The sequence below is a fragment of the Elephas maximus genome, chromosome 5 (assembly GCF_024166365.1).
Source record: "Elephas maximus indicus isolate mEleMax1 chromosome 5, mEleMax1 primary haplotype, whole genome shotgun sequence".
Classification (NCBI taxonomy): domain Eukaryota; kingdom Metazoa; phylum Chordata; class Mammalia; order Proboscidea; family Elephantidae; genus Elephas; species Elephas maximus.
Genome location: NC_064823.1, coordinates 132572021 through 132644109, shown reverse-complemented (window position 1 = coordinate 132644109; position 72089 = coordinate 132572021).

Below are 72089 nucleotides of genomic sequence, written 5' to 3'. Positions count from 1 at the left end.
AAGAAATACTTGAAAAATGCCAATATTTTTCTCCATTTATCATGTTTGCTTATTAGTCCAGTTGTGACAATTTTTGTTTTCTTTATGTTGAGGTGTAATTCATACTGAAGGAAGTAGTCTTTGATCTGTATAAGTAAGTTCTTCAAGTCCTTTTCAATTTCAGCACGTAATGTGTCATCTGCACAACGCAGGTTATTGTCTTCCTCCAATTCTGATGTCCCATTCTTCTTCATGTAGTCCAGTTTCTCTGATTATTTGCTCAGCATACACATTGAATAAGTATTGTGAAATAATACAACCCTGACACACACCTTTCCTGATTTTAAACCATGTGGTATCCCCTGGTTCTGTTCCTAGGACTGCCTCCTGATTTATGCACAGCTTCCTCATGAGCAAATTAAGTGTTCTGGAATTCCCATTGTTTGCAATGTTATACATAATTTGTTATGATCCACACAATTGAATGCCTTTGCTTAGTCAATAAAACTATGCTTTTCTGCTTTCAGTCAAGATCCATCTGGCATCAGCAATCGTTTTTGAATTATCTTCAGCAAAACTTTATTAGCGTGTGATATAAATGATATTGTTTGATCATTTCCACACTATGTGGGATCACCTTTCTTTGGAATGATTACAGATATGGACCTCTTCAATTCAGTGGACTGAATAGCTGTCTTTAAGATTTCTTGACATAGACAAGTGAGTGCATCCAGCTTCGTATCCATATGTTCAAACATTTCAACTGGTATTCTGTCAATTCCTGGAGCCTCGTTTTTACCAATGCCTTCAGTGCAGCTAGACTTCTTCCCTCAATACCATCAGTTCTTTATCATAGGCTATGTCCTGAAATGACTGAATGTCAAACAATTCTTTTTGGTACAGTGACTCCATGTATTCCTTCCATCTTCTTTTGATACTTCCTGTGTCCTTCAATCTTTTGCCCACAGAATCCTTCATTACAGCAACTTGAGTGTTAAATTTTTTCTTCAGTTCTTTCAGCTTGAGAAATGCCAAGGGTATTCTTCCCTTTTGGTTTTCTAACTCCAGGTCTTGGCACATTTCATTATCAAACTTTACTTTGTCTTCTCCAGCTTCTCTTTAGGTCTTCTGTTCAGCTCTTTTATGTCATCATTTCTTCCTTTTGCTCCCTTTTACATCATCATTTCTTCCTTTTCCTTCATTCAAGAGCAAGTTTCAGAATCTCTTCTGACATCCATTTTGGTCTTTTCTTTCTTTCCTGTCTTTTCAATGACTTTTTCCTTCTTCGTGCATGATGTTCTTATTGTCATCCTATAGCTTCTCTGGTCTTCTTTCATTAATGTCCAATGTTTCAAATCTATCCTTGAGGTGCTCTCTAAATTCAGGTGGGACATACTCAACGTTGTACTTTGGTTCTCAAGGATCTGTTTTTATTTTCTTCAGCTTCAACTTGAACTTTCATACGATCAGTTGATGGTCTGTTCTGCAGTTAGCCCCTGGCTTTGTTCTTACTGATGATATTGATTATATTCAGCCTTATAGTAGCTGCTATATATAGACCCATTTTTGGAATTTACCAAGAGTACTAATTTGGTAGCTTATCTGTTCCTTTAATATGATGTGAATTCTCTCAAAATAGGTTGCCACCTTCTTGAAATCAAGTTTTTTTTTTTTTTTTCTGTGTATGTAGAAGTAAGCACTTTGATTATCACCTGTCAGATAATCATTAAAGCCTCCACTTGCCTGCAAGTGTCCATGGAGGTCAGCAGATAACTTTACACACTGTGAATATTATTATTATGTGCTGTTTATTTCTGTCTTGCAAACCATCTCAAGGTTAGTTACTCATTGGTGCACCTCACAAAACTGAGGGAAGACAGTGGGGAAGACAACCATATTCCCCTAACCTACTATTTGATGAAGACATACAGGTTATTTCTTGTTTTTAAACTCTTGGGAAATTTCTGTTTACGGGGGTATGAGGACTTAATTTCTGAGAAGAGAGCCTCGGTATCAAAGTACATTACATCACTTATTTAACCTGATAATTAAAGGATTCCACAGTTAGACTGTAACCTAATCTTCTAGACTTGTCACCCCAATCTCCTTTGGATTAATTGTCTAGAATCTGTTCACATTTCTGCCCTTAATAACACTCACATATATTTGGATCTTCCCTAAGCTTAGATCTAATCTGTTTATGCTGCCATCCTTGGTTAAAATCCTTGCTTTATGAGCAAACTCTCTGCTCTTCATTTTCCTCATTTTTATAAAGCAGGGAGACACTATTATATACTTCATTTTTATTGAGAGAACTACATGAATTAGTGGATATAAATTACTAATCACAGTGTTACACACATTATAAATGGTTGATAAATGTTATGTATTATCATTTTTTCAATAGAGTCCCAATTCTTCTAGACAAGACTAAGGTGTTACCAAGTATCTCATTGTCCTTGGCTACTTATAGCATTTTGTCACTAAAAAAAACTTTCTTATCTACTCACATTATATATCACATGATATTTAAGTGTATAAAACCTCTCTTTTCTAGTACTTTAGCATTAATAAGAAAGTTTATATTATAAAGAAAAAAGAGAAGTAGAAATTTATTGAGTAAATGTGATGAAAATTCCAGCTTTGTGCATTTTCTACCTAGAAAAAAAATATGAAGGGATATATGTTAGATTTATTTCTTTATATGACTAGATTATGCTAGTTTTTTTCTATATTTCTATATTTTTCTAATTTCACAAAGTACACCACTTATTATTTAATTCTTACCTAATCATCTTACTTTCTGGAGATAGTTTTCTCTTTTGAATTTTCAAAACTTTTTTTTTTTTTTTGTCTATTTCTGCCAGATATCAATTATCCATATGTTCTTCCATTTTGTCTCTTTGTTGTAGAGCCGTTCTGATCATTTATGGCTACATAACTTACTATCCCAAAACTTAATGGCTTAAGACAACAAAAAAGATATTATACTGTATGATTTTGTGGGTCAATGATACACAGAGGGCTTGACTGAGCAATTATGAGTGGCAATTGGAGTCACCTGACCTAATTCAGATGGTGACTGGCCTGGACTGTAAGGTCCAAGACAACTTGTTCACACGTATGTCTAGTACTGTGTTACAGACTGCTGAAAGTCTGGGCTCAACTGGGCACCCTTCACTCTCTTGTTATATAGTCTTAGGTAGTAGCTTCCCATATATTTTTTTTAATTGTACTTTAGAAGAAGGTTTACAGAACGAGCTAGTTTCTCATTAAACAGTTAGTATGCACATTGTTTTATGACATTGATTAAAAACACCATGACATGTCAGCATTCTCTCTTCTCGACCTTGGGTTCCCTATTACCAGCTTTCTTGTCCATTCCTGCCTTCTAGTCTTTGCCCAAGAGGCTGTTGTGTGCCTTTAGTCTCGTTTTGCTTTATGGGCCTGTCTAATCTTTGGCTGAAGGGTGAACCTTGGGAGTGACTTTATTACTGAGTTAAAAGGGTATCTAGGGGCCACACTCTTGGGCTTTGTCCAGTCTTTGTCAGCCCAGTGAGTTTGGTCTTTTTTTTGAGTTAGAATTTTATTCTACATTTTTCTCCAGCTCTGTCTAGTACACTCTATTATGATTCCTGTCAGAGCATTCAGGGGTGGTAGCTGCACTGAACTCAGTCTGGTGGAGGCCATGGTAGATGCGGTCCATTAGTCCTTTGGACTAATCTTTTCCTTGTGTGTTTAGTTTTTTTTATTTTTCCTTGTTCACCAAGGGGTAAGATTGGTGGAGTATCTTAAATGGCCACTCATAGGCTTTTAAGATCCCAAGTGCAACTCAACAGAGTACAATGTAGAATATTTTCTTTATGAATTATGTTATGCCAATTGAGCTAGATGTTCTTGGAGACCATGGTCCTCAGAGCCCTCAGCCTAGCAATTCGGTCCCTCAGGGAGTTTGGATGTGTCTAAGGAGCTTCCATGACCTTGTCTTGAACAAGTTGTGCTGGCTTCTTCAGCATTGTGTACTGTCTTATCTTCCCCAAAGTTACCACTTATCTATTGTCTATTTAGTGTTTTTCCTTTGCCATCCCTCCTCGCTCTCATAACTATCAAACATTTCTTTTTGTGTGCAAATCTTTTCATGAGTTTTTACAGTAGTAGTCTCATACAATATTTGCATTTTACAATTGACTCATTTCACTCAGCATAATGCCCTCCAGACTCATACATGTTATGAGATACTTCACAGATTTATTATTGTTCTTTATCATTGCATACCCCCACACGTCTGTCAGTTTGTCGTACTGTGGGGGCTTGTGTGTTGCTGTCACAGACTAGGAAGAAGGACCTGGCAGTCTACTTCTGAAAAGCACTAGTCAGTGAAAACCTTATGAATAGCAGCGGGACATTGTCTGAAGTAGTGCTGGAAGATGAGCCCCCCAGGTTGGAAGTCACTCAAAAGATGACTGGGGAAGAGCTGCCTCCTCAAAGTAGGAAAAAAAAAAAGAGTAGAGTAAGCCTTAATGACGTGGTTGGACTAAAGCTTTTGGGACCTTCATTTGCTGATATGGCAGAACTCAAAATGAGAAGAAACAGCTACAAACATCCATTAATAATCAGAACCTAGAATGTACGAAGTATGAATCTAGGAAAATTGGAAATCATCATAAATGAAATGGAATGCATAAACATCGATATCCCAGGCATTAGTGAGCTAAAATGGACTGGTATTGGCCATTTTAAATCAGACGATCATATAGTCTACTATTCTGGGAATGACAACTCAAAGAGGAATGGTGTTGCATTCATCGTCAAAAAGAGTTTCAAGATCTATCCTGAAGTACAATGCTGTCAGTGATAGGATAATATCCATATGCCTACAAGGAAGACAAGGAAGACCAGTTAATATGACTATTATTCAAATTTACTCACCAACCACTAGGGCCAAATATGAAGAAATAGAAGATTTTTATCAGCTGCTACAGTCTAAAATTGGTTGAACATGCAATCAAGATGCATTGATAATTACTGGCGATTGGAATGCAAAAGATGGAAACAAAGAATAAGGTGCAGTAGTTGGAAAATATGGCCTTGGTGATAGAAACAATGCGAGAGATCGAGTGGTGGAATTTTGCAAGACCAATGACTTCTTTATTGCAAATACTTCTTTCACCAACATAAACCGGTGACTATACACATGGACGTTGCCAGAAGGGACACAAAGGAATCAAATTGACTACATCTGTGGAAAGAGATGATGGAAAAGCTCAGAATCATCAGTCAGAACACGTCCAGGGGCTGACTGTGGAACAGACCATCAATTGCTGCTATGCAAGTTCAAGCTGAAACTGAAGAAAATCAGAGCAAGTCCATGAGAGTCAAAATATAAACCTTTGAGTATATCCCACCTGAATTTAGAGACCATCTGAAGAACAGATTTGATGCATTGAACACTAGTGATCGAAGACCAGACAAGTTGTGGAATGACATCGAGAACATCATCCATGAAAAAAGCAAGAGGTCAATGAAAAAAGCAAGAGGTCAATGAAAAAAGACAGAAAACACCAAGATGGATATCAGAGGAGACTCTGAAACTTGTTCTTGAGCACTGAGGAGCTAAAGCAAAATGAAAAATTGTTAAAGCAAAAGAACCGAACAGAAGATTTCAAAGAGCATCTTGAGAAGACAAAGTAAAATATTATAATGACATGTGCAAAAAGCTGGAGATGGAAAACCAAAAGGGAAGAACACGCTCAGCTTTTCTCAGGCTGAAAGAACTGAAGAAAAAAATTCAAGCCTCGAGTTGCAATAATGAAGGATTCCATGGGGAAAATATTAAATGATGCAGGAAGCATCAAAAGAAGATGGAAGGAATACACAGAGTCATTACACCAAAAAAAAAAAAAAATTAGTGGATATTCAACCATTTCAAGAAGTGGCATATGATCAGGAACCAATGGCACTGAAGGAAGAAGTCCAAGCTGCTCTGAAGGCATTGGTGAAAAACAAGCCTCCGAGAACTCATGGAATATCCATTGAGATGTTTCAAGAAACAGATGCAGCACTGGAGGTGCTCATGCATTGATGCCAAGAAATATGGAAGACAGCTTCCTGGCCAACTGACTGGAAGAGATCCATATTTATGCCTATTCCCAAGATAGGTGATGCAACCAAATGTGGAAATTATAAAACAATATCATTAATATCACACGCAAGCAAAATTTTGCTGAAGATCATTCAAAAACGGCTGCAGCAGTATATCGACAGGGAACTGCCAGAAATTCAGGCTGGTTTCAGAAGAGGATGTGGAACCAGGGATATCATTGCTGATGTCAGATAAATCCTGGCTAAAAGCAGAGAATACCAGAAGGATGTTTACCTGTGTTTTATTGACTATGCAAAGGCATCTGACTGTGTGGATCATAACAAGCTATGGATAACATTGCGAAGAATGGGAATTCCAGAACACTTAATTGTGCTCATGAGGAACATTTACATAGATCAAGAGGCAGTTATTCGGGCAGAACAAGGGGATACTGATTGGTTTAAAGTCAGGAAAGATGTACATCAGGGCTGTGTTCTTTCACCATACCTATTTAATCTGTATGCTGAACAAAGTACGAGAAGCTGGACTATATGAAGAAGAACGGGGCAGCAGGATTGGAGAAAGACTCATTAACAACATGTGTTATGCAGATGACACCACCTTGCTTGCTGAAAGTGAAGAGGGCTTGAAGCACTTAATAATGAATATCAAAGATCACAGCCTTCAGTATGGACTGCACCTCAACATAAAGAAAACAAAAATCCTCACAACTGGACCAATGAGGAACATCATGATAAACAGAGAAAAGATTGAAGTTGTCAGGATTTCATTTTACTTGGATCCACAATCAACAGCCATGGAATCAGCAGTCAAAAAATCAAAAGACACTTTTCATTGGGTAAATCTGCTGCAAAGGACCTCTTCAAAGTGTTGAGCAAAGATGTCACCCTGAAGACCAAGGTGCGGCTGACCCAAGCCATGGTATTTTCAGTTGCATCATATACATGTGAAAGCTGGGCAATGAATAAGGAAGACCGAAGAAGAGTTGACATCTTTGAATTGTGGTGTTAGCGAAGAATATTGAATATACCATAGACTGCCGAAAGAATAAACAAATCTGTTTCGGAAGAACTACAACCAAAATGCTCCTTAGAAGCAAGGATGGCAAGACTGGGTCTTACATACTTTGAACATGCTGTCAGGAAGGCTCATTCCCTGAAAAAGGACATCATGCTTGGCAGAGTACAGGGTCAGCGGAAAAGAGGAAGACCCTCAACGAGGTGGATTGACACAGTGGCTGCAACAATGATCTCAAGCATAACAATGATTGTAAGGATGGTGCAGGACCGGGCAGTGTTTTGTTCTGTTGTGCATAGGGTCACTATGAGTTGGAACTGACTTGACAGCACTTAACAACAACAACAACAACAACTATTACTTGATATCACCTTGCCTTCCTCTCCATCAGAAAGCTCTATACCTACACTGTTTATTTTCTCTTTTATTGTTCTGACATCATTTTCATTTAGAGATCCCTCTCTCTGGTTCCTTGCTGAAATTCTTTTGGTTTTGGATAGTCCTTGAGAATTAATTTCTTGGGTTGGTTTCTGGCAGGTACAATCTTGCATCCTAGATTCAGGCTGTGGCCTGGCATTGTTTGTTCTCAAACTGAAGGACTCCCTTTAATAATTAGGTTTGATTTTGTTTTTACATAGTCCCTTCATTTTTGTTTGTTTGGAAATGTCCTGATTTCACCACCGTATTTGAATGAGAGTTTTATAGGTTATATTATTCTTGGCTCACCATTTTTTTTCTTTCAAATTTTTATGTATGTCATCCCATTTCCTTCTTGACTTCAAGGTTTCTGCTGAATAATAAGAGCTTAGTCTTACTGTTTCCCCTCTGTATGTGTCTTTTCTTTTTTGTCCATGCTGCTCTCAGGATTGTTCCTTTGCCTTTGGTTTTACTGAGTGTGATTATGATATGCCTTGGTGATTTCCTTTTGGGGTATACCCTATGAGGGGTTTGCTGAGCTTCTTGGATGGCCACCTTTTTATCTTTCATGATATTGTGGGAACTTTTCTGTCAATTCTTCAGTCATCCTTTCTGTGTTTTCCATTTTCTGCCCCTGTTCTGGGACTCCGATCACTGGCAAATTTTTGCTTTTGATCGTATCCCACATAATTCTTAAGGTTTTTTCATTTTTCTGGTTTTTCCTGAAATAAAGCTATATTCAAGTGTTTGTCTTCAATTTTGCTGATCCTGTCTTCCATTGTTTTGAACCTGCTCCTTATCCCTTCTATGACATTGTCCATTTCTGAAATCTTGTTTTTTATCTTTTGGATTTCTGCTTTTTTTATATATGATTTCTAGTTGTCAATTTATTTTGGCAGTTTGTTTGTGTATTATTTTCCTGAATTATTTCATTTTTCTTTTTTGTCTGTATTTTCCACGAATTTGTCTGCCTTTTCCATGAATCTGTTTATTTTTTCCTCATTTTTTCTGCTTTTTGCTTCAACTCTTTTATAGCTCTGAATATTAGAGATTTGAATTCTTTTTTTTTTTTTAATCGGGTAGTTCTAGACCTTTTTCTTCTACTGGAAAGTCATCTGGTGTTTTATTTTGGATGCCTGCTGGAACCATCCTTTCCTATTTTTTGATATCATCTGCTGACTTCAGGACATTCAGCAATTAGTTTCATTGTTTATTGATTGTAGATTTATTTGTTTTGTACTGCTTTTTTGTTTGTTTGTTTTTAATTTGGTTATGCTTGAGCAATCATGCTTTGCATTTTTTGTTATTTACTCATCTGTGGGCACAATATTTTCACCTCCTGTTCAATGGGCATGGCCAGTAGCTCAGCTATGATGCAACAGGGCAGGTCCAACTGAAGAGGAGGAGCTGGGATGGTTTTTTTTTTTTTTTGTGGCACATACTAGGGCCATCAGGGCTGGCTGGCTGGTAGGCTGTGCCTGTGCTTCTTGGGGGTGTGATGTTCAGTGCACTTTGAAGGTAGGCAAGAAGGAGGGGAAAGGATGTCATGTGTGGTCCTGAGATGGGTATAGGAAAGAAGGGAGAGAGGAGAGAGAAACAGGAGCCAAAAACAAAGAAACAAACAAAAAAGAAACAAATATACAAACAAAAAAAAAGAGTGCTATGGGAGCTTGCAATTGGAGTGGGGAGACAAGAAACAGAGAAATGGAGAAAAACAAAAAGAAATATAAAGAAATAGAGAAAAGGATAAAACAAATTAAAATTAGAAAAAAAAAGAAATGGAAAGCCTCCGGGATCCCACTTGAGTGACAGTGAGACCAGGGAAGTGGCTCCCAGGCCTTGAAGTACAGCCTGGCTAGAAGGGGCTCCCAAGCCATGGAAAGAGATAGAAAGCAAACAAACAGAGAAAACAATAAAAGGAAATACCCCAGGGATCCCACCGATACAGCTGCTTGGACGAGAGCAGGGACTCCCAACCCTCAAAAAGAAAAAGAAAAGAAACAAACAAAACAAAAGAAGGCCCCAGGGATCCCACCAGCATGACAGCATGGTCCAGGTAAGCAGTTCCACAGCCAAGCGATACTTCACAGCATTTCAAGAAGAAGCAAAGCTGGCACACAGAGCCAGATGTTCAAGAGAAAGTAGGGTGGGTTGCCAAGACACAGGAGGAAACAAAAAGAAGCCAAAAAAAGCAATACCAGCAACAAACAAATGGCACTGATGGTGCCAACCAGTGTGGGTGGGGTGAATCCAAGTGGCACAGAACCGGATCTAGTGCTTCCTGGCCAAGCGACTGCAGCCAGAGGGAAGTGGCAGAAGTAGAGTAGGGGGAGAAGGATGGGGTGTGGGAAAGCATGTATTGCTGCTTACTGGATTCTTTGTCTCCTGCTGGGAGATCCGTGAAGCTGTTTTTCCATACTCCCTATCTGCTGATCTCCAGCAGAAGTCCAAGATGGCAGATTCGTGCTGCATTAGCTCATAGGGGACCTCCACAGGTATCTCTCCTCACTCCCTGTTCTCTCAGTTTTTTATTCCATTTGGTGCTTGGCTGAGTTCTTTACCTCTTCATTTGACATTTAGAGCTCCAGGTTTGACATTTGTCTCTGTTTTACTTAGTTTTTCAGGTCTCTGCTGTGGAACGACAGCATGGTGCTTCTGTCAATAATATCATGTTGGCTCTCCCTCACCTCCACATTATTTCTTAGTGGGATATTCATATTTATTACATTGCTGTTTTAATGCTGCCTGAATCCAAGTTGGAAACTTCTGGTTCTATTTAAGTCTTACTTGGAACTAGCATAGTGTCACTTTCACAACCTTCTATTGATCTTACAGGTCAGGCTAGATTCAAGAGCAGGAGCAAATGCCTCACTTATCAATAAACGGAGTGCAAATTACTGGCCATCTCTAAATCTCCACAGGAGGATATCTTGTGATACTAGAATGGAAAATTGCTATAATTTTGTTAACTAAAACTTGTTTACTGCTCTATACTATACATGAGAGTTTAATGTACATTAGTTTATGATCTTATTCCTTATTTATAATACCTATAATAATCTTGAAACATAGCTATTACTGTATTTATCTTCAGTTTGGGGGGTTTGAGCTGTTCTGATAAGGAACACCCCTTTTCTTTTTGAAGTTCTGTACTGATTGAAGGAATCACTGGTGGCATAGTGGTTAAGAGCTACAGCTGTTAATCAAAAGGTTAGCAGTTCTAATTTACCAGGTGCTCCTTGGAAACTCTATGGAGCAGTTCTACTCTGTCATATAGGGTCACTATGAGTCAGACTCGACTCGACAACAATGGGTTTGGTTTGGTTTGCTATTGATTGAAAGACATAGAAGATCAGCAGACGAAGACTAAAAACAAAACTATTACTGAGAAACCGATGTTAAAAAATATGGCTTATATCTGTGGAAAATCGAATTTCCTAATACTAAACCCTAGAATTAGGCTTCATTGTCCATTCAGGAGATAGGTGCTATTCCCTGCAAAACAGAAAGCAGAGCAGAAGATGTATTATCTGCTTTCAAACCAGTTCTCAAGGGAAATGAGAGAGTTGGGGCTGAGTGTCACATGTCTAGTTTCTCACTTCTCTTCCCCAGGGAAGTGGTATGTATCTGGATGAAGAGATCTAAGAGGTAGAACAATAAGTGAACAGAGATCAATACTACCTACCTCAACATTTGCTAATGAGAACATTGCTTTTTGTATTATAATACACCAAAGCTCTAGAAGAATGAAACTTTGCCATTACAGACCTTTCTGCCTATCAAAGCACCCTCCGGAAGATCGCTTGTGCTGTAATCTCTCAATATTTGTATTGGTAGTGTCTGTCATCAGCAAAATAATTGAAAACTTTACAGACTGTTAGTCCTTGTGTATTGAACACTTAGGGCAGCACTTCCCAGGGTATTCTACGACAGTAGTTGCTTAGAAGAATGCTAATGAGTCACTTCATTGGGAATTTCTAAGTCATTTCTAAATTTCCATCACAATTTTAATAGTCGCCTAAGTGAGCTAAGTAAGCTTAGTGAGCTACTAAACTTAATGAACTTTTTCCCACAGAAAATTAATAATGGCAGCTCTCTGAAGAATAAAATTGAACTCAGAATCTGCTTTTGGAATTTCAAACAGTTTCGCCTTTAGTACTTTAAATACCATGAACACTGGCAACCATATTCATATATTTTACAGAACAAGGCTTCCAGCTAATATTTAAACAATTAAAAATTATATTTAAAACAGGGGTTGAGGTTTATCTGTCATTTGAACTTTGTCCACAGTTAAAAGAAAAAATAATATGTAATTCATGCTATTTTTCATTGTCTCTCTTGCTTTGTAAAGTATGCACACACACATACAATGGCAGAAGTGAGGGAAAAAGGTGAAGAAAATGTGCTTCACAGTGGTCATTTATAATGATTAAGTTTGGATCAGAGGAGAGTGAAACTATTGAACAATATCTAAATCAATGATTTGAAGTTAGCCAGAATTCTGACAGCCATTGTGTTGGAATCATGTAGTCTATAAATTCAACACTTGTCATTAATATTGGACCAAAGCCTTTTGTAAAACTTTCTATTCTTTTAAAAATAGGTACACATGTTGGTGATGTACAACCATCACTAGATATCATCTAGGAAAGATTTGGGCTCCAAGGGAAATGAGGAATTAATCATTGAGATATGTATAGTATTTATTATAGGTCTAATTTTTATACATATGTGACATCTTTAACTGACAATCTGACTGCTATTTTCTAAATGTATTACACTTGATTTTCCTCTTTGATTTTTGTACAAGGGAGAAAGCGCTATACCTCTGAAGAGGATAGTTAGAAGGGAAAACCCTTCCTCAGATGATTTATGTGTCTTGAGACCTCCTAAACGCTGATGAAAATTTCAGTGCTGGAAAAGTATTTTGTGATTCTGGGCAGGATCATTGATTATTATTGGTACAGTTTGTCACTTCAGGGGGGCAGAGACAGACAGGAGCAGGAACCAGAAAGGATCAGAAGCATTTAATTTTAGAGTATGAGTACATGCATTAAGAAATAAATTAGGGCACTAGACATTTATCCTCAAGTCTAGAATAAAGAGTGGAATATAAAAGTGAGCTAGAATAGACTGAGAGTGGACCATGGAGGCTGAATATTACTTTGCTCGTTACTGTATGAGCTTGGGCAAATAACTTAAGGGTTTAGGAGCCTAGAATATATATAAAGGAGCAATGCATTATAGGAATTTTTATTACAGTTAAAGCAGGAGGCACATAGAATGGATTCAGTAAATGCCAATTTGATCCACACTCAAATTTATCTTGCTTCCTGACCCTCAAGTCAAGCCTCAGTAACTCCAGCTCTACAAGATAACATGCTAATGACTAGGGTTATGTACATATTCTCTCTGCATTTTTGGATTAAAGTGGGAAGAAGCAGGCATTACCACCTGATGTGTGTCTTCAAGACTAAATAATTTGAAATACAAGTAGTTTAAACCCACCAAAACGCTAAAGAAACTCTAAGTTACACTTAAAATCACATTTGTATGTGTACATACAATTTAGAGACCATCTTAAGGATAGATTTGATACGTTGAACACTAATGACCAAAGACCAGTTGAGTTGTGGAATGACAAAAAGGACATCATACAGGAAGAAAGCAAGAGGTCATTAAAAAGACAGGAGAGAAAGAAAAGATCTAAATGGCTGTCAGAAGAGACTCTGAAACTTGCTCTTGAATGTCCAGGAGTTGAAGCAAAAGGAAAAATTAATGAAGTAAAACTGCTAAACAGAAGATTTCAAAGGTTGGCTTCAGAAGACAAGGTATTATGATAACGTGTGCAAAGATCTAGAGATAGGAAACCAAAAGGAGGAACATGCTCAACATTTTCAAACTGAAAAAACTGAATAAAAAATTCAAGCCTTGAGTTACAATAGTGAAGGATCTTTGCAGAAAATTTTAAACTATGCAGGAAGCATCAAAAGAAGATGGAAGGAATACGGAGTCACTATACCAAAAAGAATTGGTCAGTGTTCGAACATTTCAGGAGGTAACACATGATCAGGAACTGATGGTACCGAAGGAAGAAGCCAAAGTTGCACTGAAGGCATTGGCGAAAAACAAGGCACCAGGAAATGATGGAATACCAATTGAAATGTTCCAACAAACAGATGCAATGCTGGAAGTGCTCACTCACCTATGCCAAGAAAATTAGAAGACAGCTATCTGGCCAACTTACTGGAAGAGATCCATATTTATGCCTATTCTCAAGAAAGGTTATCCAACCAAGTGCAGAAATTATTGAACAATATAATTAATATCACTAAAGTGAAAAACTTTGCTGAAGGTCATCAAAAGAGCTTGCAGCAGTACATCGAGAGGGAACTGCCAGAAATTCAGGCAGGATGCAGAAGAGAAAGTGGAACTAGGGATACACTGCTGACGTCAGATGGATCCTGGCTGAAAGCAGAGAATACCAGAAGGATGTTTACCTGTGTTTTATCGACTATTCAAAAGCATTCAACTGTGTGTTAACCAATTATGGATAACATTACAAAGAATGGGAATTCCAGAATACTTAACTGTCCTCATGAGGAATCTGTACATAGATCAAGAGGCAGTTGTTTGGACAGAACAAGAGAATACTGAGTGGTTTAAAGTCAGGAAAGGTGTGTGTCAGGATTGTATCCATTCACCATACCTATTCAATCTGTATGCTGAGCAAATAATCCGAGAAGCTAAGTTATATGAAGAACAGGGCATCAGGATTGGAGGAAGACTCATTAACAACCTGTGTTATGCAGATGACACAACCTTGCTTGCTGAAAGTGAAGACAGTTTGAAGCACCTACTGATGAAGATCAAAGACCACAGCATTGGGTACAGATTACACTTCAGCATAAAGAAAACAAAAATCCTCACAACTGGACCAATAAACCATATCATGATAAACACAGAAAAGATTGACATTGTCAAAGATTTTGTTTTACCTGGATCCACAATCAACATGCATGGAAGCAGCAGTCAAGAAATCAAAAGACACATTGGATTGGGCACATCTGCTGCAAAGGCCCTCTTTAAAGTGTTGAAAAGCAAAGATGTCACCTTGAAGACTAAGGTGTGCCTGACTCAAGCCATAGTATTTTCAACCACATCGTATACATGTGAAAACTGGACAATGAATAAGGAAGACTGAAGAAGAATTGATGCTTTTGAATTGTGGCTTGAGAGAAGAATATTGAATATACCAAGGACTGCCAAAAGAATGAACAAATGTGTCTTGGAGGAAGTACAACCAGAATGCTCCTTAGAAGCAAGGATGGTGAGACTGCATCTTACATACTTTGGACATGTTGTCAGGAGGGATCAGTCCCTGGAGAAGGATATCATGCTTATTAAAGTATACGGTCAGCAGAAAAGAAGAAGACTCTTGAAGAGATGGATTGACACGGTGGCTGCAACAACGGGCTCAAGCATGACAGATTGTAAGGATGGCGCAGGACAGGGCAGTGTTTCTTTCTGTGGTACATAGGGTCTCTATGAGTGGGAAGCAAGTCTAAGACACCTAACAACAAACAACAGCAATACATTTTGCGCCAGAAAGTGTGACCCCTACTATGCTCACCTTTTAAAAGTTATTTTGTGTATTTGGGCACCTTTTAATCTCATATGAATTTGAGGGTCAACTGTTCGATTTACTGTAGGAAGTTCTTAAAATTTTGATATGGATTGCATTGAATCTATAGATCAATCTGGGTAATTTTGACATCTTAACAACATCAACCACTACGTGTCTGTCAGTTTGTTGTACTGCAGTGAATTGCGTGCTACTGTGATGATGGAAGCCTTGCCACCAGAATTTCAAATACCACCAAGGTCACCCTTGGTTGACAGGTTTCAGCTGAGCTTCCAGACTGTCTTAGTCATCTAGTACTGCTATTACAGAAATACCACAAGTGGATGGCTTAAAAAAGGATAAGTTAATTCTATCACAGTCTAGTAGGCTAGAAGTCTGAATTCAGGGTACCAGTGCCAGTGAAAGGCTTTCTGTCTCTGTTGGCTCTAGAGGAAGGTCCTCATTATCAATCTTCCCTTGTTCTAGGAGCTTCTCTCCACAGGAAACCCAGGTCCAAAGGACACGCTTTGCTCCTGGCTCTGCTTTCTTGGTGGTATGAGGTGCCCCTGTCTCTCTGATGGCTTCTCTCTTTTATATCTCAAAAGAGATTGTCTTAAAACAATATTCATTCTTATAGATTGAGTCTTCAGTCTTTAACATAACTGTGCTAATCGCACCTCAGTTAGGGCTGTTCCCAGTGTCCAATCTGACTGACATAAAATAGCGATCACAGCAGGTTTCAAGGATCTTTGGGCTTCCTTCACAAATTTTTCCTTACCTTTGTGGTAAAAGATGTGTCCTCTGGACACTCCATGTGTGGGTCTGTGGGTCTAACCTGATAAGTTCACTCTAGCATGCCAATTTCCCTAAGTCTTTGGATACTTTCTTCTATAGTATACCAAGGCAGGTCTGGTACTTCAGCTTGATTTTAGTGTAGGCCACCATGTAATCCATATTTCAATAACCCAACCAAATAAACAATTAGATCTTTTTCTAACTTATCGAGCTGAAACACTGAATGAAGAATGTGTGTTTAGTGGGCCCATATCAATAAACTCAGACCAATTCATCTTTACATTTCTTGCATTATTATCCCATGCCCTTAATAGCCATCCCCACACATATTCCCCAGGTTTCTCTTTGTGCGTGTAGAAAAGTCAAGCAGTTCTTTTGGAGTGTAGCGTACCGCCCCCCAGGTGACACTTTGTACTTCACGTTTTGGGGCTTGCTGGGACTTAAGTCTAGTTATAGATTTGGAAGCCAAAACCAGTGGTAGGGAAGTGTTTTGAGAACATTCAGCACTTTTTTTTCCCCCTCCCTTCTTATACATAACTTGACTTATTTATGGCCCTCAAATACTATTTTTTTTGCCTGATTTGCAATTTTTAAAATAGTGTGTGTGTCTAGGATTTGTTATGACAAAAAGATGTGTTTAAATATGTAATTGTTTTTAGTAGCTAACTTATTTTTTGGTAGCTCAATTTGATCTTGTCAGACATAGTGTAGATAATTAAAGTAGTGACAATACAAATTAATTACATATGCTCTTGATTTTTGATGTTGTGCTACCCTGCACTGAAATAAAATTTTGAATTTACACCAAAAAATATTTCATGAATAAGCCTCAACTCTCTTTACACAAAGCTGAAGAAGTAAAAGTAGGTTTTATTATACTTTAATTTTTAATTCTAAAAGAACTCTTCAGTGTGAAACTAGTTCTAATAAAAATTTTACACTTGAAATATATGGTAATCTTGTCTACCTATACAATAGCTTGAGACTTTTGAGTAAAGTTTATATTACAAAACATTTCATCACCTGACAAGGACCTCCCCCCAGAGCCTACAGAGACAGAAAGCCTTCTGCTGGAGCTGGCATCTTGAATTCAGACTTCTAGTTTACCAGACTGTGCGAGAATAAACTTTTGTTTGTTAAAACCATTCACTTTTGGTATTTCTGTTATAGCAGCACTAGATAACTAAGATATTACCCTAGTTTCAGATATGTCATATAAATTGATTTTAATATAAATTAACTTTTAAGTTAGTAATGAAATATTTGTAAGTAGATTGATTACTGGTGTGTTTAAGATGGTAGAGTCACTGATTGATTTAGTTCAATAAATTTGCTGACTATGGTATAGAATGGAATTCATATGGCATAGTGATTTACAGCCAGGGTCAGTAAACTGAAGCTCTTGGGCCAAATCAGACACCTGTTTTGGTAAATAAAATTTTATTGGAGCTCAGCTATGCCTATTCATTTACATATTGTCTATTTCTTCTTTTGTGCTACAAAGGCAGAGTTGGCTAATTGAGAAAGAGGTCGTATGGCCTGCAAGGCTAAAATATTTCTCACCTGGCCCTTTACACAAAAAAATTGCCAACCTCTAATTTAAAGCATATTCATTAAGTCAGAAAATATGGTTCTGCCATTTTATAGCTTACAACTTTGGTCAAACTATGTAGCCTTTCTTTAGCTTTGTTTTAAAAAATTTTATAGGTAAAATAAAATTGTTTATTTTTATTTGTAAAATGGAAATTATAATACTACCTATTTCATAGGGATCGTCTGATGTTTAAATTAAATAATGGGTATGAATTGCTTAGTCTCATATGGTAAAGAGAAATTGCTTAATAAATATTGTTGTTGTTGCTATTTATTACCTTTTCCCACAAACTATATGACATCCATGTCTAACATCTTATTTACCTAGTGCTGCTGCAACAATAAATAAATAAACAAACAAGTAAAATTTCGCTAGCGGGTGGGTTGAGAGAGAGCAATTTATTATCTCCCAGTTTTGGGGAATGAAATTCCAAATCAGCATTTCTCCTAGTTTCTTGTAACTGCCCACAATCCTTGGCATTCCTTTACAGTCTAGAGATGCATCTTCACATGCCACCCACCTTTCCCTTATCTGTGTCTATTCTGGTATTTTTATAGGACACTACTCAGAAGGGATTAGGTTAAAGATCCACCCTTTTCCAGAACAGCCTTATTAACACAAGAAAAGAAAACACTATTTTCCAGCAGGGTAAGGACTTCAACATAAATTTTGGGGGACAAAAATCTAACCAATAGCAATTTATTTATATGTAAATTATTATAAAATTGCTAATGTAATTCCCATCTAGCCAATGAGACTCTTATAATGTTACTGTATATATTAAAACCAAAATTAGACCAAATCCATTGCCATTGAGTCCATACCAACTCATAGTGACCCTATAGGACAGAGTAGAACTGCCCCATAGGGTTTCCAAGGAGCAGCTGGTAGATTCAAACTGTCAACGTTTTGGTTAATAGTCATAACTCTTAACTACTGCACCATCAGGGCTACTATTATGTATATTAGAATGCCATAAATATGGATTTTTAAAAGAGAATATCTAAATTTCCAAGTTATAATATACACACAAAAGACTTTCTAGGCGTATTTGGAATTGCCATGTTTAGTACATATAAAATTTAGTGGTTCTATACATTGACTCTTTGAAGACAAAAAGGCTGATTTATGTAAAGCCAGTATCTTGGAACAGGGTTGGCATTCACATTATAGGCTAATAATGTAGCCTGTATTTACATAAAATCTGTATTCAATAAGTTATTGGCAAATGGATTAAATAAATTAATAAATATCCCAATAAATATTAAGATTCTCTCATTTTCCTCCTGAGAGCATAAATTAACTATAAAATGAAGCCATATAATACATAATCTAATAACAACATGGGGTCACTATGAATTGGAGCATGATAAATGAAATGGACTGAATAAAGATCGATATCCTAGACATTACTGAGCTGAAATGGACTGGTAGTCGCCATTCTATCGGACAATCATAGGGTCTACTATGCTGGGAATGACAACTTGAAGAGGGATGACATGAAATTCACTGTAAAAAAGAACATTTCAAGATCTATCCTGAAGTACAATGCTGTCAGTGACAAGATAATATCCATACACCTACAAAAAAGACATGTTAATACAACTATTATCTCAAATCTTTTCCAAACTTGTGGCAAAAGACCTCTTTAAGGTATTAAAAAGCAAAGATGTCACTTTGAGGACTAAGGTGCGTCTGACACAAGACATCATATTTTCAATCACTTCATATGCATGTAAAAGCTGGACAATGAATAAGGAAGACCAAAGAAGAATTGATGCCTTTGTGTCACGGTGTGGTGAAGAATATTCAAAGTACCATGGATTGACAGAAGAACGAACAAATCTGTCTTGGAAGAAGTACAGCAGAATGCTCCTTAGAGGCATGGAAGGCCAGACTTCATCTCAGTTACTTTGGGCATGTTATCAGAAGGGACTAGTCCCTGGAGAAGGACACCATGCTTAGTAGAGTGCCAGCGAAAAAGAAGAAGACCTTCATTAGATGAATTGACACAGTGGCTACAACAAAGGGCTCTAACATAGCAATGATTGTGAGGGTGGCACAGGACTTGCAGTATTTCGTTCTGTTTTACACAGGGTTTCCATGAGTTGGAACCAACTCCCTGGGCACCTGATAACAACGACAATATGAGTTGTAATTGACTTCATGGCAGTTATGAGCAATGAGTGAGAATCAACTCGACAGCAGTGAGTTGGCTTTGGTTTTAATAATAATCAGTCTCTAATGTGATTTTTAAGCAATTTTAAGATCTGATAAAAAGGCCATGTGCATGCGTTTTCTTCTCTAAGGACACTAATCAACTTTACCTTACATTTCATTTCCTGCAGAGCAAATAGCCTGTATCTTTTTGATGGGTTTGCTGCATGTGTGGTTTCTTTCTCCTATAGCTCATTGCCAGTGAGCATTATAAAGGAGGATCACTTTTGAGGGAAGCATTCTAAGGATTAAACTCACAGGGGAAAGAAGGTAAAGCCAAAGGAAACACCACGGCTGAGTGCTGCAAGGCAAGTCCCTAATATATCTTTATGGATATTTTCTGTATTTCTCATCCTTCTAACCCATCACTAAACCTAGGCAATTTGTAGACAGTACAAATGTTAAAGCCTGTTGAATCCACACCACCATCATTTTGATCTTTCCAGCTTGAGGTAATTTCCATAGAAGTAATAATCTACTCCACCTGAAATTTTCCATACCACTTACTTCTTGGTAAAATTTCCTTTTACCCCAGGTAATCGTGATACGTTTTGTTCTTTCTGTATTAATATTGCCACGAAACTATTTTTTTGATCTTCTTGGAAAGCTGCAGTGACCCAAAATATTGCCTGCTATGGAATTCATCATTGTGTTTGTTGAGACTGGTAGTTAAACAACCTAAAATTATGTGGAAACATGCAGGAATATGGGAGAATATATGGATTTCAAGTTTCTTTACAGTACTTCCAAGGTAATTTATTTCTGTCGGCTAAGCATATTTTTGTAGGTCTGCCTAAGAACTCAAGAGAACTTAATATTCAGCTTTCCTCTTCAAACCATTATTGAAAACCAAGTGAGAAAGTGAAGTATTCCCAAGGACCGGTTCTTTAATTCAGATAGTGCTCTATATTTACTTAAGTTTCTATAAATCAATAAACACCTTATATGATTATTAACACATCTGGATGCTGACTATTAAGTTTTAGAGGCACTCTGGAAAGAGCGTTATTTACTATTCATATTTAGTGTTCATATATAGCATAGGGGTATTTTCAGGCAATTTACAAGCTGTCAGGGATCTGTGAGGCGCTGATCAAAATTTATTGAAAATTGAAGAACAGGAGAATGTAAGAGAGCAAGAGCATATGGATAAATGTGATTGAAGCCAAGAAAGAAAACCTTATGCAGTGATTGCTGGCCAAATGCTCTATAAAATTAGGCAAAATAATGATTATTGAAATAATTTTGAAGAAACTATTGTTGCTGCTGTTATTAGGTGCCTGAAGTCAGTTCTGACTCAAAGTGGCCATACATACTACAGAACAAAACATTACCCAGTCCTGTGCCGTCCTCACAACTGTTGCTATGCTTGCCCGCTTTTTGCAGACACTGTGTCAATCCACCTTTTGACGACTTCCTCTCTTTCACTGACCCTCTACTTTGCCAAGCATGATGTCCTTCTCCAAGGACTGTTCCCTTCTGATAACAGGTACAAAGTACATGGGATGTAGTCCCCCCATCTTCACTTCTAAGGAACATTCTGGCTGTACTGCTTCCAAGATAATTTTTTCCATTCTGTTAATCCATGGTATATTCACTATTATTGGCCAACATCATAATTGTTGTTGTTAGGTGCCATCAAGTCGATTCCAACTCCTAGCGACCCAAAGTACAACAGAATGAAACACTGCTTGGTATACTACACCATAATTAAAAGGCATCAATTCTTCTGTCTTCCTTATTCATTGTTGAACTTTTGCATGCTTATGAAGCGACTAAAAACACCATGGCTTTGATCAGGTGCATCTTAGACTTCAAAGTGACATCCTTGCCTTTTAACATTTTAAAGAGGTCTTCTATAGCAGATTTCCCCAATGTAATACTCCTTTTAATTTCTTGACTTCTCCTTTCAAGGGCTTGATTGTGGGTTCACGTAAAAAGAAATTGTTGACAACTCCAATCTTTTCTCCATTTCTCATGATGTTGCTTCTCGGTTCAATTGTGAGGATTTTTGTTTTCTTTATGTTGAGGTGTAATCCATGCTGAAGGCTGTAGTTTTTGATCTTCAAGTCCTCTTCGCTTTCAGCAAGCAAGGTTGTGTCATCTGCATATTGCAGGTTGTTAATGACTCTTCCTCCAATCCTGATGCCAAGTTCTTCTTCATATAGTCCAGTTCTTGGATTATTTGTTCAGCACACAGATTGAATAAGTGTGTTGAAAGGATACAACCATGATGCACACATTTCCTGATTTTAAACCAGGCAGCATCTCCTTCTGTTCAAACAGCTGCATCTTGGTCTACGTACAGGTTCCTTAAGAGAACAATTAAGTGTTCTGGAGTTCCCTTTCTTTGCAATATTATCCATAATTTGTTATGATCCACACAGTTGAATGCTTTTACATAGTCAATAAAACACAGGTAAACACATTCCTGGCATTCTCTGCTTTCAGCCCAAATCAATCTGATGTCAGAAATGATATCCTTCCTTCCACGTCCCTCTTCTGAATTCAGCTTGAATTTCTGGCAGCTCTCTCTTGATGTACTACTGCAGCCACTTTTGAATAATCTTCAGCAAAATTTTACTTATGTGTGATATTAATGATATTGTTTTGTAATTTCTGCATTCTGTTAGTTCACTAATCTATCGGTGAGGTAGCTGTCTTCCAAATTTCTTGGCATAGATGGGTGAGCACCTCCAGTGCTGTATCCGTTTGTTGAAATATCTCATTTGGTATTCCATGATGTTCTGAAGCCTTGTTTTTCTCCAATTCTTTCAGTGCAGCCTGGACTTCTTCCTTCAATACCATTGGTTTGGGATCATATGCTACCTCTTGAAATGGTTTAATGTTGACTTTTTTTTTTTTTTAATACAGTAATTCTGTGTATTCCTTCCATCTTCTTTTGATGCTTACTGCATTGTTCAATATTTGGCCCATGGAACCCTTCAAAATTGCAACGCGGGGCTCAATTTTTTTTTTTTTTTCAGTTCTTTCACCTTGAGAAATGCCAAGCATATTCTTTGCTTTTGGTTTTCTAACTCTAGGTCTTTGCATATTTCTTTATAATATTTTTCTTTATCTTCTAGAGCTGCCCTTTAAATCTTCTTTTCAGCTCTTTTACATCATCATTTCTTCCATTTGCTTTAGCTGTTCTATGTTCAAGAGTAAGTTTCATCATCCCTTCTGACATCCATTTTTGTCTTTTTAATGACTTTTTGCTTTCTTCATATATGATATCCTTTATGTCATCCCACAACTTGTCTGATCTTTGGTCTCTTAGTGTTCAATGTCTCAAATCCATTCTTGAGATGGTCTACAAATTCAGGTGTGATATACACAAGGTTGTATTTTGGCACTCGTAGACTTCTTTTAATTTTCTTCAACTTGAACTTGCATATGAGCAGTTTGTAGTCCTTTCTGTGGTCAGCTCCTGGCTTTGTTCTGACTGATGATGTTCTGCTTCTTTCCACAGATGTAGTCGATTTGATTTCTATATATTCCATCCAGTGAGGTCTACGTATATAATCACTGTTTATGTTATTGAAAAAAAGGTATTTTCAATGAATACATCATTGGTCTTGCAAAATTCTATCATTGTTTCTATCACCAAGGCCATATTTTCCAACTACAAACCTTCTTTGTTTCCAACGTTTGCATTCCAGTCATCAGTAATTATCAGTGCATCTTGATTGCAAGTTTTAACAAGTTCAGACTGCAGAAGTTGGTAAAAATCTTCAATTTCTTCATCTTTGGCATTAATGGTTGGTATGTAAATTTCAATAACAGTCATACAGAAAATAAAGGGATGGAATTTCAATGGGAGGTTGGGAAGGCAGTAAATTATCACTTGGTTACTATTTTGTTACTTTAAACTCCTCTCACTATATTTGAAACTAATTTTTAAAAGAGTTAGAGAGGAAGGAAACCAGAAAAATACTGTTGCTGTAGTCAAGGCAGAAATGATAATGATAGGGAATGACAACTAAACAAATACAAACACAAACACACAACATACACACGCACCTGACTACTCACATACACGTATATTAGACCACGCAAGCAGAGGTTTTGTGAATGAAGGTAGGAGAAAACTGTTACTAATTAAATGAGAATATTAGACATAAGCTAGGCTAGCCCTGGGCACCTAAAATGAACAACCACCCTACATAAATTAGGAGCAAATTATCCAAGCTACTAATAGCTCTAACTCTAAAAAAATCAATCACAGTTTTTGCATACCCAGATTACCAAAGAGCCACAGTTTTTAGAGGCAAATCGTCAAGGCATTTTTTTTTTCCTAAATCAAATTTTGTTTCAGATCGGCTGTAACCATTAAGAACTACACCTCAGCGTTAATATGGAGCTCACAGAAAGCTGTCTTTTCGCCCCCTAAGTGTTCTTGTCCTTACCTTTGCCTCACCGCTCATGCAGTTTAATTTGTGCTGTGGGAAAGACATGTTCTGATTTGTAATGACTGTAATAACCTATCTGTAGGCAAATTTTTGAAAGGAAATACCTGAAGGCACCTGCCAGGAGGTATATTTATGGTGAGGTGCAGAGGCATTCAATGACATTATGTTTTGCAGGTTATATTTCCAGTTGATGTGCCTCAGATGATTTTTCTTTCAGGTCTGTTCTTTTCAAAACTGAAAAACATTTCCTTGTTTTTTTTTTTTTTCTTTTCCATCCAGACACCTGACCTCCTTAGTGTCACACATTTTTTTTATCACTTTTTTCTTTTTATATAAATCTGTTACAGATACGTTCACACTTTTTCTATCATTCTCTTCTGTTCTTCCTTTTACTTCATGAAAAATTACTTCTTTTTTTTTTTTTATGGGAACAATAGACATTAGCCCCAACTGAGTATGTTCTCACTTGTCCTTGGTTGCCATCAAGTCAATTCTGACTCATGGCCACCTCATATGTGCAGATAGAAATGCTCTATAGGGTTTTCAAGGTTCTGACCTCTCAGAAGCAGATTGCCAGGCTTGTCTCCTGAGGCACCTCTGGGAGGCTTCAAACCACCAGCCTTTCAGCTAGTAGCTGAGTGCCTAACCAGTTACGCTACCCAGGGACTCCATTTCTCACCTACATACTTATGTTTATAGTTTTGGATCAGTTATCATGTGCAAAACTTTACTTATTCCTAAACATAAAGAATATTTTAAATCAAACCAAAATATATACAAGTAACTATTTTTTTTTTATCTTGATTTGGAGGACAATTCTCTAATACATTGCCTTCTACTTCTCTGTGCTATAAAATCCATTGCCAATGAGTCAATCCCCACTCATAGCGACCCTAAAGGACAGAGTAGAACTGACCCATGGGGTTTCCAAGGAGTGTCTGGCGGGCCCAAACTGCCGAACTTTTGGTTAACAGCCATAGCTCTTAACCACTACACCACCAGGGCTTCCTCTCTGTGTTAAGAAAAAAACCCACTGCCGTTGAGTCGATTCTGACTCATAGCGACCCTATAGGACAGAGTAGAACTGCCCAATAGAGTTTCCAAGGAGCACCTGGGGGATTTGAACTGCTGACCTGTTGGCTAGCAGCCGTAGCTCTTAACCACTATGCCACCAGGGTTTCCACTCTGTGTTATGATTGTGTTAAATTAAAGAAAGAAAAGATTGGTCCTTCTACCCAAGCATAGATCTTTTGGCCCACCAGGATGCTGTTACTACCATTGTAAACCCTATCTGGTTTGTTGGGACTCTTAAATTAAAGTTTTTGATGTAAGAGTATTATTTAGAAACACTTCATACCATGTAAACAAAAATCAAACCCGTTGTCATCAAGTCGATTCTGGCTCATAGCAACCCTATAGGGCAGAGTAGAACTGCCCCATAGGTTTTCCAAGGAATGACTGGTAGATTTGAACTGGGGTCCTTTTGATTAGCACCCAGCTCTTGACCACTGCACTACCAGGGCTCCCATACCACATAAGCCTGCTTAAAGTCCCTGAATATGTCATGGTATCTTACATTATCTTGTGATTCTCTCTGACTGACATAACCACTTACTTGACTTGATTAAGTCATTGCCAGCTTGACTACTCAACCTGGATAGCACTTATTATAGTTTCCTCAAACACACTTGGTTCCTTTCCTCTCTATGTGATGGAAGAATCTTCTCCTTCTTTTAATATTTTTATACCCCATATGAAACACTTCTTCTAGGGTAAGAAAGTTCAACCTTTAGGGCAATGACCTTAGCCCTCATCCCCAGGAAATAAAACAAACTTTTCTCCATGGTGCACGCTCTTTCATCTCTTCAGAGCACCCTTTGACCTCAATAAAGTTTTCTACCTTAAGTGCTGCCTCTGTGATTTTTTCTTTTAACCCTTTATTATACACATTGATTTAAACAGTACAAACTTTTATAATAATTAAAAAAAACACTATTAGATCTTTTCATTGTTGTTGTTAGGTGCTGTTGAGTCAGTTCCAACTCATAGCAACCTTATGCACAACAGAACAAAACACTGCCCGGTCCTGAGCCATCCTTAGAATCGTTGTTATGCTTGAGCACACTGTTACAGCCACTGTGTCAATCCACCTCGTTGAGGGTCTTCCTCTTCCGCTGACCCTGTACTCTGCCAAGCATGATGTCCTTCTCCAGGGACTGATCCTTCCCAACAACATGTCCAAAGTATGTAAGATGCAGTCTCGCCATCCTTGCTTCTAAGGAGCATTCTGGTTGTACTTCTTTTTTTACTGAACTCAAACAGATTAAATAAAAGGCTTATATCTATGTATATATATTTATTTCCCAGTACATCTTTTGAATCCCTGATTACATACATATATTTTAGTATTTTATCATTTTTCACTTACATTATTGTGCAAATATAAAAATTTCATATTGGCTCTTAATAGGCCATTATTATTTCCTCCATAATTATTAATTACTTAGCTAGCCTATGATCAAGTGAAAGAGATGTGTACTTTATCATTTAGGCATCCTTTAACATATTCGTACTTGCCTTTTCTGCCTTTTTTCTTTTGTCTTAATTCACATGGTATTGATACAACTTTAAGCCCCTGATTAGACGCTTAGCGATGTTAGGAAGAGTCAATTCCATTATAACAAACTCTAAGAAGCAGTGTAACCCTTCTCTGGGCATTTAATAAGTTGACCAATGATTAGGGTTTGCTAATGTTTTGTTTGCAGATTTGCCTCATGACAATAATAGACAGGTATTCTAAAGTGGTAATGATACTATAATAAACCCTAGGGAGAACCTACGGGAGTAAAATCAACCCACTTTGTAAAGCACTCAGCCTGGTGGGGTAATTAGTTCATCCAAGCACCAATTAGAGCTATAGAGAGAATAATAAATCCTGTAGCACCTGGAAGTCAGGCTGACTGTATTTAATTCAAATGGGTGAGTTCTTTAGTCCCAGACCATTCCTGCCCAGCCAAAAAGGAGGATACGACTGAAATTGGTTTAACTTGATCAAGCCTATATTGCGGACATTACCAGAAAATTAACAGGTACACTATAGTTAATTGATTAAAAAAAAAAAAAAAAAACTGCAAATACAGTATCAGTCTCAGCACATCTATACAAAGCACGAAATTCAGACAGTGCTATCCAGTCTGCACTTTGCAAGCTCTAGCATGGGGTTGCCATGAGTCGGAATGGGCTCTATGACAGTTAGCAATAACAACAGCAGGGTGCCGAAGCAGGTACTATTTAATGTACCCCATACAGAAAACAGGGTAGGTCTAGGTCCCTTTGAGTTCAAAACCGCAGTAACTCCATTCTTCTTCTTCTTTTTTTTTTTTTTTAAAGAGGACTCAATGAAACCTATAACAATAAAGGTTTTGGTAGCTGGGGGAAAATAACATGGTAATTAGCTAGCATCTAAGATTAGGGATAATTATCAGGCACTGTCTACATCCTGTGCATGTAATAACCCCTTTAATATTTACAGCATCCCTAAGAGGTAGGTATTACTATCTATCTAACAATACAGGAATCTAAAGCACAGAGAGGCTAGGCGATTTCCCAGGGGTCTCATTAGCAGAAGCAGGATTTGCACCTAAGTATGTGGCTGCAGCGAACACGTTCTAAAGAGACAGGGTATAGCTCCACTTTTTCACCTCTGTGCCTGCTTCTTTCTCACTAAAACTTAGAATTCTCAGGGGAAATGCATCAAGACAAAAAGTAGTTTGTTCTTTACAGGACAGACAAAGGCTAAACTACAGGAATGGCTCTCTTCTTGTTTTCTTCGTTTGCATTGACGGAAGAGTTGTCTTCACAATGTTCACTCTCCACTGCCTCTAACTTCTACATTTATAACTGGGAATGTGAACAATGGAAAAAGGAAGGCAGAAGAAGAATTGATGCATTCAAGCTCTGGTATTGGCAAAGAATATGTACTATACCTTGGACTGACAGAGGAATGAACAAATCAGTCTTAGAAGAAGTACAACCAGAATATTCTTTGAAACAAGAATGGCGAGACTTTGACTCACTTACTTTAAATTCATCATCAGGAAAGACCAGTCATTAGAAAAGTACATTATGTTTGGTAGAGAGCCAGCAAAAACGAGGAAAACCCTCAATGATATGGATTAATACAATAACCACAATAAGGGACTCAAACAAACCAATGATCATGAAGATGACACAGGACCAGATGACATTTTATTCTGTCTATCATACATAAGGTCACCACGAGTTGAAGCAGACTCAAGATCAACTAACAACAATGTCATCAGACCTGAGAAAGTTGTGGCTACATTAAAATATAGTGTATGTGCCTAATAAACATACATTTTTCAATCCTATAATTGAAGAGAAAGAAATACTAACTTGCTATCTAAAAATTCTTTTTTTTGAAAAAGAAGAATGAATGAAATCGATAATATTAAAATGTTTGATAATATGAAATATGAATGAATCTTTCTGATAAAAACACTAACCCTGTTGCTGTTGAGTCAATTCTGACTCATGGCAACCTCTGTGTTACAGAGTAGAACTGTGATTCATAGAGTTTTCTTGGCTCTAATCTTTACAGTAAGAGATTGTCAGGCCTTTCTTCCACAGCACAGCCAGGTGTGTTGGAATTGCCAATCATTCAGTTAATAATTGAGAGCAAACCATTTGTACCACACCAGGATCTTGAAGGAAACAATATAGAAGGACTATTTTTAATTTTTTTTTTTTTTTTTTTTGCCTTTAGATTTCTGAACTGTGGGAAGGAGGGGAAGAAAATGTATGTAAGTGAAATATAACGTGTGTGTGTTTTATTGAATCCTAAATACCTAAATAAAACCAGTTGCTGTCGAGTCTATTCTGACTCACCGTGACTTGAACTGGGTTCTATACGGTTAGCAATGGCTGATTTTTTTGGAAGCAAAATCTGATTTTTCAGACCTTCCTTCCAAGGGGCTTCTGGGTGGACTGGAACCTCCTACCTATTGGTTAGCAGCTTACCTAGTACAAAATCACCCAATTTTTAATCAGTATCCCTTGAAAAGCCTAGTTGATTCAAATATGTATTATAAGATGCTAAGGAAGCATGCTTAGGGCACGGGAATAGAAAAGTGGAAACTCTTTTCAAATTTCTGATGATGGGTAACTTCAAATTCTTTCCTGAATCTTCATTGAATCACTTTATTTATTTCCCTCTATAATAATATTTCATAATAACAGCTAACCTCTCCCCATTGGACTAATTTAAACAAGCTCGTCTCTCGATTCCTACTCTTTTGTCCATAACTATGTTAAAATTTTGAAAGGTTGTTGTTTGCTTTAAGAGCTACTATATATGTCACTTCAGGTGTCATGGAGGAAAGAGACTATATAAATCTTATACATTGGTGTCTCATTCCTAATTGGGACCTAAAAGGAATAGAAAGATTCAAGGTTGAGTCCTCATTGAACTTATTTCCTCTGCTGCCTATGATTCACTGTACTTGTACAGCTGGAAATAAAAGCTATCAGGCCCCCAATAAAACTTGATGAGTTTTAGAACACATTCTATGACAGTTCGTTTAAGGTATGCATTATGCTAAGGTTATTACCACACTCACTAAAAGCTGATCAACACCACTTCAACAAAGCTCAAGCCTTTATCAGACTTGTCAGTGTTCGAGCAAAGGCCATGTTTAGCCCAACCTATTGGCTGACTTTCGAAATGTCACATTTTCTGGATGTTAGGGTATAAATTTATTACCAATATTTCTGAATAGTAACAAATACAAAAGCAATATTGTTGTCAGGTGCCTTCCAGTCAGTTCCAATTCATAGTCACCTATGTACAACAGAAGGAAAGACTAAAGTAATTCTTCTTTGGTCTTCCTTATTCATTGTCCAGCTTTTACATGCATGGGAAGTGATTGAAAATACCATGGCAATACACCTACTCCTTACTTATTAACATGGTTACCTGTCAAAGACCAGGTCGTTATGCAAAAACCGGGGCTGTGCTAGAGTAGGGGCTGTGCCCTGTCTTGCCGAGGGTATACTCCCTGGTCACTCACTGCTGCTCGGGTGCCCCTGCAATGTCATGGGATGCGTGCGGTGTTGTGGGCTCCCCTTCTCCACTACACCTTCCAGAGCTTGCAGGGTTGGGGTTGGTGGTTGTTGGGTATTGTCCACTGCCTCCTGAGTAGCAGGAGCCCACCATCAACTGGCCACCCTCTAAGCTTCCACACGGACCCCCACACCTCTCTCTACCTTCCTGCTTTACTGGCCCTGGAGATGAGCTTCAATGGTGGGGGGCCCCTGGGCCTAGAGCAAATGAGGTCCAGTTACCTGGGCCCAGTAAGGCTATGGAGGTAGCACAGATGCCTCTTTGGAACCAGAGGCTTCCCAGTCCCCTGCCTAACTCCTGCTGCCCCAGCTCCTGCAGCCTCCTGGAGGACTGGCCACACTACCCGCCTGTGCGCTGCACACCTGCCCACACTCCTCCACCCTATGCTGGTAATACCACTAGCAGCTCTCCAGGCCTAGTTCCCTCTCACAAGCCTGGTGGTCTTCCTCCCCCTCTTGCCTTGGCTGCTTATAAATGCACAAAATAGTTGGATAGTAGATATTTTATTGGTGTAAATGTGAAATGTCAGATAAAGAGACAGTCAAGAAGTGTAGGTGTAGTCAATCTAAATAGTAATAAAGAAAATAATAACAATGATTGAAAGGAAAATAATGAGATAAATGTATCATTAATCATTCTTAAAAATATGATCAACTCAGATTTTGTTTGAAAGTTTAAAATTTTAGACTGTTTAATTAGTTTTAATGGAACATTTTAATTAGTTTTCATGGAAAAATTAACAATAGGTTTGCCTGTGATTTCATTTGTTAGTTTTTGTTCTATCTCACAGTCAAAAAGATTTATATTGAGGTTTCTTCTTTGAGTTTCTTTTTCTCATATATAAAAGTCTCTACTTGGAAAAAATCACAAGAAATGATCTAATATAGATCTTTGTGGCAACATAATTCTAGAGGTAAATAATTTATCCAACACTGCAAATGTCAAAGTATCTGCCATGTAATAATATCTCTACTGGTAAAATATCTCACAGTAATCACACAGTGTGTGTTCATTTTTTCAGGAAGTATTTATATTCCTCTTAATATAAGGAATAACACACACAGTCCTCAAACACATACATTGGAGTGTGTACATATATGGGAGGAGGAAAGGAAAGAGAGATTACAGTTTACAGATAGGGAGAAGTTCTATGATGGAAATAAGAGTGATGAGGAGAAAAAATCGACCTAACATACTGGCTGTAGAGACAAATTCCTTTCCATTTTCAACAATGCTTGACAAGTATCTCTTAATTTTATTCCAGTTATCAAAAGTCAATGCTAATTTCAGAAGTAAGCTTCATAATGATGATTAACACTAAATAAGTTTATGATTTTCCTTCTAACACCTGTGAAAGGCTGCAATATAGTTCAACTTTCTGGCCACTAAGAACAGTGGCATCACTAGGGAGGTGAAGGGCAGGTACAAACCAAACTGGGTGACACACTCAGAGGGAATTTGGTGTCTCAAGCAGTGCTGACTCTGAACGCTGGGTCAGCCTCTGGGGCGGGGCACCACCACCATCTTTGGAGCGGTGCCAAGTTTTCAGACAGGAAGAGATGTGAATGTCACCAGGAGGAAGGGAAGGTAGGGAGGTGGAGAGCAGGGAAGCTGTTGAGGGGGTGGGTGCTGGGTATGCACTAGGGATATAGGGCTTGGGGAGCAGTGGAGGGCTCAGCCTGCTTCCCACTCTTCTCACCCCATTCCCAGGTGGAGGGGAAGGGTGATGGGTTTTGTTTGCATGTGCTACACACATGTACTGTTTTTGTGGCTGGGGAGGGGGGTTGGAGAGAGGAGAGAATGGAGAGGTGACGCCATGAGCTACCACACTGGTTGACACTGGGCCTAATGACACCACTAATGAAGAAGCCCTTGACTGGATTTACGTTATTTGTCACTGGAAACATCTCCAAGAGATTTGAACCAACAATTAATTAACATACTTTTTTCAAAAAATGATATTAAAATCATGTCACCTATATATTTTATATATATATATACTTACATACTCATATTGTTGTTGTTAGGTGCCCTGGAGTCGGTGGCAACTCATAGCAACCCCATGTAGAACAGAACAAAACCCTGCCCTATCTTGGGCCATCTTCACAATCATTGCTAAGCTTGAGCTCATTGCTGAGCCCACCGCGTCAGTCCATTTCATTGAGTGCCTTCCTCCTTTTAGCTGACCCTCTACTTTACCTAGTATGATGTCCTTCTCCAGGAATTGATCTCTCCTGATAATATGTCCAAAGTATGCGAAATGAAGTCTCACCATCCTTGTTTCTCAGGATCCTTCTGGCTGTACTTCTTCCAAGACAGATTTGTTTGTTCTTTTGGCAGTCCGTGGTATATTCAATAATCTTCCCCAACACCATAATTCAAAGGCATCAATTCTTCAGCCTTCCTTATTCATTGTCCAGCTTTCACACTCATGAGGCAACTGAAAATACCATGGCTTGGGTCAGGAGCACCTTATTCCTTTAAGTGACATCTTTGTATTTTATGACCATAAAGAGGTCTTTTACAGCAGATTTGTCCAACGCAATTCACCGTTTGATTTCTTGACTGCTGCTTCATGGGTGTTGACTGTGGATACAAGTAAAACGAAATTCTTTACAACTTCAATATTTTTTCTGTTTGTCATGATATTGCTTATTGGTCCAGTTGTGAGGATTTTTATTTTCTTTATGTTGAGGTGTAATTCATACTGAAGGCTGTAGTCTTCGAACTTCATCAGTAAGTGCTTCAGGTCTTCTTCACTTTCAGCAAGGTTGTATCATTTGCATACAGCAGGTTGTTAATAACTCTTCCTCCAGTAATGACGCTGAGTTCTCCTCCACATAGTTCAGCTTCTCGGATTATTTGCTCAGCACACAGATTGAATAAGTATTAGGAAAGGGTACAACCCTGATGAACACATTTCTTGACCTTAAGCCCCGCAGTATCCACTTGTTCTGTTCTAATATTCGCCTCTTGGTCTATGTACATACATGTTCCTCATGACCACAACTTAGTGTTCATGAATTCTTATTCTTCTCAATGATATTCATAATTTATTATGATCCGCACAGTTGAATGTCTTTCCACAGTCAAGAAAACACAGGTAAACATCTTTCTGGTACTCTCTGCTTTCAGCAAGAACCAGCTGGCATCAGCAATGATCTCCCTTGTTCCAAGCCCTCTTCTTTATCTGGCTTGAGTCTCTGGCAGTTCCCTGTTGATGTAATGCTGCAGTCACTTTTGAATGATCTTCAGCAGAATTTTACCTGTGTGTGATATTACTGATATAGTTTGATATTTTCCACATTCTGTTGGATCACCTTTCTTCAGAATGGATACAAAAAAACAAAAACCACACCCATTGCCTTCAAGCTGATTTCAATTCATAACTACCTTATTCGACAGAGTAGAACTGCCCCATAGGATTTCCAAGAGGTGGCTAGTGGATTCAAACTGCTGACCTTTTGATTAGTAGACAAGCTCTTAACCACTGCACCATCAGGGCTCCTGGAATGGGTGCAGTACGCAAATACTGTACACTGTGAAAACGAACAAGAAATAATTGACAATTTCTTTTGGAAATATAAGTTTATATATACCTTTCCTTAATATTGTTTTGAGTTTTTTAGCCTCTATACAATTACAGAATCTCCTCTGACATCCATCTTGGTCTTTTCTTTCTTTCCTGTCTTTTCAATGACCTCTGCTTTTTTCATGTATGATGTCCTTGATGTCATGCCACAATTCTTCTGGTCTGCGGTCATTAGTGTTCAGTGAGTCAAATCTGTTCTTCCGGTGGTCTCTAGATTGAGGTGGGATATACTCAAGGTCATATTTTGGCTCTCGTGGACTTGCTCTGATTTTCTTCAGTTTCAACTTGAACTTGCGTATGAGCAATTGATGGTCTGTTCCACAGTCAGCCCCTGGCCTTGTTCTGACTGATGATATTGAGCTTTTCCATCATCTCTTTCCACAGATGTAGTCAATTTGATTTCTGTCTGCCCCATCTGGTGAGGTCCATGTGTGTAGTTGCCGTTTATGTCGCTGAAAGAAAGTATTTGCAAGGAAGAAGTTGCTGGTCTTGCAAAATTCTATCATTTGATCTCCGGCATTGTTTCTATCACCAAGGCCATATTTTCCAACTACTGATCCTTCTTCTTTGTTTCCAACTTTTGCATTCCAATCGCCAGTAATTATCAATGCATCTTGATTGCATGTTTGATCAATTTCAAACTATAGCAGCTGATAAAAATGTTCTATTTTTTCATCTTTGGCTCTAGTGGTTGGTGCGTAAATTTGAATAATAGTCATATTAACTGGTCTTCCTTGTAGCTGTATGGATATTATCCTATCACTGACAGCGTTGTACTTCAGGATACATCTTGAAACATTCTTTTTGATGATGAATGCAGCACCATTCCTTTTCAAGCTGTCACTCCCAGCATAGTAGGCCGTATGATTGTCTGATTCAAAATGGACAATGCCAGTCCATTTCAGCTCACTAATGCCTGGGATATCGATGTTTATGAGTTCCATTTCATTTTTGATGATTTCCAATTTTCCTAGAGTCATACTTCATACATTCCGGGTTCCAATTATTAATGTTTGCAGCTGTTTATTCTCATTTTGAGTCCTGCAAATGAAGGTCCTGAAAGCTTTACTCCATCCACGTCATTAAGGTCGACTCTACTTTGAGAAGGCAGCTCTTCCCCAGTCATCTTTCGAGTGTCTTCCAACCTGGGGGGATCGTCTTCCAGCACTATATCAGACAATGTTCTGTTGTTATTTATAAAGTTTTCACTGGCTAATGCTTTTCAGAAGTAGACTGCTGGGTCCTTCTTCCTAGTCTGTCTCAGTCTGGAAGCTCAGCTGAAACCTGTCCTCCATGGGTGACCCTGCTGGTATCTGAATACTGGTGGCATAGCTTCCAGCTTCACAGCATTAGGCAAGACCCCACAGTACGACAAACCGACAGACACGTGTCAGAGAAGACTCTGAAACTTGCTATCGAATGTCAAGCAGCTAAAGCAAAAGGAAGAATTGATGAAGTAGAAGAACTGAACAGAAGATTTCAAAGGGCGTCTCGAGAAGACAAAGTAAAGTATCATAATGACATGTGCAAAGAGCTGGAAATGGAAAACCAAAACGAAAGAACACGCTCGGCGTTTCTCAAGCTGAAAGAACCGAAGAAAAAATTCAAGCCTTGAGTTGCAATAGTGAAGGATTCCATGGGGAAAATATTAAATGATGCAGGAAGCATCAAAAGAAGATGTCACTATACCAAAAAGAATTAGTCTATATTCAACCATTTCAAGAGGTGTCATATGATCAGGAGCCAATGGTACTGAAGGAAGAAGTCCAAGCTGCTCTGAAGGCATTGGTGAAAAACAAGGCTTCAGGAATTGATGGAATATCAATTGAGATGTTTCAACAAACAGATGTAGCGCTGGAAGTGATCACTCGTCTATGCCAAGAAACATGGAAGACAGCTTCCTGGCCAACTGACTGGAAGAGATCCATATTTATGCCTACTGCCAAGAAAGGTGATCCAACCAAATGTGGAAATTATAGAACAATATCTTTAATATCACACCCAAGCAAAATTTTGCTGAAGATCATTCAAAAATGGCTGCAAGCAGTATATCGACAGGGAACTGCCAGAAATTCAGGCTGGTTTCAGAAGAGGATGTGGAACCAGGGATATCATTGCTGATGTCAGATGGATCCTGACTAAAAGCAGAGAATACCAGAAGAATGTTTACCTGTGTTTTATTGACTATGCAAAGGCATTCGACTGTGTAGATCATTGCAAACTATGGATAACACTGTGAAGAAGGGGAATTCCAGAACTCATAATTGCGCTCATGAGGAACCTTTACATGGATCAAGAGGCAGTTGTTCAGACAGAACAAGGGGATACTGAGTGGTTTAAATTCAGGAAAGTTGTGCTTCAGGGTTGTATTCTTTCACCATATCTATTTAATCTGTATGCCGAACAAATAATATGAGAAGCTGGACTATATGAAGAAGAACGGGGCATCGGGGTTGAAGGAAGACTCATTAACAACCTGCATTATGCAGGTGACACAACCTTACTTGCTGAAAGTGAAGAGGATTTGAAGCACTTACTAATGAAGATCAAAGACCACAGCCTTCAGTTTGGATTGCACCTCAACATAAGGAAAACAAAAATCCTCACAACTGGACCATTGAGCAACATCACGATAAACGGAGAAAGGATTGAAGTTGTCAAGGATTTCATTTTACTTGGATCCACAATCAACAGCCATGGAAGCAGCAGTCAAGAAATCAAAAGACGCATTGCATTGGGTAAATCTGCTGCAAAGGACCTCTTTAAAGTTTTGAAAAGCAGACATGTCACCTTGAAGACTAAGGTGTGCCTGACCCAAGCCATGGTATTTTCAATCACATCATATGCATGTGAAAGCTGGACAATGAATAAGGAAGACGGAAGAAGAGATGACGCCTTTGAATTGTGGTTTTGGGGAAGAACAAGCAAATCTACCTTAGAGTAAGTACAAACAGAACACTCCTTAGAAGCAAGGGTGGCGAGACTGCGTCTTACATACTTTGGACATATTGTCAGTAGAGATCAGTCCCTGTGGCAGGACATCATGCTTGGCAGAGTACAGGGTCAGAGGAAAAGAGGAACACCCTCAACGAGGTGGATTGTCACGGTGGCTGCAACAATGAGCTCAAGCATAGCAATGATTAAGGGTGGCTCAGGACTGGGCAGTGTTTCGTTCTGTTGTGCATAGGGTCGCTATGAGTTGGAACCAGCTCGACAGCACCTAACAACAACAGCAACATATAATTACAAGTATATTTAAAAAGCACAGCATATAAGGAATAACAGTGTATAAATATAGTTGTTCAAAAATGCAAGTTAAAAACTAGAAATAATTACAGTAAATATTAATACTCAAAGAAAAATTTGGAAGTAGGTGTCACAAGTTCTGAGTACACATTCTTCCTTTTATCTTACTAGCTCTGCACTACTGAACATGTAGCATTTCTTATGATAGTTTCCTAGTATAAAATGGCTTAATTAAAATATACATAAGTTATGATTGTAAAAATGTGTATATAAACATGTTTAAAAACATTCCAATACAACTTATTGCTACAGAAATACCAAAATTTCTAAAAGGTGAAGTCAAAATCACACAGAAAATTAACTGTTTTGAAAAATGAGAAAGTTGACCCACTGTGGCATGGTACAGGCCTGGATATTTTTATCCCTCTGTTTGAATTAGCAATACAGAGATGTGATTTAATATTATCCCTATGAAAATCTAAATTTCATATTTTTTTATAATTTGTTAGTTATAACAATGACCACTAATTAAATTAAAAAAAAAAAAAAAGTAATTTTATGGCTCTGTGTTTGATTAAAAAAATTAAATACACAATACTGGGTTTGTAAATCATAGATAAGCAACTAAATTCAGGGACATTGTAGAGGCCACTTCACAGTTCTCTGTAACTCTGGTTTTAATGTTCTCGATTTATTTCCCTTCATACTGGTAACTGAAGAGTTAGTAAAGCTTTAAGTATCCTAATGGCAGCATCTGTATTATCTGTTTCAGTTGTGTTTCCTTGTGTAGGAAAATGTATAGATAAAAAAAAAAAAAAAGCTTCTTAATAAATAAAGACCAAGAGTGGCAATTTTCACAAAACCTAAAATTCTTTTTTTAAAAGAAGACATTTAAATACATAACAGATACAAGTGAGTGAGGAGCAAATCAACATTTTCCCTCTCACATACACACTGGAAATAGCACATCTATTAGAATTTAAATTCTCAAGTTTCTTAATATCAAAATTTGGGTAAGGAATAAACTTAAAATGGAAACTATTTTCTAGAAAGTCAAGAAAGAATGCAGCTTAGAATTTTCAAAGCAGCATATAAAGGAGTAAATATAAACATATGCTTAAGTATTTAGACCAGCTTGAGACCAAGGAAGCTATACACTCTCACTGTGCTATTAATAAATATTGAAAACTTAAAAATGAATATAAATAGATATACTTTTATTCAAACCAAAATTAATGCATCCAAATTAAGTGATTAGTTCTTTTAATGCCACACTTAACAGAATCCTCTATCTAATACTCAGCCTTGATGACTTTTGAGATAAAAACGCCGTGGAGACTACATATTAGTAATAAAATCATTGCTAATTATTTCAAGTATGTCTCCCATGTGCTTGGTATAATTGATCTTAGAAATACATACCAGATACAAGTAATAGTAAAGGCAACTTTAAAAATCTGGCTTTTTAAAATTTTAACTTTAACAGGTAAATTCTATTTTTTTTTTTTCCTTTTTACATGTATATATATATATGTCATTGACCAAAATGCATCACAAGCCTGGATTGCAATTTATTTTCCTATGACCTCTTCTAGCAATTCCAAAGTCTATAAAGAAATGTTTGCCAAAATACAGGATATATAGAATTGGAATCCTTTTCTATACTTCCTCTTTTACCGTCTGTCTTCACATTGATAATGCAAGCAATTCTTTCGTTATCAATTGAGCAGCTATTTTTCCTAATATGATTTATCTAGTCACATTATACTTTATATACCCAGATATGAGAAACTTATGTTAAAATAGTCACTGAAGCTATATTTCTCTTTGTTTTATTGACTAGACACATTTTTATTTTATAAACTAATATACACTTTTTCTTTTTTCATTTTTGTAGGATTAAGTCCTTTCTCACTCACTGTGCTCTCACAGATTGTATATTGACTTTTTTTTAGATTAATAAAATGTACATAAAGCTGTGATTATCTGTATTATATGTCTCTTGTTTTTCCTACTGTAATTTAAAAGAAAATTGGTATATATTGTTTTTCTTTTTCATTTCATGATTCCACTCAGGTCTTCATTAGCTCATGAGGCATCAATCAGGAGAATTAATGAACTAATGCAGAGATTAGAGGATGTTTTCTATGTGTTCTAACATGTGATTCAAGAGACTTGATTTCTGGAAAAGTCTCTTTCACTACCTATATGACTTTACTAGGTCCTCATGTATCACCAAGTGTTTCTTCTTGACTACTAACCTAAAAGTTGGTGGTTTGAACCCAACCACCAGCATCACTGAAGAAAAGCCTGGCAATCTGCTTCTGTGAAGGTTATGACCAAGAAAACCCTATGGAGCTGTTCTACTCTGTAACACATGGGGACACGGTGAGAGGGACTCCATCGAATGACGAGTTTGTTTCATTTTTTTTTTTTTTAAATAAGATTTTATAGAGGTTGGAGCCCTGTTGGTGCAGTTGTTAAGAAGTCGGCTGCTAACCAAAAGATTGGCACTTTGAATCCACCAGCCACTCTTTGGAAACCCTATGGGGCAGTTCTACTGTGTCCTATAAGATTGCTATGAGTTGGAATTGACTCGACGGCACAGGTTTGGTTTAGTTTTATAAAGGTTCACCAAAAACTAAACCAAACCACTTGCTGTGGAGTTGATCCTAACTCATGGCAACTCCAATGTGTCGCTGATTAGAACTGTACCCCAGAGAACTTTCAAGGCTATGACTTTTGGAAGCAGATTGACAAGTCTTTCTTCAGAGGCATCTCTGATGGGTTCAAATCACCAAACTTTTGGCTAGTAGTCAAGTGCTTAACCATTTTGCCACCCAGGATTTCCTACAGAAGCTTCCCCCAACCCATTGCTGTCCAGTCGGTTCCAAGTCATAGCAACCCTACAGGACAAAGTAGAGCTGTCCCATGGGGTTTCCAATGAGAAGCTGGTGGATTCCAACTGCCGACCTTCTGGTTAGCAGCTGAGCTCTTTAACCACTATGTCACCAGGGTCCCTACAGAAGTTTAGCCCCCTTAAATCTCCAATTTCTTCATGGACTTTGCTAGTAGCTAGAAAAATACTCTTTACTATTGAGTCCATAGGGAACCTATAAGACAAAATAGAACAGTCCTATGGTGTTCCCAAGGCTGTAATATTTACAGAAGCAGACTGCCACATCTTTCTCAAGCAGAGTGACTGGTGGGTTTAAATCACTGACCTTTCAGTTAGTAGTTGAGTGCTTAACCACTGCACCACAAGGGTTCCATGGAAATAGGTGGGGCAAAACAGAGTACACTTTTTGGAAGCTGAGACCCTTTTTGTCATCCCAACCCATGTTGAGTTTTCAAAATAGTAGTTGTTGTCTGCCCTAGAGATAAGTATAACTGTAACCATAAAGTGAGTAGAACATTTACTTTTTGACAAACACTAGTTACTTTATAAATGTTTATTGGTCAAATTCTCACTACAGGTCTGTGATTTAGAAACCACTGCCATTTACAGATAAGGAAACTAGAGCTTAGAAAAACTAATTTCACATCATTTCAGTAGAAGAGTTGAGTTTTGAGCACTAATGTCAAACACAATGTAACATGGACCCTTTTGATGAAAATACCCTACCTTTATTCTTTCGTTAGAAATGGCACACATTGATGGAGCACACCTTGTTTACAGTGACTAGCAATGCCTTTCTATTTCATTTCTTTCCAGGAAGGCAGCCGGATACCACAGAAAGAACGTGCACATTTGCTATCAGACAGGTAAGAATAATAATTCTGCCACCACAATTACTAGCTCTGAAGCTTTAGAAATGTTACCTAAACTTCTTGAGCTGCGAATCCCACCTTTGCAAAATGCAATAAAAGATGCCAACTTTGTTTTATATAAGGCTGATTATTATCCTTGTAATGGTTATGGTGTCAGGTGCACTATAAAATGCAACAGATATTACTTTTCTGAAAACATTTTATGTTGTCTATATGTCAAAAGGGTTCCTGAATGATGCAAATGATTAAGGGCTTACCTGCTAGCTGAAAGCTTGGAGGCTTGAACCCATCTAAAGGTGCCTCAGAGCACAGTGGTTATGACCTCAACTGCTAACCTAAAGATCAGCAGTTTGAATCTCCCAGAAGCTCCTTGGAAACCTTATGGGGTACTTCTACCCTGTCTTACTGGGTTGCTATGAGTCAGCATTGACTCAATGGCAATGGGTTTGGTTTAGAGGTGCCTCGGTAGACAGGCCTGGAAATCTGCTTCTGAAAGGCCATGAAAACCCTATGGAGCAGTTCTAGCTGGCGAACATGGTGTTGCCATGAGTCTGAATTGACTCTACAGCAGCTAAGTACACCACATGCTAAAACAACCCTCCCAAAGTTAAAATGATTAGTTCCAATTCCATTGGATGCTTCTCTGAATGTTTCAGCGAGTGCTCCATGGTAGAAGGATCAGAGGAGGAAAGAAATTTAGAGAAAAAAGAATTGTCTGCTGGAGTTATGTAAAATTATGCACTATATGATAGAGATTAAAATTCCTACTGTCAAGCAAAACAAATCATAAAAAGCTAACATTACTGGATTTCTTGAGGAAATAAATATGAACAAATCTATATCTGCCTCCATGTTGCCTGGATTGAGACAGTTAATGAATAGAACAGGAGACGACAGCTGATATCACAGTTTGCTTTCCTTCAGCCACTGGAATTGACTAGTCCTTCAGATTCAGCAGATGATCCTATAAGCTTTCTTTCAAATTTAATGGTAACAAAGTAGCTCATTTCTCTAACTCATAACCTAGAAAACCATGCATACATAATTTATGACAGGGCATCTCTTTTGCATTTATTATAAATAAGGATGTTTCCTTTTTATGCTTTCCAATAAGGGCAACCTATGGAGTAAACCCGTTCTGGTTATGTGGATTGCATGACTACACCCTCTGAGACAGAGTAAGTAGAACTGAATACTTGGGACAGCTGTCCAACAAGAATTACTGGCTAGTTGCAGACTTTATTGACAGGCTCTTTAACTCTGCAACATAATTTTATATCACACTTAGTGAGAATATAATGACATCAAAACAATAATTTATAATCTGTTTGACCACTATGACCTTTACCTTTTTCATGTGGCAATAATTATTTCAATAGTCTTCTTTGCATTTTTTGATGGGCAAAAACCAAAAAAAATAAAATGAGCATTAAATGTTCTTTTTCATCTCTAGATTTTTAAGGACAATGAATAAGAAGAAGGAAGAAGAATTGAATTGATGACTTCGAATTATGGTGAAGAACACTGATATACCATGGACTGCCAGAAGAATGAACAAATTTGTCTCGGAAGAAGTATAGTCAAAACGTTCCTTAGAAGCGAAGATAGAGAGACTTCATCTCATGTACTTTAGACATGTTATCAGGAGGGACCAGGCCCTGGAGAAGAACATCCTGTTTGGTAAAGCAGAGGGTCAGTGCAAAAGAGGAAGACCCTCAATGAGATGGGTTGACGCAATGGCTGCAACAACGTGCTTAAGCTTAATGATTGTGAGGATGGCACGGGACCAGGCAGTGTTTTGTTCTGTCATACATAGCATCACTATAAGTCAGAACTGACTTGAAGACACCTAACAACAACAACAACAACAGATTTTTAAGGATGGTTTCTTTCAAGTGTAATCATAGTGAGAAGCATTATACGGCAACAATCTCAGATTTGCAGCTGCAATCTTTGTGATTCCTGGTTTTCTCCTAATATTTTTATTTTGGGGTATCCCTTTTTTAAGGTTCATTTTTGGGAGGATTGTCCTATATGTTTGTTCCTTATGTCTTGATGAAAGATTTATTATAGTTATAGTTTTAGTACCACTATCAAAGGATGAGTGGTTGCTGTGAACATGGGGAACTATTAGAAATGAGCCCTGTCACAGGCACAGATATTGAACATAAACTAAATAAAGTTTTTACTTTTTTTTAATAAACTTCATCTTGGTTATTAACCACTTAACTGGTTATACTACCTGTCTATAAAATACTTCCATGAAGTTTACACACAGTTCTTTGATTTCCTAAGATCTAGCCACATGCTAGCCTATTAACCAGAGATTTCTAAAATTTCATACCTTCAAAAAATGACAATAACGATTGTTCCCAATATATCTCACAAAGATTCTCTATGAAATTGATAATTTAGTGATTATGTGTCAAGAACTCTGAGCCAGAGATAACAGAGGATATTCTTCTCTTTTAGATTTTTAACTTGGAAATCAAGACCTGTCATTTGAGTTGTTACTTGTTACTTTGCTCATGAACTTTCAAATGCAAATTATTAAAATTCAGGAAAGGCACTTTGACTTGTTGTCAATATTTTTTCCCCTACTTTGACAAACTGAAATAAAGAATAAAGAGTTTAGAAAATTAAAATCAAAAGGCACAGGCTGTTTTGTGTCCAAATGAATTATAAGTCTGAATAACCCTTTTCTATTTGTATTAGATTTACCTTTTAGTTTATATGTGCAGGCCTTAGTTTATATCCATAGAATATAATAAAAGTAAAGTATTCAGTGAATACAGTGTATACAGAAGAACACAATTTGCAACAGTGGCTGGATGGCTGCCTGAACAATGTTGAGGCAAATCAACACTACGTGTGACTTTAGCTATGAAATCCTAAAATGCAAAGCATAAGAGATGTAGATGACAACAAACTCTGCCAGAGAGGAGAAAGTGAATGCTAAGAGATACTGTAGGATGAACCACTCGAACGAATACTTTCTTTAGAGCAATGGTGGATACGCCGCATACTGTTTTACGGCAACACAATGTACGAGAACAAAATAATATTTTCATGTCAAAGCTCAACTAGAAGTCATATTCCCTGATCACTATCCTGCTGAATGTATGACTAAGCACGTATGCACAACTTCTGACAGTGGGGTCTAACATATTCAATATGGGTATGTTCTTGACAGAGCACAGGAGACTTGATTCATTTTTGTAGTGATCCATTACCAACTTTGACAGCCTTACAGCTCTGTTGTGAAATGAAGTATAGCATCAGGTTACTAAGCAACTCTGCAGATTTTTTTTTTTAAGTACTTCTTGGAACTCACTTGTTTCTCCTAATTGATTCCATCCGCATCATTTTGAACATAAATGGGACATCATGTTTAGAAATATGCAGCATTACTACTTTCAATGAACATGCCTTGCTATCTCTGCATATCTAAATCAAGGGCTGGCATATAAATGTCATATTGAAAACAAATTTGTATCTTCCTCCTGAGTTTCACTGACATTTATGTATGTGTGTATATATATATTTATATATAAATATATATATAAATATATATATATATAAATTATTTTGACAGTTCAATCTAGTACCTGGACTCACCTGCACACTATCAAAAAATAACATAAAAGACTGAAGAGTTTTTTTTTTTTTTTACATTTATACAGAACAAAGTTTTAATTAGCGATGTGGACTTACACTTCAGTGCATCCCCACAACACAATATATTAGGATTAATGGCAAAGCTATCTCACATCACTGTAGCCATGTTGACATTTTTGCAGTCACTAAACCTTTGAGAAAGCTAGTATCTCATGCAATCTTGAAATATTAGTGATAAATGCATCCATATATCACATTTTACAAGGAGCAAAGTAGGCTTTTATCAGCTTTGACCCTTCTTTCCATTATATCAGAAGTGAAGAGTAAACAATAAAATGCTAAAAACATTTTATGTTCAGAGTATTTTATCAAGGGCCCAATTGCTCTCCACTCTATATTTTAGGACAGTACACAATTTAGTTAATAACTCTGTGCACATGGTTATTTTGCCTATTAATTGCTGCAATTTGATGAGAAAGAAAGATGTAGGAGAGATGGACAGACTCAAGAAAATCTGGATGTTTTTACTCAGTGTCTGCTTTGAGGTGGTTAAGTTATTTTTATTTTGCTTCAGTTATGACCATTACAGAATCTTTCACATTATAGTCACTTTAAAGCCCCTCTGATACAGGAAGTATGTTTAATTATTTAATTGATTGGAAGAATCGATGGAATGTATTTCTCATTTCTCTTCGGGGTTTTTCCTGCCCATATTCAATTGCTGTGAAAGGATACTAAGAAAGCTAACTTCAGATCATTCTGTCCATTCATCACCGTTTATAGATAAATGAGCAATTTCTCTACGAGCACAAAACTAAAATGAAAGCAAAAGGTGCTTTTAAGATTTCATGATAAAAGGTAAGATGCATATATCATTTGCAAAATGAGAGTGGCCATGGAAGTGAATTTTATTTATTGGATCAGAATCTTTTAGTGGTTAAAAATATTGCAAAGCCCTAGTCATCAGAGAGAAGTGAGTATAAAACCCATCCATAGGATTATGGTGAAAATGAATACTTGCAGGCAATAAATAAATAAATAAATAAATATTTTTATTTATCAAAATGGTACTGATATAGCCAAGGTACAATAAAAAAAATTGTAGTTATTAACAAAAACTATTCGACTAAACAAGTTTTTAATAGGACTTATAGATTATGGCTGATATGTACAATGCCTAAATATTCCTACTCTTTAAATTCTGGAAATAAAGGTCATGCAGTTTTCTTAATATAGGTGCCTTAGTCATCTAATGCTGTTATAACAGAAATACCACAAGTGGCTGGCTTTAATAAAGAGAAGTTTATTCTCTCACAGTCCAGAATTCAGGGCACAGGCTCCAGGGGAAGGGTTTGTCTCTCTGTCGGCTCTGGAGGAAAGTCCTTGTGATGTATCAGTCTTCTCTTGGTCTGGGAGCATCTCAGTGCAGAAACCTCAGGTCTAAAGGACGTGCTCTGTTGCCAGCACTGCTTTCTTGGCTTAAGATGCAATCTAATCTTGTAGACCTCATCAGTATAACTGCCAATAATCCATCTTATTACATCATAGTGATAAGATTTACAACATATAGGAAAATCACATCAGTAGATAACATGGTAGACAATCATACAATCATACAAGGGAATCATGACCTAGCCAAGCTGACAGATATTTTTGGGGGACACAATTCAATCCATGACATTGGGAAAATCAATACAACTACAAGGGGTACAGAGGGCAAATACTAATGGTACTTAAGCAATGGAATAAGATATGTAAAATTATGTCTGTTAACAAAAAATGAAAAAATCAGCTAATTTTAAAGTATATTAGTCAATTTTTTTTTTTTAATTTAGAAACTAACCCAATCATTGTTGGATTTTTTTCTGTTTTGCTGCTGGTTAGGAAAAACTGAACAAGAAATAGCAACCCCGGTAGCTGATATTTTTGAAAAGAAGGTGACGGAAATAGAATTTTAAAAAACCTTTCCTAAAAACTACAAAACAAAAAAAAATAAAATAAAATGATCTCTTTTATCTGTTTCGGAAACCCTGGTGGTGTAGTGGTTAAGTGCTACAGCTTCTAATCAAAAGGTCAGCAGTTCGAATCTGCCAGGCACTCCTTGGGAACTCTATGGGGCAGTTCTACCCTGCCCTACAGGGTTGCTAGGAGTTGGAATCGACTGGACGGCAGAGAGTTTGGTTTGGTTTTTGGTTTATCAGTTTCATCAATAGATAATATATCTTTCTCATTAGTAGATTTTATAATGTTTACTTTGAGAAAAGTAAAGGAAAAAAGTATTACTCGTCCAAACTGATTTTTACTCTCTGAACTAAGACTCCACCTCTCCAATATCCCATCTCCCCAAACATTAGGTAGCTCATAGTTTTAGTAGCTTCAAGCAAGATAAATCAATAAGCAGAGACCCATACAACTACATCAAATTGCAGCTACAGACTGAGGCAGCCTGAGGCGAATTCTAATTCAACATTGGTACACTGAAGCAAATTTTCCATTCACTATGAAAGCAAGACAATTTTGGTTTCCCACATGTCTGCCTCACCCGTTCAATGTGGAAAAATTATCTTTCTTCAATATATGTTCCCTAAAGAACACAGTTCAAAATTACGTTACATAACATGATATTACAAAAACCTAGGCCTGAAGAGAAAGACAAAAGGCATAAGTTAATATAAATCTACTATTTTAGGAATTAAAGTTAATAGTCACATGAATTTGTGGTTTTAAGAATTGCGTCTCAATGGAATTGTGTCTGGACTTGTTTAGTTTGACCTTTTAGATCTTTGATTATAGAGATTTTTATTTTATTATTATTCTTACAGAAGGAATTCATGTTTGTTTTAAAATTTTTAGAAAATGCAAATAACAAAGAAGGAAAATGAATATGTTTTAAATCAAATCTCCACTTAGTTTAAACAATTTATTTAATTAGTCTTATCATCTTATATTTCAGTAATTTATAGTTTCCTCCCAACCCCCACCCCAAGTAAACAAAAATATTTGCAGGAACATCTTTTTGAAATCTGTAGATTTTAGAGGAATTAGACTTCCTAAAGTTTAGTTTTTCCGTGCTAGAAGAACCAGATTTCATTCAAGCAGAAACATTGCTTTGATGCTCAGAAATAAATGGAAACCTCTCAGAAATAAATTCAGACTGAGATTCCAGAAAGGACATGAAAAAGCAGTCTGCATCTATCTACTCAGGAGAGGTAAAAGGAATAGCAACTCTCACTAAATGCTTTATCAACAAAATAGTAAACATTGTAAAGGTGAAGTGGTAAGTGTTTTAAGAGAGAATAAATGAAGGCATCAACATTCATTTAATAAATGCGTAACTTAAAGCAACTATCATTTACTGAGCATTTATTAAGCACTAACAACAAGTAGACATATGAAATTTGGGAAAAAATCAGGACCTATTTTATTTCTTTAAAGAAAAATTTAAAGAATAAAAGGAAGAGGAAGTGGACCAAGATGGCAGAATAGACAGACACTTACGGCGAGCTCTCTTTACAACAAACACCCAAAAAAACAGGTGAAATGAGTATATTTGTGACAAGCTAGGAGCCCTGAGCATCAAAGGCAAGCTTAGACAACGAAAAGAGGTGCAGGGGGAGGAAGAGAAAGTTCAGAAGTGGAGAAGAGTTACCAGACCTGAATCACGGGGACCCCTCAGGCACCCTACCTGGAGCAGTGGCGGTGGGAGCAGCGGGCTGCTACTAGTGTTCGGCTGCAGCTTCCTCAGGGAGAAGCAGCCAGCCACACAGCCTACTCACACCTCTGGAAGCTGAGGAGAACAGTGCTGTCCGCGAAAGCTAAGTACTTGGGTATATTTTACAGCACCCCCCCAACCCCAAGCCTCCATCAGTGGCTAAATCCCTGGGCCTGAGATAGACCCTGTGAGCACCTAGAGTCATCCTCCCAGCCTTGGGAAGGAAAAAATTTGCAACTGGGGGGAAAAGATAATTTGCTAGCACCATTAACCAGGGGAGCTCAGGATAGAAGAGGTTCTTGTCCAGGCATAAACCATCCGTGCACCTTGAGCACCTTTCTGTTCTTCATGGACCTGTGTGGGCCTATTTTGGGAGAATAGGCCCTTGTTGGCAACCTCCAACCATTTCAGCTGTGCAGTGGAGAGGTGGGTGTTTGATGTATGACATTGCTTTGACTATTAAACAAGGTCATCACCTACCCACATCAGGGACCTAAGGACTGGTAGCTCCACCCAGGTCACACAGCCACCCGTGACAGGGGCCCAAAGAAAATGGTACCTCCCAGTCCTTACAACCAAAAGCTTTGTGTGCCCATGGTCCCCTTGCAGATCCCACCCACCAGCACGCTCTAGGGAACAGGGAAGCATTTTCCTCTGAGACACCCAGGGGTTGGTTCTCAGCCCCCTGCCTTGTTCAGAGCTTGACCCCCTGCTGCAATCATATACCGGTATATACGCCAATCCCCCCTGCCCCTCTAAGACTGTAGGATGGAGCTTGTACCACACACTTGATGATCAGCTACCTGGAAACCTGAGCTGAATTCATACAAGAAAACTGAATGGACTCCTAGACTGATATACCTGATAACAGCTCTAGCCAGCTGGGGACAGGACACTGGAGCACCGAAGGCGAAAATAAGCAAGCTAGCTCACTCAAGCAACCCATGGGGTATAACAACACCAAACAAAGCAAGCAGCTATGACACAGTAAGCAAGCATAAACTAATACAATAACTTCTAGATGGCTTGGAAACAACAGTCAATATCAAGTCACATAAAGCAGACCATGATCACCTCAACAGGCTTTCAAAGCAAAGAATCCAGGGATCTTCTACATGAAAACACATTCCTGGAATTACCAGATGCAGAATACAAAAGTTTAATATACAGAACCCTTCAAGACATCAAGAAAGAAATGAGGCAATATGCAGAACAAGCCAAGGAACACACAGATAAACCAACTGAAGAAATTAGAAAGATTATTCAGTAACATAATGAAAAGCTTAATAAGCTGGAAAAATCCATAGACAGACAGCAATCAGAAATTCAAAAGATTAAAAATAAAATTACAGAAGTAGACAACTCAATAGAAAGTCAGAGGAGCAGAATTGAACAAGTAGAAGCTAGAATGTCTGAACTTGAAGATAAATCACTTGGCACTAATATATTTGAAGTAAAATCAGATAAAAGAATTAAAAAAAATGAAGAAACCTTAAGAATCATGTGGGACTCTATCAAGAGAAATAACCTATGAGTGATTGGAGCACCAGAACAGGGAGGGATAACACAAAATACAGAGAAAGTTGTTGAAGATTTGTTGGCAGAAAACTTGCCTGATATTGTGAAAGATGAGAAGATATCTATCGAAGATGCTCATCAAACTCCATATAAGGTAAATGTTAAGAGAAAGTCATCAAGACATAATATAATCAAACCTGCCAAAACCAAAGATAAAGAGAGAATTATAAAAGCAGCGAGGGAAAACGAAAAGTCACCTACAAAGGAGAGCCAATAAGAATAAGCTCGGACTACTCGGCAGAAACCACGTAGGCAAGAAGGCAATGGGATGACATATTTAAAAACTTGAAGGAAAAAAATTGCCTGCCAAAAATCATATATCTATCAAAACTGTCTCTTAAATATGAAGGTGAAATTAAGACATTTCCAGATAAACACAAGCATAGGGAATTTGTAAAAAACAAACCAAAACTGCAAGAGATATTAAAGGGAGTTCTTTGTTAGAAAATCAATAATATCAGGTATCAACCCAAGACTAGAACACTGGGCAGAGCAACCAGAAGTCAACCCAGACAGGGAAATCCAAAAAAAAAACAAAGCAAGATTATTAAAAAAAAAAGAAAGCCCAAAACACGGTGACAGCAATGTTATATAAAAGAAGACAACATTAAAATAATAAAGAGTGACAAAGAAATGTAATCATACACCTTCCATATGGAGAGGAAGATACGGTGATACAAAGAAATAAAAGTTAGTTTTAAATTTAGAAAAATAGGGGTAAATAATAAGGTAACCACAAAGGAGACAAATTATCCTACTCATCAAAATAAAATTCAAGGGAAAGGTACAGACTCAGCAGAAACAAAATCAACAACAAATATGAGGAAAGGACAACATATAAAGGAAATCTACTCAGCACATAAAATCAAGTGGGAAAAACAAACTGTCAACAACACACACAAAAAAAGACATCAAAATGATAACACTAAATTCATACCTATCCATAATTACCCTGAATGTAAGTGGACTAAATGCACCATTTAAGAGACAGTAAGTGACAGAATGGATTAAAAAACAAAATCTGTCTATATGCTGCCTACAAGAGACACACTTTAGACTTAGAGACACAAACTAAAACACAAAAGATGGAAAAAATATACCAAGCAAACAACAATCAAAAAAGAGCAGGAGTGGCAATATTAATTTCTGACAAAATAGACTTTAAAGTTAAATCCATCAGAAAGGATAAGGAAGGACACTACATAATGATTAAAGGGACAATACACCAAGAAGATATAACTATATTAAATATTTATGCACACAATGACAAGACTGTAAGATTCATAAAAAAACTCTATCAGCATTGAAAAGTAAGATAGCTCCATAATAACAGCAGGAGACTTCAACACACTACTTTTGGTGAAGGACAGGACATCCAGAAAGAAGCTCAATGAAGACACAGAAGATCTAAATGCCACAATCAACCAACTTGACCTCATAGACATATACAGAACACCCCACCCAACAACAACCAAGTATACTTTCTTTTCTAGTGCACATGGAACATTCTCTAGAATAGACCACGTAAGAGGTCATAAAGCAAGCCTTAGCAGAATCCAAAACACTGAAATATTACAAAGCATCTTCTCTGATCATAAGGCCATAAAAGTGGAAATCAATAATAAAAAAAAGTAGGGAAAAAAAACAAACACTTGGAAACTGAACAATACCCTCCTCAAAAAAGACTGGATTATAGAAGACATTAAGGATGGAATAAAGAAATTCAGAGAATCCAGTGAGGATGAAAACAATTCCTATTAGAGCCTTTGGGGCACAGTAAAAGTAGTGCTTTGAGGCCAATTTATATCAATAAGTGTACACATCCAAAAAGAAGAAAGGGCCAAAATCAAAGAATTATCCCTACAACTTGAACAGATAGAAAGAGAGCAACAAGAGAAACCCACAGGCAACAGAAGAAAACAAATAATAAAAACTAGATCTGAACTAAATGAAATAGAAAACAGAAAAACAATTAAAAGAATTACAAGACCAAAAGCTGGTTTTTTGAAAAAATCAACAAAAGTCATAAACCACTGGCCAAACTGACAAGAGAAAAACAGGAGAAGAAGCAAATAACCCAAATAAGAAATGAGAGGGGAGATATTACAAGAGACCCAAGTAAAATTAAAAGAATCATATCAGATTACTATGAAAAACTACACTCAAACAAATTTGAAAACCTATAAGAAATGGATGAATTGCTAGAAACACACTAGCTACCTAAACTAACACGAACAGAGGTAGAAAAACTAAATAGACCCATAACAAAAGGAGAGATTGAAAAAGTAATCAAAAAACTCCCAACAAAAAAAAGCCCTGGACTGGATGGCTTCACTGCAGAGTTCTACCAAACTTTCAGAGAAGAGTTAACACCAGTACTGCTAAAGGTATTTCAGAGCATACAAAAGGACAGAATACTACCAAACTTATTCTATGAAGCCACCATATCCCTGATACCAAAACCAGGTAAAGACACCACAAGAGAAGAAAATTATAGACCTATATCCCTCAGGAACATAGACGAAAAATCCTCAACAAAATTCTAGACAATAGAACTCAACAACATATCAAAAAAATAATTCACCATGACCAGGTGGGATTCATACCAGGTATGCAGGTATGGTTCAACATTAGAAAAACAATTAATGTAATCCACCACATAAATAAAACAGAAGACAAGAATCACATGATTTTATCAATTGATGCAAAAAAGGTATTAGACAAAGTTCAACAATCATTTATGATAAAAACTCTCAGCAAAATAAGAATAGAAGGAAAATTCCTCAACATAATGAAGGGCATTTATACAAAGCCAACAACCAACATCACCCTAAATGGAGAGAGACTGAAAACATTCCCACTGAGATCAGGAACCAGACAAGGATGCCCTTTATCATCACTCTTATTCAACATTGTGCTGGAAGTCCTAGCCAGAGCAATTAGGCTAGACAAAGAAATAAAGGACATCCAGATTGGCAAGGAAGAAGTAAAAGTATCTCTATTTGCAGATGACATGATCTTATACACAGAAAACCTTAAGGAATCCTCCAGAAAACTACTGAAACTAATAGAAGAGTTCAGCAGAGCATCAGGATACAAGATAAACATACAAAAATCAGTTGGATTCTTCCACACCAGCAAAAAGAACATCAAAGAGGAAATCACCAAATCAATGCCATTTACAGTAGCCCCCAAGAAGATAAAGTACATAGGAATAAATCTTACCAGAGATGTAAAAGACTTATACAAATAAAACTACAGTACACTTCTGCAAGAAACCAAAAGAGACTTACATAAGTGGAAGAACATACCTTGCTCGTGGATAGGAAGACTTAGCATTATAAAAATGTCTATTCTACCAAAAGCGATCTATACATTTAATGCAATTCCAATCCAAATCCCAACGACATTCTTTAATGAGATGGAGAAACAAATCACCAACTTCATGTGGAAGGGAAAGAGGCCCGGATAAATAAGGCATTACTGAAGAAGAAGAACAAAGTGGGAGGCCTTACTTTACCTGATTTTAGAACCTATTATACCACCACAGTAGTCAAAACAGCCTGGTACTGGTACAACAGATACATGGACCAATGGAACAGAATTGAGAATCCAGACATAAATCCATCCACATATGAGGAGTTGATATTTGACAAAGGCCCCAAAACAGGTAAATGGGGAAAAGACAGTCTTTTTAACAAACGGTGCTGGCATAACTGGATATCCATCTGCAAAAAAATGAAACAAGACCCATACCTCAGTCCATGCAGAAAAATGAACTCAAACTGGATCAAAGACCTAAATATAAAATCTAAAACGGTAAAGATCACAGAAGAAAAAATAGGGACTATGTTAGGAGCCCTAATACATGGCATAATCAATATACAAAACATTACTAACAATGCAAAAGAAAAACTAGGTAACTGGGAGCTCCTAAAAATCCAACACCTATGCTCATCCAAAGACTTCACCAAAGGAGTAAAAAGACTACCTACAGACTGGGAAAAAGTTTTTAGCTATGACATTTCTGATCAGTGCCTGATCTCTAAAATCTACATGATACTGCAAAAACTCAACCGCAAAAAGGCAAATAACCCAATTAAAAAATGGGCAAAAGATATGAATAGACAATTCACTAAAGAAGATATTCAGGTAGCTAACAGATATATGAGGAAATGTTCACGATCACTAGCCATTAGAGAAATGCAGATCAAAAGTACAATGAGATTTCATCTCACTCCAACAAGGCTGGCATTAATCCAAAAAATACAAAGTAGTAAAAGTTGGAGAGGCTGTGGAGAGATTGGAACACTTATACACTGCTGGTGGGAATGTCAAATGGTACAACCACTTTGGAAATCGATTTGGCACTTCCTTAAAAAGCTAGAAATAGAACTACCATACGATCCAGCAATCCCACTCCTTGGAATACATCCTAGAGGAATAAGAGCCTTTACATGAACAGGTATATGTACACCCATGTTTACTGCAGCACTGTTTACAATTGCAAAAAGATGGAAACAACCAAGGTGCCCATCAACCGATAAATGGATAAATACATTATGGCATATTAACACAATGGAATACTATGCATTGATAAAGAACAGTGAGGAACCTGTGAAACATTTCATAACATGGAGGAACCTGGAAGGCATTACGCTGAGTAAAATTAGTCAGTTGCAAAAGGATAAATATTGTATAAGACCACTATTATAAGAACTTCAGAAATAGTTTAAACTGAGAAGAAAACATTCTCTTGTGGTTACAAGAGGGGGGAGGGAGGGAGGGCGGGAGAGGGGCACTCACTAATTAGATAGTAGAGAAGAACTACTTCAGGTGAAGGGAAAGACAGCACACAATACAATGGAGGTCAGCACAATTGGACTAAACCAAAAGCAAAGAAGTTTCCTGAATAAACTGAATGCTTTGAAGGCCAGCGTAGCAGGGACAGGGGTCTGGGGACCATGGTTTCAGAGGACATCTAAGTCAATTGGCATAATAAAATCTATTAAGAAAACGTTTTGCACCCCACTTTGAAGAGTGGCGTCTGGGTTCTTAAAATGTTAGCAAGCAGCCATCTAGATGCATCAATTGGTCTCAGCCCAGCTGGGTCAAAGGAGAATGAAGAACACCAAGGTCACAAGATAATTATGAGCCCAAGAAACAGAAGGGGCCACATGAACCAGAGACTACATCATCCTGAGACCAGAAGAACTAGATGGTGCCCAGCTACAACCAATGACTGCCCTGACAGGGAACAGAACAGAGAACCCCTGAGGGAGCAGGGGAGCAGTGGGATGCAGACCCCAAATTCTCATAAGACCAGACTTAGTGGTCTAACTGAGACTAGATGGAGCCCGCTGGTCATGGCCCCCAGACCTTCTATTGGCCCAGGACAGGAACCGTTCCCGAAGCCAACTCTTCAGACATGGATTGGACTGGACAATGGGTTGGAGAGGGATGCTGGTGAGGAGTGAGCTTTTTGGATCAGGTGGACACTTGAGACTATGTTGGCATCTCCTGCCTGGAGGGGAGATGAGAAGGTGGAGGGGTTTAGAAACTGGTGAAATTGACATGAAAAGAGAGAGTGGAGGGAGAGAGAGGGCTGTCTCATTAGGGGGAGAGTAATTGGGAGTATGTTTTTTTTTTTTTTTTTTTAGCTAGGCGTATATGGGTTTTTGTGTGAGACTGTCTTGATTTGTAGACTTTCACTTAAAGCACAATAAAAATCATTAAAAAAAATAGAAGGAATAATTTAAAGAATAAAAGGAAAATTAAACAAGGTAAGGAGGGCTGGTGCTCAGTAGTTAAGAGCTTGGCTGCTAACCAAAAGATCAGCATTTTGAATCCACCAGCTGCTTCTTGGAAACCCTATGGGGCAGTTCTACTCCGACCTATAGGTCACCATGAGTTGGAATCAACTTGAGGACAATGGGCTTTTTAAACAAAGTAAATATAAAATTGAAAGCCTGATGACATGCTGTAAATATAATGGCATAGGAACTTGGATGGGGGAAGCTGATTAATATCAGCAGGAATGATTCAGAAACAAAAGACAGAATTTAACCTGGATTCTGCAAGAGGTTGATTTCTGGTTACACTTAGTCCACGTATGCACACAAAGTTATGCTTCTTTATTGTTTACTTGTCATTTACTTTGTTTTTATCACCACAAAATATTCTGCTTTGTAGGATTAACAGGAGATGAACAAAGTTTGATTAGTATTTAAAAAAATGCATAAAACGGTTTCAGGAATATACCAACAATTCCCATGACCATATGCCCTTCACCGTTTAACAATCTGTTTGGAAACACGTTCACAAACAAGTTCTTCTAATTATGCATTTTTTTCTCAATGAAAGTATGTGAAGGTGAGAAGCACATGCATCATAATTTAGTAAAACTCTCAGTAGCGATGGGAGAAGAAAATCTGGAAACTGTCACGATAGAAAGCTAAAAGAATAAACATATAGCATTGGTTTCCCAAGATAAAGATGAAAATGTAGTGAATTAATAAGCAAAGTCTAATTATGAAAGCAGGAGAGCATGACTGCAGAAGTGGTTGTAAAAGTTCTCAATTGATAATTTGGTCTTCATTATGCACTCATATACAAGTTTGGTGTTTTTTTTTTGTGAATTACAGTACCCTCCAATGTTGTTTAATTAAAGCCTCAGGACCATTTGTCATAAAGTGTCTACATGTGACACTGATGAAATACATTTAATCATCAGCTGTGAGGGAAAATGGCGATACCCTTTGTTATGTATTAATATACATACTAAATTTAATAACTATTATAGATATTAACATTTTTCACCGTGTTTGTGAACTACTGTTATGGACTGAATGGTGTTCCCAAAAAGATATATTGAAGCCCTACCCCGAGTACCTGTGAATGTGACCTGGGTTTGGAAATGGGGTCTTTGAAAATGTTAACAGTTAGGTTAACATGAGGTTACACTGGAGTAAGGTAGGTCCTAAATTTGGTGTCCTTATAAAAGAGAGAATATAGAGAATGACAGAAGAATACCATGTAACACCTTAGCTGCAAGCTGAGGAATGCCCGGAGCTACCAGAATCTAGGTGAGAGGCATAGAACAGATTGATTCTCCCTTAAAGCTTCATAGAAGTCAACATGGCTGACACCCTGATCTCAGAGTCTAAGCCCTCAGAACCATGAGACAATATATTTCTGTTCTTTAAAGCCACTCACTTTCTACTATTTTATTATAGTAGGCCTACAAAATTAACACAACTACCTTCACAATAGGCCTCTTATTTGTCCATAATATTTGTATAAAAGGAATAAAAATCTTCTTGTTAGTTTTTCTGGAATAACCTCTGGAAAACTAGAAAGATTCTACAATTCACAAGAGATGATGACTGATGTATATTATGCATAACTATAAAGTGCTACACTCTTTGCAATTAAGTCTAGATTAATTTTTTTATGCATATACAATTATTTCACAATTTTTTTAAATAATAATGTGTGTTGGAAATCTCTGCCATGTGGAAAGCAATGAATGAAAGAATGACTGTTTTTGTCTTCATTACAATTACAAATGATAAAGTGTCAGTTTAGAATGAATGAAACATGAAAGTCACAGAAAACATGACTAAAACTACCACCACCAGATTAATGTTTCTCATATGTGTCCAGAGTAAAGTTTTCCATTATTGAGTCAGCAACACAGTGGTGCCATTAAAGATTCCTTTCTTCGATCTTTGTGTTCTTCCGCCATTGGAAAGTCTTTTACCTAATGGCAATATGATGACTGCTGTAGTTTAAGTCACTTACAAGGGCAGAAAGGTAAAGGGCTTTTCCTTTTTGAAACAAGTGTGTGTGTGTGTGTGTGTGTATTCAAAGTCCTACCCAGAACATTTTTGTCTGCATCTTACCCGTCAGAGCTTGGGCATTTAAATTAACCCAAGAAAAAGAGATTAACATGACTACTAAAGATCAACCGTGAAATAACCCTTTGGGATGGTGGTGGGGGTATGCCATCCCTGCATTCAAGGGGTCCTTTCTTGCTACCTAGGACATTGTAAGAATTGCCTTTTTATTCTTATTTTAGTGGAATGCCACTGGAGAATGTCCAGTCTTTGCAGAGGGCAGTGGCATTGGAACAAGACGAAAATTAAGACTAATTTGTGACAATATATTTTTTTTCCTTTTTTTAATTTTTTTTTCCAGAATAAAAAAATTCCAGAGCTCTTAATTGTGCTCATAAGGAACCTTTACATAGATCAAGAGGCAGTTATTCAGACAGACCAAGGGGATACTGATTGGTTTAAAGTCAGGAAAGGTGTGCGTCAGGGTTGTATTCTTTCAACATAACTATTTTTTAATTCAATCTGGATGCTGAACAAAATATTACGAGAAGCTAGATTATATGAAGAAGAACAGGGCATCAGGATTGGAGGAAGACTCATTAACAACCTGCGTTATGCAGATGACACAACCTTGCTTGCTGAAAGTGAAGAGGACTTGAAGCACTTACTAAGTGCTAAGATCAAAGACCACAGCCTTCAGTATGGATTACACCTCAACATAAAGAAAACAAAAATCCTCACAACTGGACCAGTGAGCAACATCATGATAATTGGAGAAAAGACTGAGGTTGTCAAGGATTTCATTTTACTTGGATCCACAATTATCACTCATTGAAACAGCAGTCAAGAAATCAAAAGATGCATTGCATTGGGTAAGTCTGCTGCAAAGGACCTCTTCAAAGTGTTGAAGAGCAAAGATGTCACCTTGAAGACTAAGGTGCGCCTGACCCAAGCCATGGTATTTTCAATTGCATCATATGCATGTGAAAGCTGGACAATGAATAAGGAAGACTGAGGAAGAGTTGACGCCTTTGAATTGTGGTGTTGGCAAAGAATATTGAATATACCATGGTCTGCCAAAAGAATGAACAAATCTGTCTTTGAAGAACTACAACCAGAATGTTCCTTAGAAGCAAAGATGGTGAGACTGCGTCTTACATATTTTGGACATGTTGTCAGGAGGGATCATTTCCTGGAGAAGGACATCATGCTTGGCAGAGTACAGGGTCAGTGGAATAGAGGAAGACCCTCAACGAGGCTGATTGACACAGTGGCTGCAACAATGAGCTCAACCATAACAACGATTGTAAGAATGGCTCAGGACCGGGCAGTGTTTTGTTCTGTTGTGCATAGGGTCTCTATAAGTCGCAACTGACTTGTCGGCACCTAATAACAACAAATTTTTTTTTAATTTTTATTGCATTTTGAGTAAAAGTTTACCAATCAAGTCAGTCTCTCATACAAAAATCTATGTACACCTTGCTGTATATTTCTAGTTGCTCTCCCCCTAATGAGACAGCACACTCCTTCTCTTCACCCTCTATTTCCATGTCCATTCAGTCAGCTTCTGTCCCCCTCTGCTTCTCATCACCCCTCCAGACATGAGCTGCCCACATAGTCTCCTGTGTCTACTTGATCCAAGAAGCTCACTTCTCAGCAGTATTATTTTCTATCTCATAGTCCAGTCCAATCTCTGTCTGAACAGTTGGCTTTGGGAATGGTTCCTGACTTGGGCTAACAGAAGGTCTGAGGACCATGGCCTCCAGGGTCCTTCTAGTCTCAGCCAGACCATTAACTCAAGTCTTTTTATGAGAATTTGAGGTCTGCATCCCACTGCTCTCCTCCTCCTTCAGGGGTTCTCTCTTGTGTTCCCTGTCAGGGCACTCATCAGTTGTAGCCGGGCACCATCTAGCTCTTCTGATTTCAGGCTGATGTAGTCTCTGATTTATGTGGCCCTTTCTGTCTCTTGGGCTCATAATTACCTTGTATCTTTTGTGTTCTCATTCTTCCTTGCTCCAGGTGAGTTGAGACCAATTGATGCATCTTAGATGGCTGCTTGTTAGTATTTAAGACCCCAGACATCACTCTCCAAAGTGAGATGCAGAATGTTTTCTTAATAGATATTATTATGCCAATTGAACTAGAAGTCCCCTGAAATCATGGTCCCCAACCCCCTCTCCTTGCTAAGCTGGCCTTCGAAGCATTCAGTTTATTCAGGAAACTTCTTTGCTTTTGGTTTAGCCCAGTTGTGCTGACCTTTCTTGTATCGTGTGTTGTCTTTCCCTTCACTTAAAATAGTTCTTGTCTACTATCTAATTAGTGAAAACCCCTCTTCTTCCCTCCCTTCCCACTCTGATGACCATCAAAGAATATTTTTTTCTCTGTTTAAACTATTTTTTGAGTTCTTATAATAGTGGTCTCATACAATGTTTGACCTTTTGACTAATTTCACTCAGCATAATGCCTTCCAGATTCCTCCATTTTATGGAACATTTCACGGATTCATCATTGTTCTTTATTGATGCATAGCATTCCATTAAGTGTGTATACCATAATTTATTTATTAATTCATCTGTTGTTGGGTACCTTGGTTGCTTCAATCATTTTGCTATTGTAAACAGTGCTGCAATGAACGTAGGTGTGCATATATCTATTCATGTAAAGGCTCTTCTTTCTCTAGGATATAGTCCAAGGAGTGGGATTGCTGGATTGTATGGTCGTTCTTTTTGTAGCCTTTTAAGGAAATGCCAAATAGATTTCTAAAGTGGTTGTACCCTTTTACCTTCCTGACAGCAGTGTATAAGTGTTCCAATCTCTCTGTAACCTCTCCAACATTTATTACTTTGTGTTTTTTGGATGAATGCCAGCCTTGTTGCAGTAAGATGGAATCTCATTATAGTTTTGATTTGCATTTCTGTAACGGCTAATAATTGTGAGCATTTCCTCATGTATCTTTTAGCTACCTGAATGTCTTCTTTAGTGAAATGCCTGTTCATATCCTTTGGCCATTTTTTGATTGGATTGTCTTTTTGTTGTTGAATTTTTGCAGTATCATGTAGATTTTAGAGATCAGCCGCTGATCGGAAATGTCATAGTGAAAAAACTTTTTCCCAGTTTGTAGGTAATCTTTTTACTCTTTTGGTGAAGTCTTTGGATGAGCATAGATGTTTGATTTTTAGGAGTTCCCAGTTCTCTCCTGGTGTTTGTGCATTGCTAGTAACGCTTTGCATATTGTTTATGCCATGTATTAGGGCTCCTAGCATTGTCCCTATTTTTCATTCATGACCTTTATCATTTTAGATTTTATATTTAGGTCTTTGATCCATTTTGAGTTAGTTTTTGTGCATGGTGTGCAGTATGGGTCCTGTTGCATTTTTTTTGCAGATGGATATCTAGTTATGCCAGCACCAATTGTTAAAGAAACTGTCTTTTCCCCATTTAACTGACTTTGGGCCTTTGTCAAATATCAGCTGCTCTCATGTGGATGGATTTATGTCTGGATTCTCAGTTCTGTTCCATTGGTCTAAGTATCTGTTGTTGTACCAGTACGAGGCTGTTTTGACTACTGTGGTGCTATGATAGGTTCTAAAATTAGGTAGTGTGAGGTCTCCCACTTTGTTCTTCTTTTTCAGTAATGCTTTACTTATCCAGGGCTTCTTTCCCTTCCATATGAAGTTGGTGATTTTTTTCTCCATCTCATTAAAAAATGTCGTTGGAATTGGGATCAGGATTGCATTGTATCTATAGATCGCTTTTGGTAGAATAGACATTTTTACAATGTTGAGTCTTCCTATCCATGAGCAAGGTATGTTTTTCCACTTATGTAGGTCTCTTTTGGTTTCTTGTGGTAGTGCCTTGTAGTTTTCTTTGTATAGATCTTTTACTTGTGACAATATTTTTAATTTGCCATCATAAAACTTGACTAGAGGATTAATGCTGCATATTCCAAGACTCCCTGGCACACCAACATCTAAATATGATGCTACAGCTAAACTTCATTTTCTTAGTCTTCATAATCTTAAGTATTGTGATGAGAGATTTAAGAGCATCTCTGAGCCACTCATTGAAGCATTGAAATTTTTTGAACAGTATGTTCTCCCAAGGCCACTCTTCCCTTTGCAGAACGTCTGACCCACCTTCTGTGTCTGTGTAACTAGAGTACCAGTGTAAATGTCACAGCAGAAGCAGAGGTTCTGTGAATAATAAGCACTGCAGCAAACTTTAGCCTCTGCTTTCTCTGTTCTGCTGACCCGTTGACAAAAGCCCTCTGCCGACGTAGTATGAATGTCGTTCCTATTAAATGCATATCCCTTACTCCTCTGATAGGTTAATATTATCACATCAAAGGACTGCCAGTTGAGCTCTTATAAATGTAATATTTGCTTCACTCAAGAAATGTCATTTGGAAGTACTCTACAAAGTGATATTACGATGAAACTTGGAAAGTTCCCAAAAGGAGCATACCCAATGCTAGTATTTGAAAGGGTTGAAGATTTTTCTTATGTCCTCTGCTTTCCAACTTCTCCATGAACATTTCATCATGTTCAGCCTTAAGTCTTTAAAAAGAGAATGCATACCTGGTGTCAAGTCACACTTGCTACTAATATGTATCTGAATGTACACATGCATATGTTTGCTCACACACTCACACACACACACATATTGTGGCTAAGGCTTAGAACTGTAGGTACTTTGCATTTAAACAAAGTTTCTCTATATCTTGGAAATTGTGTCATTTGGCCTAGTCAAATACTAAAGTCCTTTGGCCAAACTACATTCAGGTGACAGTAGCGATAATACATGTTGGCAGATTTACCTAATTTGGATTATCAACCTGTCTGTTTGAATTTTTGAAGATAGACTAAGTCTTGATTTGTCATTGCCAAGTTGCACTTCTCTCTACTATGTATGTATGTGTGTGTATATATATATATATATATATATATATATATATAAACATTGGACTTCATAATGTTGTTACATTTATATATCCACTGAGTAATGATCTCTTTGACCTGAACTTTTTCTTTTGTCGTCATATGGGTGTGCCTTTAAGACGTCTACCCATTCTAGATTTCCTCTTGTTTCAAATATTCCTTGTGTGTCTTAAGAAGGCACAGTAAACCTATTTCCTTAACCACAAATAAGAATCCATTTTGACAATTTGTATCAAGGGCTATCAGACTGCCTTTATAAAATTTAAAATAAATAGCTACCATAATCAACGAGAAGATTCCAATTCTTACTCAGTTTCCAAGATAGGCAGATTACTATATACCATTTAAATCTATTGCTGTCACCAGTTAAGTGATCCTAGCCACAAAATTTAAGGCAAAACAGTTTGTTTTTCTGCTGGTAATAAGAACATTTTAAAAGATTCCACACATAAATTATATTTCTCAGTATTGGTAAAATATTGCCATGGAGTGATGTTATCATGGAAATGTTTTTGAACTTACAATTGACTAGCAACATATCTCAGTACTGTTCAAGGCCTTTTATTGTGCAGAATTCAACAGAGAATGAAAACATTCCATGTTTGCTTCCAAAAATAAGCTTAGCCAATATCCTATTTTTCTTGATACCAAAAAGTAGTCAGTTTACAAATATTCCATCCTGTGTTTAACAACAGCATGTGGAAGTGGATTCCCATTGTCTATTCAGAGCAACTTACCAGCATTGTCAAAAACTACATTGTGAAATGGGTATGTGTTTTGTTTTTGCTTTTGTTTTATTTTTTAAACTCCAGCAAACTTTTAGATTAACAGAAAAGCAATATGGCTGCAACCTCAGTTTAGCTCATGGTGTCTATACTACAGAAAGATAAGAGAAAAAATATATAAAATAAAATATCATTTTCCTCTGGATTGTATAACACCAATACAGGATGAATCAGAGTAGGCAATATCTGCCTTACCAGAGCTGCTGTCTTAGTTTTATCTTCACGTCTTTCCATGGATCTGGTTTTATGACTCTTATAATCTGGGAAGCAATCAGAAATCTCTATTGATTAAAAGACCTAGCAATAAGAAAACTGTCTTGAATTACAAGCACTATTCCTAGCATTAAGGTTTTCACAGCCAAGGATAAAAAACTGAAATAAATTAAAATAAAATGAATGCTTAGGAAGATACTTTTGCATTCTAAAATATCTTTAAGATTTTTGATTCCAGCTCTGAAAAATACTATACTTCTAGAAAAATTGTATCTTCTTTCCCTCTCAAAATGTTTTTATCTCTAAATTCTTCTCAAGTCCACAAAATTGTCTTCAATGAGACCTTACCATTTAGTAAAATGTTTCCTTTTTTTTTTTTAACTAATAAATTTAAACAGGTTATAAAAAATTTAGGAGCTTTAAAGATAATTATTTTTTTATTTTGAGGAAAACTTGAAACTATTAATTAAGAATATAAGTAGTTATTTTGACTGAAAGTACTTACTGAAGATCAAACATTACATCCTTTGAAATGGATTACACCTCATTATAAAGAAAGCAAAAATCCTTACAACTGGACCAATAAATGATATCATAATGAATGGTGAAGAAATTGAAGTTGCCAAAGATATTCTATTTGGATCAACAATTAATGCCCATGAAAGCAACAGAACAACATATTGCATGGGACAAAGCTGCTACAAGAGACCTCTTTAAAATCTGAAAATGTAAAGATGTCACTTTGATGACTAATGTGAACTTGAGTCAAGCCATGCCCTTTTCAGTCACCTCATACACAGGCAAAATCTGGACAACTAAAAAGAAAAATTGGCACATTTAAATTATGGTGTTGCTGACGAATATTAAATATAACACAGCCTGCCTGAAGAATGAAAAATCTGTCTTTCAGGAAATACAGCCAGAATGCTCCTTAGAAACAAGGGTTGTAAGGCTTTATATCACTTACCTTGGACATGTTATCAGGAGGGACCAATCGCTGGAAAAGGACATTATTCTTGGAAAAGAAGAGGCCAGCAAAAAAGACAAAGACTCTTAAAGAAATGGATTAACACAACGGCTGCAACAGTGGGCTTAAATATAGGAACAATTGTGAGGATGGTATTGGAAAAAACAGCATTTTGTTCTATTATACATCAGGTCCCTATGAGTTGGAGGCAACTCAACTGCACCTAATAGCAATGAATTATTTCAACAGAACAATATGACATTATTACAATGTCTATATTCAAGTAGTTAACTTGTATATAAGGTACCAATGCAAATTTCCTCTTAGTTAATTATTTTGTTGAACTTAAGGAATACACAACACTAACTCTACTTTTTGTTCTCAAACTTCCCAAAATGGAATCAAAAAGAGAAACATCAGAGAAATCAAAGAAAAAATAAGTGGAAGAGTAACAGAACTTCCAATAACTGTCAAAAATTTCAAAAGCCCTAACATATGAATAACTGGAATACCAAAAAGAGAAGAAAAAGACAATTGTTATTGGTAGGTGCCATCCAGTCAGTTCCCACTCATAGAGGCCCCATGTATAGCAGAACGAAATGTTGCTGGGTCCTGTGCTATTCTGACAATCATTGATATATTTGAGCCCATTGTGGCAGCCACTAGGTCAATCTATTTTGTTGAGGGTCTTCTTCTTTTTTGATGACTCTCTGCCTTACAAAGCACGACGTCCTTCTTCAGGGACTTGTCCCTCCTGGTAACATGTCCAAAATATGTAAGACAAAGCCTAGCCCTCTTCGCTTTTAAGTAGCATTCTGGCTATACTATTTCCAAGAAAAATTTGTTCATTCTTCTGTCAGTCCATGAAATTTTAAGTATCCTTGCTCAACGCTGTAATTCAGATGTGTCAATTCTTCAGTCTTCCATTTTCATTGTACATTTTGGCATGCTTATGAGGCTACTGAAAAGATCATGGCTTGGGTCAGGCCTACCTTAGTCATCAAAGTGACATCTTTGCTTTTTAAAACTTTAAAGAGGTCTTTTCAGCAGATTTGTCCAATGCAATATATTCTTTTATTTTTTGACTGCTGCTTCCATGGGTGTTGATTATGGATCCAAGCAAAATGAAATTCTTGACAGCTTTAATATTTTCTCCTTTTTTCATGCTATTGGCTATTGCTCCAGTTGTGAGGACTTTTGTTTTCTCTCTGTTGATGTGTAATCCATGCCAAAGGCTGTAGTCCTTGATATTCATCAGCAAGTGCTAAAAGACCTCTTCACTTTCAGCTAGCAAACAAAGTTGTGGAATCTCATATCTCAGGTATTTAATTAGTATCCTGCCAATCCTGATGCCATGTTATTCTTCATACAGTTCAGCTTCTCAGATTATTTATTGATTAGCATAAAAATTAAATAAATACAGTGAAAAGATACAACAGTAGTGCACACATTTTCCTATTTTAAATCACACAGTATCCCTTAATCTGTTTGAATGACTTCTTTTGGTCTATGAATAGGTTCTGCATGAGCACAATTAATTGCTCTGAAATTCCCATTCTTCATAATGTTATCCATAATTTGTTGTGCTTCACACAGTCGAATGACTTTACATAGTCAGTAAAACACAGGTGAACATCTTTCTGGTATTTTCTGTTTTCAGCCAAGATCCATTTGACATGAGCAATGATACACTTTATTCCATGTCCCTCTCTGATGTTGGCTTGAATTTTTGGTAGTTACATATCAATGTACTGCTGCAACAATTTTTGCTTTATCATCAGCAACATTACACTTAGATGTGAAATTAATGATATTGTTCAATACTTTCCACTTCTGGGAGGATCACCTCTCTTTGAAATAGGCACGTGAGTACTTCCAGCATTGCATTTGTTTGATTAAACATCTATATTTGTATTGCATCAATTCCCGGAGGTTTGTTTTTCAGCAATATCTTCAGTGCAGCATGGTCTTCTTCTTTAAGGACCATTGGTTCTTGATTATATGCTGCCTCTGAAATAGTTGAACACTGACCAGTTCTTTTTTGGTACAGTGACTCTGTGTATTCTTTCCATTTTCTTTGATGCTTCCCATGTCATTCAATATTTTGCATATAGAATCCTCCAATATTTATTTTCTTCAGTTTGTTCAGCATGAGAAATGCCAAGTGTATTCTTCGCTTTTGGTTTTCTAACTCCAGATCTTTGTGCATTTCATTATAATACTTTTTTGTCTCCTTGAGGTGCCTATGAAATCTTTTGGTCAGCTCTTTTACTTCATCATTTTTTTTCCTTTTGCTTTAGCAACTCTATGTTCAAGAGAAAAATTCAGAATCTCTTCTGACATCTATTATGGTCTTTTCTTTCATTCCTGTCTTTTTAATGACCTTTCGCTTCCTTCATTTATGATGTCCTTGATGTCACGCCAACACTCTTCTGTTCTTTGGTCATTAGTATTCCGTGAATCAAATCTATTCTTGAGAAGGTGTCTAAATTCAGGCAGGACATACCAAATGTTATATTTTGCCTCTGGTGGACTTTTTCCATTTTCTTCAACTTCAATTTGAACTTGCATATGAGCAATTGGTGGTCAATTCCACAGCCAACCACTGGTCTTGTTTTGACTGATTATATTGAGCTCCTCCATCGTCTCTTTCTATAGATGTAGTCAATTCGATTTAGATTACACCATCAGTTGAGGTTCACATGTATAGTCATAATTTATGTTGTCAAAAAAAAGTATTTCCAATGAATAATCATTGATCTTACAGACTTCTATCATGTGATCTCCAGAGTTGTTTCTATCACCAATGCCATATTTTCCCACTACTCCTTCTTCTTTCTTTCCAATATTCACATTCCAATCACTGGTAGATATCAATGCATCTTGATTGCATGTATAATCAATTTCAGACCGCAGAGGTTGCTAAATCTATCCAATTTCTTCATCTTTTACATTAGTGCATGGTGCATACATTTGAATAATATTATATTATACTAACTGATCTTCCTTGTAGGCTTATGGATATTTTCCTATCAGTCACAGTGATTTACTTTAGGATAGATCTTGAAATGTTCTTTTTAATGATGAATGCAATGCCTTTCCACCTCAATTTGTCATTCTGGCATAGTAGACCCTATAATTATCTTATTCAAAATGGCCAATACCAGTCCATTTCAACTCACCAATGCCTAGGATATCAAAATTCAAGTGATCTATTTCATTTTTTGATGACTTCCAATTTTCTTTGATTCATACTTTGCACATTCCAAATTCCAATTATTAATGTATGTTTAGAGCTGCTTCTTATCATTTAGTTCATGCAGTACCATTAAATGAAGGCCGCAAAAGCTTTCCTCTATTTAGATAATTAAGGTTGACTCTTCTTTGCGGCAGATATCTCTTCTCCAGTCATATTTTGAGTGCCTTCCAACCAGAGAGGCTCATCTTCTGGCACTGTATCAGACAGTATTTTCTCTTGCTCTGTTTTATTTTTCCCAGAAGTAGATCAGTAGGTCCTTCTCTCTAGAATGACTTAGCCTGGAAGCTCCACTGAAACTTGTCCACCATGGATGACACTGCTGGTATTTGAAATACCAGTGGCATAGCTTCCAGCATTACAACAACATGCAAGACACCATAGTAAGACAAAATGATATGACTCAAATTAGTTAACAATGTACCTGGTAAACTCTGTTGTTTTTATTGTGTGCTCTTGAGTCAATTCTGACTCATAACAATCCTATAGGATGGAGTAGAAGTGTCCCATAATGTTTCCAAGGCTATAATCTCTTCGGAAGCAGACTGCCAGAACTTTGTCTCTTGAAGTGGCTGTAGGTTTGTACAGTTAACTTTTGGTTAGCAAACTGTAGGTCATTCACTTAGTGTTTTTTTAAAAAAAGCATAATTGATTTTTTAAGTAAGGAGATAACTTTTAACATAATATTGTCAATTAAAATCAGATAAACAGGAAAAGAAAGACAAGAAACAAAGCATAAATATCAATAAGTAAGAAACATTTACACATATGGTAAATATTAATCCAAATATATTAACAATCACTTCAAATTTGAATGGTCTGCATGTACCAATTAAAACGGGTTTGTTTTATGAATCAGAATATGGTCTGTCTTGAAGGCTGTTCCTTGTGGCTTTGAGAAGATTGAGTATTCTGCTGCTGTTGGATGGAGTTATCTACACATATCATTTAGATGATGTTGAATGATGGTACTATTGAGATTAATTACATTTTTACTGATTATCCACATGCTTGATCTATCAATTACTAAAAGAAGTGTATTGACCTCAGTTATGAGTGGATTAAAAAAATAATAAAATCTATGTACTGTCTATAAGAAACCTACTTTAAATATAAAGACTCCAATAAGTTGAAAAATTAATAGACAAAGAAAGATATACAATGCTCACACTAATCAAAGGAAAACTAGATGAGCCACATTAGCTTCAGACAAAGCAGACTTCAGAATGAAGAAAATGATTAAGGAAAAGGGCACCATTAAGTAATGATAAAGGGATCAATTTTCCAAGAAGACATAACAGCCCTAAATGTGTGTGTACCTAACAACAGAGTATCAAAAGAGGCAGGGGAAAAACTGATAGAATGGCGAGAAGAAATATAAAAGTCTACTATTTTGTTGCAGATGTCAACATTAAATCATGAAGTTTTTGTTTTAGGAATGGAAAATTCTTTAGAGCCTTCATTTTCTTCACTACAAAAAATGTACAGTATGTAATATTACAGTTATCAAGTTGGCCAACTGAGAAATCTAAGATACAACCCATATTACTTCTCTCTCACTCTCTACAGCAACATTCAGTGCATCACTACATCATATCATTTATGCCTACTACTTTCTCTAGTGTCTGCCTCTATATCTATAGCCATGTTTTAGGCCTTCGACATTCATTGCTTAGACGATTATAATAATTACTCAACTTGTATTGCTGCTTCCATTCTTTCTCACCACCACCAACATTACATCTTGGGTGAGCTTTGTAAGACAAATCTGAAATCCTTAGAAACACATTAGTAAAGATTATCTGTTCACTTACATTTTAACTCATTAATTCACAAAGATCTGTATTAGTCACACCAGGCAAGGATTTCCAGGTAGGTGAAAATATCTAAATCAGGAAAGTTTTGGAGAGATGGTAAGGGGAAGAAATGATTACTTTCCTCAGAAGGAAAGGCCAACAGTCTAAAACATTACTAGAACTACACAAATAATATAGGTTTTTTCTGTTTGAGTTTCTGTAGTGAAAGTGTTAAAAATAAGAAAAGATCATCAACAACAAGGCAAGGATTCTAGAAACAAGACCCATCTCCTAGGAAGAAAAAAAATAAATAAAAGGTAATTGGAAGATGATTAGAGACTAATTCGTATAAAAAAACCTGAGTAGAATGAGGATAAAGAGAAGTTATAACTCGTGGAAATTCATGGTCCAGTCACTGAGAGACTTTCCAGAAATTGGTAACAAAGGATATGATTCAGGCTTCAACTGGCCAATGCAGGAAAAACTACCAGATTTGGCTTTTACCAGACAAGGGCCTAAGTGTAGAGGTATATTGTTGTTGTTGTTTGCTGCCTAGTCAATTCCCATGTGTTGAGAGTAGAATTGCTTCACGAGGTTTTCAAGGTTGCAACTTTTCAGAAGCAGACCAGCCAGCCTATCTTCTGGAGAAGCTCTGAGTGGTTCATACCACCAACCTTTTGGCTAGGTGTCCAATGCTTACCCGTTTATACCCAGGGGCACACGTGTACAGAATAAGCAGTCACATCTGGTATGAAATTAGGATAGGCCAAAATGATGTTGCCCCTGCCCTTGAAGAACAAAACTGGAGATAGGATTGTGTACTGAACAAAGACAGGAAAACACATGTAATAACAGAGTTAATAAAAATGCTTTGGCAGTGCAGAAAAGACAAATGAATTCATTTCTACCAAATTATTCAACATTTCCAAATATTTATTAATCCCGTGGATCATCTGAAATTCTCATCCTGACAGACCCAAAGAGACTCTTCAGGTAACTCATCAAACATGCCTTTTCTCTAAGGAAAATCTTCCTTTTTATAGACTCTGAATCACTGTATTAAATAAGATTTCCCCATTAATGAACTATATCATATTCTGTTAAGTGACTTCCCACCTTACAATGAATTCATGAGAAAAAGAACTCATTGGAAATATAATAATTTTCTATTTCAAATAGTTAATGGGAATTTATCTCTTTATAATGAGTGGTTTCCTCTAGAAGTTATTGGCATCATTGAAAAAAACAAAGAAGAAATTACTAAGACATGGGCTCCCACTACACATTTTGCTTAGAGTATTTACGTAAAAACAACAATGACTGAATAATATTTTTATTAAATTAATGTAAATTAGCTTGTCATATTCAGCCTTTAGTTTGGAATATTTGATTCCTGATTTCTTGCCATGTTCTTAGGTTTTTTTCTTTCTTTCTTTTTTTTTTTTTAATAATGCCATTTCATTAGTGTCCCCAGTTTGTTTTCCCGTTTTTATATAGTGTTCATGGGTGAAGACTGCTTGTTCATAGGGCTATTACCTAGAAACTGCAAAAATTTTACCTGCAGTTAAAATACTATGCAAATAATATTTCTAAATTTAATACTCTGAAAATAGAAAATTATGACTTTTATTCAAATTTTATTTTCGACAATACAGAAACTTCAATAAATCATTTTCAAACTAATGTTCAAAAGTAGATTTTACAAATATAAGCACACAGTAATGTTATAAAGGAAAATAATGTTTCAGAATTTCAAAAAAAAGACAACACAATTATGACAGATAGATCCTGGCTGAACACAGAAAATACCAGAAGAATGTTTACCTGTGTTTTATTGGCTATTCGAAGGCATTTGACTGTGTGGATCATAACAAATTAGGGATAACATTGTGAAGACTGCGAATTTTAGAACACTTCATTGTACTCGTGAGGAAACTGTACACAGATCAAGAGGCAATTGTTTGGACAGAACAAGGGGATACTACTTGGTATAAAGTCAGGAAAGTTGTGTGTGAGGGTTGTATCCTTTCACCATAGCTATTCAATCTATATCTGAGCAAATAATGAGAGAAGCTGGACAATATGAAGAACAGGCATCAGGATTGGCAGAATACTCAATAACAACCTGCATTATGCATATGGCACAACCTTTCTTGCTGAAAGTGAAGAGGACTTGAAGCACTTACTGATGAAGATCAAAGACCACAGCCTTCAGCATGGATTACACCTCAACATAAAGAAAACAAAAATTCTCCAACTGGACCAATAAGCAACATCATGATAAATGGAGAAAAAAAAAAAAACTGAAGTTGTCAAAGATTTCATTTTTCTTGGCTCCACAATCAACACCCATGAAAGCAGCAGTCAAGAAATCAGAAAGCACATTGAACTGGGCTAATCTGCTGCAAAGGACCTCTTTAAAAGCAAAGATGTCACCTTGAATACTAAGGTACATTGACCCAAGCCATGGTATTTTC